This window comes from Plectropomus leopardus, chromosome 13 (genome assembly GCF_008729295.1).
Source record: "Plectropomus leopardus isolate mb chromosome 13, YSFRI_Pleo_2.0, whole genome shotgun sequence".
Classification (NCBI taxonomy): domain Eukaryota; kingdom Metazoa; phylum Chordata; class Actinopteri; order Perciformes; family Serranidae; genus Plectropomus; species Plectropomus leopardus.
Window position 1 is genome coordinate 25,712,252 of NC_056475.1, and position 72,089 is coordinate 25,784,340.

General features: G+C 38.2%; 4 protein-coding genes and 1 long non-coding RNA gene across 5 annotated transcripts in view; 1 reads left to right on the top strand and 4 right to left on the bottom strand.

The window, feature by feature from the left end:
* Positions 1-7,318: 7,318 nt before the first annotated feature.
* Positions 7,319-28,308, bottom strand: LOC121952209 (moesin). The gene is made up of 13 exons (XM_042498745.1): positions 28,014-28,308; positions 17,583-17,666; positions 16,800-16,895; positions 16,385-16,659; positions 16,170-16,253; positions 15,677-15,823; positions 15,145-15,241; positions 14,884-15,047; positions 14,423-14,553; positions 14,136-14,296; positions 13,908-14,000; positions 11,052-11,282; positions 7,319-9,587 (listed from the first exon to the last, which is right to left on the bottom strand). Exons 1-13 carry the CDS (start codon positions 28,023-28,025, stop codon positions 9,423-9,425), a joined length of 1,740 nt encoding a protein of 579 aa, XP_042354679.1. The 5' UTR covers positions 28,026-28,308; the 3' UTR covers positions 7,319-9,422.
* LOC121952210 lies at positions 14,262-19,881 on the top strand. The gene is made up of 2 exons (XR_006106437.1): positions 14,262-14,339; positions 19,194-19,881. It is a non-coding gene; the product is annotated as an uncharacterized LOC121952210 (long non-coding RNA).
* A 12,772-nt stretch (positions 28,309-41,080) lies between the features above and the next one.
* Positions 41,081-49,866, bottom strand: zc3h12b (zinc finger CCCH-type containing 12B). The gene is made up of 6 exons (XM_042499274.1): positions 49,813-49,866; positions 44,707-45,495; positions 44,427-44,566; positions 43,450-43,684; positions 43,036-43,142; positions 41,081-42,932 (listed from the first exon to the last, which is right to left on the bottom strand). Exons 2-6 carry the CDS (start codon positions 45,330-45,332, stop codon positions 41,506-41,508), a joined length of 2,535 nt encoding a protein of 844 aa, XP_042355208.1. The 5' UTR covers positions 45,333-45,495; positions 49,813-49,866; the 3' UTR covers positions 41,081-41,505.
* Positions 49,867-53,721: 3,855 nt separating this feature from the next.
* LOC121952811 (APC membrane recruitment protein 1-like) lies at positions 53,722-59,562 on the bottom strand. Its single transcript, XM_042499652.1, has 2 exons — positions 59,147-59,562; positions 53,722-57,085 (listed from the first exon to the last, which is right to left on the bottom strand). The coding sequence occupies exon 2, from the start codon at positions 56,976-56,978 to the stop codon at positions 53,925-53,927; it is 3,054 nt and encodes a 1,017-aa protein (XP_042355586.1). The 5' UTR covers positions 56,979-57,085; positions 59,147-59,562; the 3' UTR covers positions 53,722-53,924.
* A 1,848-nt stretch (positions 59,563-61,410) lies between these two features.
* Positions 61,411-72,089, bottom strand: part of gab3 (GRB2 associated binding protein 3) — a 16,327-nt gene continuing 5,648 nt past the window's right edge. Inside the window, exons 3-10 of the mRNA XM_042499294.1 lie at positions 69,610-69,760; positions 68,263-68,723; positions 68,026-68,072; positions 66,027-66,276; positions 65,586-65,676; positions 65,237-65,321; positions 63,781-63,900; positions 61,411-62,435 (exon numbers count right to left, since the gene is read on the bottom strand). Of these exons, the coding sequence (XP_042355228.1) occupies positions 62,316-62,435; positions 63,781-63,900; positions 65,237-65,321; positions 65,586-65,676; positions 66,027-66,276; positions 68,026-68,072; positions 68,263-68,723; positions 69,610-69,760 (1,325 nt within the window). The 3' untranslated portion in view covers positions 61,411-62,315. The remainder of the gene's footprint in view (positions 62,436-63,780; positions 63,901-65,236; positions 65,322-65,585; positions 65,677-66,026; positions 66,277-68,025; positions 68,073-68,262; positions 68,724-69,609; positions 69,761-72,089) is intronic.

Below are 72,089 nucleotides of genomic sequence, written 5' to 3' on the forward strand. Positions count from 1 at the left end.
AGGATGTGCCTAATGTTGACATCTGCTGTGTTTAATGGGGTTCTAATCTTATAAAATATATCTATTACACACTAAGTTATTCAGATAGCTTTAAAACATTTGTTGAAGTCCTGCTCCAGATGAATGTTAATTTAAGAACATTTCCAACAGCCTTGGAGGCCAGACAAGAGTACAACTTGACATTTGGACAACCTTTAAAAATACGTTCTGGAAATCAATAAAAGCAACATGATACTGGTTTTTGGCTGCAGACTTTAACAATGTGAAGAATGTTTGTTTTTTTGTGACTACTTTAGTTGGAATAAAACAAGTGGCCAGAAATCAGTCGATTAACCCTATGAAACCTGGGCAAAAAGGCAAAGAGCAACTTAAGATATGCACAACAAAATTTTCAAGAAATTAGAAAAAAAATACAAGAACATTCCCTTAAAAATTAGCATTTTTTAAGGTAATGATTTGCTTAAAAAATGTAAATATAGTTATCTGGATTTTTTCCCCTAACCCTTTTGTTTTTTTAAAATTAGTTTTCAAGTACCATTTTTTTGCAACATTTTAAACCAAGTTCCTCATTGCCTTTTTCCTATGTTTCTAAAAGAAATCGAACTAATTTACTCAATGTTTTATGGTTTAAATACTTGGAAAAAGTGTCTGAATGCAGCAAAAGAAATGTCACCATAAAATATGACAAACAGGCACACACAAGTTCTTACACATACAGGCCATACAGGAACAGGAAATGCAAGGCAGAGCGATAAGTGTCGTCAGTTGGATGATAATCTTTCGTCCGCAGTACTTCCAGTAAAGAAGGTTAACCCTTGAGATTACACATTGGCCACTAAAAACTGCCCCTTTTTCATCTTTATTATACACAGTTTTGATGCATTTTGGCAGATCATGTTAACACATAAATTCCCCCCAAAAAGATTCAGATGACACTTCAGACACTGTAGATTTTATTGGGCTATACTCCCCTCAGCATGTAGCCCAAGTCAAGGGGGAGACACTTCTATCAAAGCTGAACAAAACAGTTTAGCAAAACAGTGAATGCGAGAAATGGGGCAAATACCTAAAATGTTTACAGATATGCAGTCAAATGAAAGGCTGGTCACCTCTTCAATCTTGCAGAGAGTGATCATGTTTTCCAGAAGGTGGATGCACATTAATACATATAATATAATGAGAACACATGAACAAGATTTTTCGCAACCTTATTTTAACCTCTGTAACCCTCTGGGTGCATATTGTGTCAAAACACTTTTTTAAATATGAGAATGATCCAAGAACACAACAAATATAACAACTGATGGAGTTTCACCTGTCCTGAAAATAACAATATGTGCAAACATGCAAAACAACATTGGGTTCAAGAGGTTAGGTGTTTTTCTTTTTCTTTTTTGGTCAATCAATCTATTACCATACCTGTGATTTATCCAGACATGTCTATGAAGCCTTTGTTGATCCATTAATTGCACTTACTTGGACTCTTGTGGGATAAAATGACTCTTTTTGTTCATTAACATGATATGTATGAGAGTAATTTGCACATGATTAACTAAGTAACTGACAGTTAAACAGGTTGTACAAGCATTTGTCTACCACTTTAACCACCTTGAACCTCGGTCCTTGTCTATATCCTCAAATGTTTCACAAGAAAAGGGTTTTGATTCTGCTGCCGTGGTGTTGTAGGTTTCGTTGGTGTGGTAGGCCAACCTGTGGAGCTGGCTGGTCAGTCTGTGGACAGTAACCCGGGGTGGGTTACATTTGTAGACAAGTGACACCTCACTTGGGGTATTTGACAAACTGACACTCAGTGATACAGAGTGTCCAACTCAGCTTGTCAAATACACTAAGTGGGGGGCCTGATCTGGCAACAGCAAAGACGACTCTGTGGAAGAAATGACACTGGAACTGCTCCAGTCAAACATCATAAAAGACATAATAAACATGCACATGATTCCCTTTTTACATAAAGATTACAAGAAAGTAGATGCAAGTCCATCACCTGAGTGTTAAGATTTGTCTGATGTTGAAGCCTACGAGTCCAAGTGCAACGCTCCTCCGTCTCTCACAGGAGCTCACACTGATGACACCGTGCACAAGACAATCCGTTTGACCATTGAGCTTTGACGCAGCAAAGAGGAAGTCAAAACAAGGAAGATAACTGCATAGCTAGCTCTCAGGAAATATGTGGAAATAAAGTGTCAACATGTCACAGTTGTGAAATGCTGTCGAAGGCTTTTGTGGCTCACAGCTTTTAGAGATAATGGTTTGCTGAGACATATTCGACAGTTTGATGCATGCTTAGTCGTGAGTTCAGAACGTGCCTATGGAGCTAGTAGCATCATCCCATGTGAGATTCAATTAATAATTTTGGATCAGACGGTATAGATGGTGCTTTTGGTAAGGTTATGCTTCAGAATAGTGTTAAAACTACAGTGTGAGATCAAAAGTAGCATAGTCTGCTCTTGATGCAGTAGCTACTTTTATGTAAACGTCAGTCAGATTTTTCAAATTTGGACTGCCAGCCATGACTGACCATCATCTGCTTCTTCCTGTTTAAGGGCACGCGTCAGTGTTTAGTCTGCACTGCTGATTGGTGGTTTATCTGTCAGTTTAACCCCCAGTGCAGGAAACATACAAGGATCAAGGCAAAAAAAAGTAATAGCAACTGTTCCTCTAGTGTAGGGCATCGCTTTACTTTGACTCAGAGCACCCAATGACTTCCTGTCAACCAAACCAGCCCACCCGTCTCTCAGTCCATGCATTTGATTTCATGTCTGGACTCCTAAACTTCCAAGCAACATGTGGTAAAAACTAGTGCTATCACTTTTTATTGCCACACTGTTCAGCATTACACACATTTGTTTGCAATGGCTAGAATGTACTCTGCACAGAGCTGTGCAACTTCCTCATGTTACTCTGGACTCATGTATCACGAATCACTCACTGGACTTCCCTCTGCAGCCATGACTTTACTGTATGTTGAGTTTCCTTAGCACACAAAGTGACTGAGCATTGGATACATTTATACCAACGGCTCAGGGTGGACGACAGAATGGACTGTCGTTCCTGTGGATGCTCAGCTTAGCCAATGTGCGGACCAGCCCGAATAAAAAATGTTCCATCAGTCTCTGTGCAGCAGCATGCAGGGAAGGAAACAAAAAGGCCAAAGGGATACAGGAAGAGAAAGAATGGTTGTGTTGAGCCCAGATAGTTTAGAGAAGCCAATTGTGGAAAAAGTGATCCATCACTGTAACTTTTTATTGCCATACCTGTACCAGCAGGGTGTGCAGGTTGTTAATTTAAAAAAAAAAAAAAAAAAAAATATATATATATATATATATATATTAGGAAAACTGTATTTATTTATTTTTGCAGTAGTATTGAAAGAGGTATAGTGTATCATTATTTACTATTTTATAGTGGTCAATTTGTCAATTTGTATGGAAGTTTAAAATTCTGACCTCATGACAACATTATTGTGATGCATCATCACTCTCCACAATCTTCATATCAATGTATAACTCCATTCAGTTTTAAGGCTCCTTTGACCCAACTTTACAGTCATTCTTGTCCAAATGTTGGTTTACATACTGTAGCTCTGTGTGTCAGCCACCTTCATTCAGTGCTAAGCTCTACAACACATTGTATCATGTTACTCCTGTGATGTGTATGTACAGTTGTACAAGTAGGCCTACATTCTATCTACTGCTTGTTGAGTGAATGGAAAGTATAGCCAATAGTAAAGTATACTATGGTATAGTATGGTAAAGCATGGAGTAAAGCATAATATGGTCATTAGTCTATAGTATAGTACATTAATATAATATGTAATATTACTGTTAGCATAGCATAGTATAGTGTAGTATAGTAATACCATATTGTATAGGACACCATAAAAATGTATAGTATAGTAGAGTAAAGCATAGTATGGTACAGTACATTATTAAATAATACAGTATTGTATTGCACAGCATACCACAGAAAAGTACAATATAGTACAGAATAGGTTAATATTGAATAGTACAATATAGAATAAAATACTGTAGTTTGTGTTGTATGGCATTGTATATTTTGCTGCTTCATTTTCTGTGCAATCTTAGTTATATCAGTCTTTCATGTGGGTAATAGCAGATACTTTATATAATAACTAAGTTAGTCCGATGCTGCACTGCAGTGCCTCGATGTCTTAATATTTCACAGTTCACATACAGCAGGTAAAGCAGTCAATGTACAACTTGTAAAGCTCAGTAAAATTTTGTGTGTACCAACATATTAAATCATTTATATATAATTGACAAAAACAACACCATCCAAAAGCAGGCAGATCAGAACTCCACAGGCGAGTTGTTCAGAGAAATACTTTGACATGTTTTGAAATAATTTTATTTGCTTATTTGCTGTGGTCAGTAGCAGTTGTGGAATGTAACCAAGTATATGCACGACAGTACTGTACTTTAATAAAATTTTGAGATACTCCACTGCATTGATCTGACAACATTAGTAATTAGTTACTTTTTATAATCGTTTGATATTCAGATAATGACCTCAGAATAATCAATGGATAAATTATGGTGTATTAAAAAAAGTTAAGGTACCCCAATATATAAAATAATTTAAAAAATCTATAGCTATGAGTTCCCAGATTGCCCCAATGGACCGTAATACTATAACTGACTTCTTAGTCATTATAACCATTATTTTAAAATCAAACACACATTTTATTTAATCCTGACATCCCCAAACAAAATGACTTGAGGATTGTTTGCAAGTTTTGTTCCCTCCTAAATTGTACACAGTTGGCATTTACCATTTAGATAAAGATATTTGAAAATCTGACAATAATTTATTACAGTGCAGGACTTGAAGACAGTAGGATGTAGTCAGAGTTCCCATCTGACGACCCGAAGAAGAATGAAGTGAGGAAAACTTTACAGAGATCCTGACTCATGCTGTGTGAAACACTGGGGTATATACTGAGAGTTTTGTTCAGACAGTCACACTCATGGCAGCTTATCTCTAAGTGGCAGTTCACAGTGTGAATCATTTCAACACAATCTTCAGGCCACTACGACCACAAATATAGGGGAAGTGGGAGATGAAAAAACACTACCTCCCTTTGGTGTTGAGAAAGAGATGGTTGATTTTCATCAAGTCGTTCAACAAGAATTAACTGAATTTCCTATTGCAAAAATACCTTACCCTAATACCTACCCTAAGTATTTGGCAAAACATTAATTTAGCAACCATTAATTATTGACTTTATGTATAATTTGAACTTGAAACATTTAAAAATAATAATAAAATAAAATTATATAACCAAAAAAACAAGCAAATTAAAAATAATAGTGAGTGGAAATGAGTGCTGTCCACGTACTGCAAAAGTAATTATTTCAGCATTATTACAGTTCTTTTTTATTTGCTTAACTAATGAAAATGTGAAATCTGCTCCCAAATTCATTGGTTTGAAATTGCAAATCAAACAGACAATTTCCTCTTTGTCTTTCTTTTTTTGTCTGTCAGTGTGGTTTACAATAAATTTGAGTTGTACACTTGAACTTCCATGAGGAAAAATCTGCTCTTCGGTGCAAACTGTTTCACATTTTAAAATAATTTGCGGAAAACAATTTTTAGTACATGATGAGCGTCTGGATGTTTGTGCACAGCCATGATTTCTTACTGGGTCATTGCCATCTTTGAAATTCTGTTCTGAAAACTTGTTTTGGTAAACTTGAGGAAAGTTCACCTGAGTAGCATTTCTTTAAATCTTTGTCATAGTAATAGTAGTAATAGTAGTAATATTTTGGATTTCATGAACCAAACTTTAATTGATGTAAATATACTCAGTCACTCTTGCATTGCTGTCATGTCAGCCTCATTGAAGACTGAGGGTGAACCGCCACCATGTGGCTCAATTGCAGGACTGCAACCAGAAGCACAATAGCAGGCCTGATGGGAATTTAGGGCTTAAACAGTGCTGGAAAGGTTACTTTTGAAATGTAATAGGTTACAGATTTCTAGTTACCCAGTTTAAATCACCCTTCAGCATTTATAATTCCAGAATTATTATGTTTGAACTTTGCAGAAGGTTAAATAATTCATTGCAACACTGTCTTAACTGTACAGTAATTGGTGCAATAATTCATCCGCTGCACTTTTCGGTGCAATTATTCAACTGTGCAATATTTTTCAGCATCCTAATTTATTCTCACCAACACCCTTGTTGAATGTATATTTAACAAATGTTTTAATTTCTGTTGATGAAGATATTATTGCACAATCATATCTTATATTTGTGAAACCTTACGTACTAGTTTTAAACATTGTAACAACGAAAAATGCACATATTTTTATATTATATTTATATTTTATAACTACATTTGTAGTTATACAGATTTTATATTCCTAATATTTTATATAGTAGTGTTAAACAGTATAGTATAATGCACATTTTATTTTTATATTTCAAATACTTTTACTGCTTATACTTCTCTATGCTTTACATCACAACGATTATCAAACCACAATTTCCCCCCAGGGATCAATGAAGAATTTCTGACTCTGATTAAAATGTATTAACTAATGTAACTTTATTAATGATTTGATCAAAGTCATGTATGGGATTACATTATGATTTATTTTCTAACTAAAGTTTTAAACTAGGCAGTAAAGATGGAAAATATCCAGAAATAGGCTGTGTAAAAAAAAAAAGGAAGCATCACTACACAGCTAAAGGATGCAAAGCTGCAAAATAAATGTGATATTCCATGAACTCTTTTACAGAAAAGAAAACATTCATGTCTAATCACCAACATTTTCATCAGTAACTGTAATTTAATTACTTTTTTTTCTCTCAGTAACAAACTGATTATGATTATATTTATTTTGTTATGTAATTATATGTAACTAGGTACTCCCCAACAATGCTTGCCAACCATAGGACCAAAATCTAATGAGTGTGATCATTGTAATATGGAAATAATTTAGATTTATTAATAAATTAGACATATTTGTCAAGATAAATTTAAATGTCCAGTGTGTAAGATTTAGGGGAATTTACTGGCATCTAGTGGTGAGGATTGCAAAGTGCAACAAGCTTGAATTCCCTCAGCGTTCATTGTTCTGAAGGTTTTTACTGCCAGACAAATTATGACTAGAGTGGGTGATTTAAACTGGTAAAAAAAACAAAAAAAAACAAAACACTGAATAAAACAGTTGACCTTTAAAGAAATGTGGAGTATAAGGGATGCTTGTGAGACACAACTAATTAAACAGGTTTTATATTTATAGTGTTTTAAGGAAATAAGGTAAAGAAGACTTTTTAATTTGACTTTTATTCATTGGTGAAAGGAAGACTTGAAGCAGCAAGATCTGATGAAAAACCTGGGCAAGGCACTGTCTGTCAATTTACAATATTATGTTTCAGCCCTTTTTTGTTTCAAGACAAAATATTGAAAAGCATCTTTTTAATACATTTCTTCTTCACACATGAGTTTAAAATGACACTTGATTCTTTAAAGAAGGCTGTCGATACATGGTGCTTCAGGTAGAACATACAGTGCAGCATTATAAAGGTTCTTGTCAAAGGCATGGAAAAGTCTCCAAAACAACAACTGCAAGTTTACATTTCATGGCAGATACGAGAACTACACACAGCAATGGGCGAGAATACTGTATATCAAAATGCATCTTGGTACAAAGGACAAACCTTCATTCAATAAGAGAAATCAAAATAATTATTAAAAAAAATCTAAAATACATTTACTTGTGTAAATAAATCTTTCAAACACTAATTTCTAAATATCAAGAACAAGCAAAACCCTTTATATGTATGAAGGTCAAACTGTAATCTGGAATATTGGCACAAGGAAATTATATTCAGGTTTATGCAAAATGGTTTGGCCTTGCTTACAATCTTAAACTGTGGTGTTTTGCTTTTTGCCTGATATTTTGGCTTTTTGTTGGTCCTCTCACTGGCTTTGGGGTTTTGCTTGTTCTTTCAGTTTACTATCACAGCAGAGCGCTGTTCAATTAGTTTACAACAAAATACTGTTTCGTTTTTTTTTTTTTTTTTTTAAGTTGTTTCTCTGAACAAAAACTGTTACCTTTGACAAGTATTTCTAGATTTTATAATACAAAAATATCCTTGGTGTTGTCTGTTTTCCACCATACATAATTCTATCACTTCTGAAAAATCCAAATTACAAAATACACAAATGTCCTTAAATACATACAGTATATCAAAAAAATGTATGCATTGGAAACAGTGCCCATGTGGGGCAGTTATTCTGTCTAATGTCATTTTGCAAAGGTTAGCTTTAGTTTTCCAGTGCATGTTTAATGATTTTTTTTCTTCTGTGCATCAAATTAGATTTTTTGTGGAGAGAAAGTTCTCATCTGTGAAGAAAACACATGACTGAGCATGCAAGATTAAACGTACAACTACAGAGAACTTTATTTGCATTTGTTCATCAACAAAGGCAACTTGACAGTTGACAACTACAGTGTAATTCCGTATGCTGCACTGGTTATATTTAATGCAATGAAACATATTTTGATTACCAAATAACATCCTCACTGATGAGCAAAATTAAAAAATAAAAGCAGAGGAATAAAACTAGGGTTAATGTACAGTAAAGTCAACTTTAAATGTCATATCTTTTTTTTTTAATTAAATGCTTAATTGAGTTGATGACATTGAATAACAGCAAATTTACACTACAGCTTTGTATTTGCAAACTGACTTGAAGGTGTTCAGGACTGTAAAAACAGACAAATGAAACTGATTGTGAGTGGGGTATAAATACTGCATGATTTATAACAGTAGTCAGATTCAGAATACACTTGGATGATTTAAATTTGAAGTAAATTTGCAAATAAGGCGAATAATACTGCTCTAATGCTCCGCATGGACAGGTTACAGTGCATTTGGTTTTAAACTATGGGCGGCGGATCATGGGAGGAATATTACTGTGAAAAATCCAGCTTGCTATGAAGAACCGTTATATGTGTACAGCAGAAATCTTAAGTTTAAAATGGTCTCTAAACCTTTTATTTTGAAATCATGATACTAAAACATGACAGAAATATATAAAGAAATTAAAAATGCTTACTCCATGTGTCATGAAATGAGGCGTGAGCCTTTTACTAATGTGCTACATAAACTCCCTTGTGAGGAATGTACTAATAAAATACAGTATGTCCCTTTTCAACCAGTGACTTGCCTAAATTCAAAGTTAGGAATGATAACATATGGAGTTTTCCAGATCCATATTTGTACATTTGCTGTGCTTGTGCAACCATGTCATGTTGTGGATCTGATTTATTTGGGTACAGAGGAAAAACAGCTTGTGTGAGGCAGGACTGCAGTCCAGGCAGAAGGGCCCAGCTGTGTGGGCTTTTGCAATTGGCAAACGCAGACATCACATGCACTCGAACTCGTCGATGCGCTGTTTGGTGTTTCCTGACCGAATCTGTCTGAGGGTCTTGTACTTGTCTCGTCCTGCTTTCATGTTCTCTGCGTGGATGATGTCGTTCACTGTTTTCATGCTCTCGTCGCGAGCGTTGGCCAACTCTGAGCTCAAAGCCTGCAAGCACAGTTATCACAGCGTTAATACACCTCAGCGCAGTATGTTGTTATGAACGTGTAAGACTTTTATGAACTTTTTAGTGACGGACTGACCTATTTTTACTTCCACTACTTTGCTGAACCATAAACTGTATAATAAAGATTGACGACTTGTCTGCTCCCCAAAAGTGAAGCCAAAACATCTTGTTCGCCCCCTGATGGCTAGCTGCAGTACAGATCATAAACCCTGTCCCCACCATGATAGTGAATGGGTCATGGGCCAACAAAAAAACTTAAAGTGCACACCAGATAGATTTTTCCCAAAGATGGGTTCTGTTATTTTAGGTGGTTATCACCCTGATGTTTGTTCAAGTGCTTGTTTTTCTGATAAGTTTGGTTTCCATTAATTATTAGATGAAATAAAAATTGGATTTGACATGACTGACAGCCCGATCTACTCACATTTGATGGCGATGCTTGTGATTGGTCAGACAGGTATATGGGTGAAAACTCCACCAACGCAAAGGTTGCTACTGCACAGATTCTGGCTTCAAATGATGTCACCATCAAAAGATGAAAGTGGGCATATCCGGGACATTTTGGCTTCATTTTTGCACAGTGGGGGCAAAAATGAGTGAAGATAACTCGTCCACATTTATGTAAAGACTATAAGCTTTTTTCTATTATGGCTACAGTTTGAAGTCACAGTGTGCTGGGTTTCTCTAATGGTCATGTGCTCCAGTCTTGCTACTGCAAGTGTTATTATGTAGCCTACACTGCTACATGTAGCTACATGCTAATGTTAGTGAAACATATAAACTTGGTTGGCGATGTTAATTTTTCCCAAATTTCAGATCTGGTTGTGTTTATAAGCTTTTATTTATGATTTTTAATGGTACAAAGTGCTGCTACTCTGTTACAGTCATTTCCCAGCTGCAAGTAAACCACTAACGTGCATGCTGTTAGATGTTAACACCAGGGAAACCGGTAATTTTGGATGCTCATGTTGGTAATTTCTGCCTAATTTTGGATCCAAGTCAACAGGTCTGGTTGGTTGAGTTTAATAGCTTCTCTTGGTGATTGATGATTGTGTCACAATAAGAAGAGCAGCTATTCTTTGTCAAATTCATTCCCTGGCTGCAGCGATAGTGCAAAAAAAAAATCAGTAAGAGATGATGTTAAGTTATTTTTTTTTAGTCTACTAGATGAGAAGTGCAAGTGTCCCTGATTTTTGAGTGCGTTGATATTACCTACTTTTACTACCACACTGACGGCGTAGACTGACTGATAGCTACATACTATGACAAAAGCAAAGCATTAATGAGACCCACTTGTCCATCCTTTTGTGTGATTAACTTCGACACATTCTTTTAATTTAGTTAAAATATTTAGTGTGACCTTTAAGATGAAACTCTTCAACTAGCCTTTTTGGTCTTTCTAATAATTTATTGAGAGATCAAATTCATGATGAGCGAAGACGTACCAGTAGATGTTTCTGCAAACGTTCGTTCTTCTCAGCTTCAGTCATGCGCTCTTCCTCACTGCGGTCCTTGTACGTGGCGGCAGCCGTTAACTCGGCGCTTGCCTCTGCGCTGCTCTCATCATTCTCGTCATGCTCGTTCTCGGCATTCAGGGGCTCCTGAATGTGAGCTGCCATTATTTTGTTTTTGAGCTCCTCTTTGGTCTTCTCCAGGTCCTCCTGCACTGTGGTAGCCTGCGGAAACAAAAGCGCCAATGAGGTGAATGTGCGTTATATTTACAGGGCGTGCTACAATTACAGCCACATTTTTGATAAGATCAGGAGACAGAGATTTGGTGGACAGAAATGTATTTAATGTCCAAAAAAACAACAACTGAAAGACTTTTTGGACAGCCGTGCCAAACATGAAACATTCATCTTACGACCTGAGAGTTGCCCATATTTATATGACAATCCATCCCGTAGCTGATGAGGTATTTCTCTAGAGGAAAAGTAAGGAACTAATAACTCAACAGAAAATAAATTGACTAGTTTATATAATTTTAGCCATCGAAAACAAATGTAAACAATCAATAAAGGACACTAACAGTCCACGTAAGCCATCAGACATTAGAGGACAACTTGTGCTACAGGATTAACTGAACAAGTATAAAAACTGCTGACAGAGTAAAAATAAAATAACTGACAGGAGGGCTTCTGCTATGAGCCAATAATGACTAAGACTGGAATTTCAACTGAAGTAAACTGTCCGCCAAAAATGCACAACTGTGGAAACCACCACTTAGCACAGCATTCTTTTACAGGGCAGAATATCATGGCGTTATGGCAGGATTTCCTCTGCGCAAAGACGGCCGTCGCCGGGACAAACAACATGAGTCACACTGCCCAAATAAAATAAGGGGGCTGGGCAGGGGCACATGGTTTTGACCAAAAAAGACATGAGGCGAGTGGTGAGCTTTCACCCCTCCCCCCAGAAACGCACGACAATAAGACCTCAGGAATGTCTGTCCTTAGTGTGTCACATGGGAGGGGCGACATGTTCAGCACAACATCAGACAGATGATGTTTGATGATGCTCTAATTTCTGCCGTGTCCATATTAAGCTCACTTTGAATGCTTACATTAGCTGATCACACAACACAGGTGCCATTAACATGTATTTATGTTGTGCCCATTGGTCAACACATGGGCCACAACAAATCCACTACTTTTTGCTCATTTAGAAAAATATGCAAATTCCTAAAAGATAATATAGACAATCTTGGAGAGGATAAAGAAAAGAGGTTTAAACCGAGAATCATCAGCGACCTAGCTGTCTGTCTCATTTCTCACCACTTGGCGGCTGTAATGTCTAATTTTAGTTTTTACCAACTTAGAGCAGGGAAGAAGAATTGTGACTGTGTAGCTGTGTATGTAACTACCAGAACCTTGTTATGCTGGCATGGAGGCAAGAAATGTGTGTTTTTAAATAGATTTTTAAAGGTCAAAGAACTGTCTTCATGTCATAAAGTTGAATGTGATACATCTTTTGTACTTTAATATTTAATAATTATAACTGCCACTACAATCAAAAGAAGAGGACTATTGGGTTAGTAAAAAAAGAAGTACTAACTCAGGCATGTGCACGATTAGCAGACTAGTCAAAAAAACATTGCTACCCTCGATAGTTGGCACCAGAAATAGAGCGTGCCCCTTTGAAAATAAGTTGGCATTTTAGCATTTGTTGTTCCCTTGTCTCAAAGTCAGTGGGTTTTTTGAATGGGTTTTTGATTAAATGGCTGAAATACGGTCTGTGGTTAACACAAGCTTAAGAGACTTTGTTCTACAACATTAAATTAGTCAGTAAATACCCTACAGTGAACTTTGAAGCTTTTGTGTGTCTTTAAAAAGCCGGTTGCTAACTAGTAGCTAACTGAGACTACAGAAAGTCATCACACCGCGCTGAACATGGCTTTACAGCCTTGTTGGGGGGCAACATAAGGTCATGCTACCATGGTGTAGTTAGTGTAAAGCCTAAAATAATCTGCTTGTGGCAATTGCATTTAGGCTTCAAAAATCCCAAAAGTGGTGCTCATTTGTGAAGATTATCTTGCTGAACCAAACGTGTAAATATCCTAAACATCGGATCACTCTTTAACAGTCGCTTAAACTTATTATAGAGGAAAGCGGGAGAAATTCAGGTCAGCATGTGAGGTTAACCAGCAGCTCTGATCATCAACAGTTCTTTCTCTTGCCCTTTTACACTCACACACACTCACACACGCACACAAATATACACACACCAGACAAACACAAACAAGCACTCTTGGGCTCAATGGATAGCGCCACATGCATGTCCGTGTGACCGGTAGAAGCCCGCAGCTGTCAGCAGATGTTCAACGTGGAAAATATGAGCCTCACACACACTCGCACCAGCTAAATGACTTCTCACTAGGTTGAATGAGACACCTGCTTTTTGGGCATCCTGGAAAGCCTGGATGTGTGTGTGCGCTTGTGTGTTTTTGAATGGTGAGAATTCAGGTTTTTCAATACCCAGTACAAAATGAATGTCTTTTTTTTTCCTTTATCTTGAATTGTTGACAAGCTTTGTAGGAAAATGTGTAATGTTCATAATGCATGGTGTGAAGTGCCACACATTTTGGCTGCATTTTCAAATACAATTTGATTACTGAAAATGGCTCTTATAATATCTGCACTAATTTTCCAGACAATGTTTACTCTTAAAGATTAAATTGTGCTCAATTTTGAGTGTTTTTAGTGTTTACTTTACTTTTATCTTAATCAACTAGTCTTAGTTTATTTTACTATTTAAATGCCTGGGATATGAGTGTTTGGGATTATTCCTAACTCGTATCATACCTTCTGTTGCCACTGCACTGCCTCTTCCTCCTTCTTCTTCTTGGCATCCTCCAGGAGGGAAATCTTTGAAGTCAAGTCAGCCAACTCTGTCGCCTATAAGGACATTTTCTTTTAGACTTTGTTTTTGTTGAAATTTAAAGCATCAGAAGAGACAGTTTGTTCAGCCACCTAAGACTTGTATTTTCTAGTTTCAATGCCTGTTGTTGCAAAAAGTGTTTAATAACTGACCAGGTGTTCTTGGTTCTTCATCTGGTTCTCTGACTGCTGTAGGAGTTTGACCTTGGCGTCCTCGGCGTCCTTCAGGTCCTTCTCCAGACGTTCAGCCTCCTCCTGAGCCAACTTCCTCTCCTGCTCCAGCTCCAGACCCTTTTGCGTCTGCTCCTCCAACTCTGTGAACACACACATCCACACACACCCAGAGAAGCGCTCCAGGTAAGCATTATCGAAGAAAAACATTGTCACCACTCATTACTGCGCAACAACAAGCTTTTCTTAAATGATATCTGGTCACCCACCTTGTTGGGCTTTTTTCGTCTGCTCCTCAATCTGCTTTAATCTCTCCATTAATTCCTCCTTTTCCTTTTCAATCTTTTCCTTTTCCTTTTCTGCGGTTTCTCGTTTCCTCTTTTCATTCTCCAGCAAAGCTCTAACGGAAACATAAACAAGATGTGTGTGATTATACAGTAACATGTACACTGTAGATGATCACTATAATATGCACAGGGTCATGATAAAATTATTTGTTTATACATTCCTATGTAAAAGTCCCATCACACCATCATACGCAATACAGGGCTTCCGTGTTGGAATCAAAATTTCTTTAAATGTTGTCACATAGAACAGACCTGACGGTCTTGTTGCGGGACTAATTTTTTTAACCAGATAATATGGGTCAGTGATAAATTACACATTTACAGTAGAAGGCTACATGAAGTCACATAGTGTAGCTTCTCTGACAACAGCTTGTGACTCTCACCTCTCCATCTTCTTGTGATTCTTCTCCTCTCGAGCTTGAGCCTTCATCTGCTGCACTTCAATGGTGTCAGGTTTGCGGCGGCGCATGTACAGCTCGTGGTTGCCCATGCAAAGAGCCAGAATGCGCTTGTTGATGCGCAGTCTTGGAGCATAGAATACAAAGTCCTAAAATGGCAACATAAGAGATTGTTATTAGCAGTGATACATAGAAAGGTGATTTACCAATTATTACCAAGTTGTCTGTTATGAAGGGTTAACATACAGGTGCTTTCTTGTCGATTGGTTTGATGACAAACTTCTTGTCATTGAAGGAGATGTTCCTGATTTCACTCCAAGGAAATCCAATTTTGGGCGTCATTCTGTTGGAGACAATGCAAAAACAACAGTTATGCTTAACATGCTAAACAAAAGAGCCGCAGTAAATAATTTACTAGTTGTCAACTACAAAATTTAACGCCAAATAATTTTATAATTGATTCATCAGTTGAGTAATAAAAAAAAGTAAAAATTCACTGATTCCAGATTCTTAAATCAGAATATATTTTTGTTTCGTTACTCCTCTGTGACAGTAAACTGAATATCTTTGTGTTGTGGACAAAACAAGACATTTCATCTTGGGCTTTGGGAAACACTGATAGACATTTTTCACCATTTTCTGATATTTTATAAACCAAACAACTCATTGATTAATCGAGAAAAAAAAAGTTTAAATCAACATAAAAAATAATCATTAGTTGAAGTCCTACTGATCATGTGCTTGAATGGCCATTTGACATAGTCATGGAATAACTTACTTGTCATTCTGTTCATAAATGTTGAGCCCCAGAGCGTCCACTCCCAACCACAGTTCTGTTCCTTTCTTATTCTTGATGTTGAAGTAGTTGACTCCGTACATCTCGAGATCCTGAGCGATCTTCAGATACTCCATCATGGACTCCTCTCTGTGGACAAATAAGATGTGTCTTAAACTTGTGCTGCACAAAAGCATGATATGTTGGAGCTTTGAGTTGGAAGCACAGGGGAGTCTACAGTCAGAGGCTAAATGTATGGCAACAAGCCTGAGAACAAGCCTTAAAAAGAAGAAGATAAGTTTAACCTTTTTAGTTTCAAGGTAATGGGAGTTAGACTGTGACCTGGTGTTTACTGAAAGTCTGGTAGAATCTGGAGTGCAATATCTCCTAATTATACATATTTAGTTAGCATTTTGGGGTGAAAGATTCTCCTGAAAGTGGCTGAAGATGTTTTTATTCTTCAAATGTTTGTGTGCACGCATGTGTTGGTGGTTACCTCATCATGCCCTTGTGTTCTTCGTGCCATACTTGAATCCTCTCCTCCCACTGGTCCTTGTTCAGTTTGTGCTGGTCCAGAACTCTGAGAACATGAGATGTCAGAGTGTCAGAGGTCATGCAGAGAAATATGTCACATACAAACAGACTGGCTGACAGTTGACATCTATCTAACATCAACTGCCATGTTGAAATGGTGGTACAATCCTATGTTACCTCTGAGGGAGCAGCTGTTCACTGGACAGGTAGCCTGGCGTGTGGACTTCCTTGTTGTAGTCAGCGTACTTGGCCTGCACTGCGTAGGACGCCAGGAGGACTGCGGTCTCTGGAGGGCAGTAGATGTCATCGTTTAAGATTCCCTCCTTAACCTGCAGGAAGAACAGCCGCTGCGTGGCGTCCTGGATTAACTCCTCAGTCACATCCTCGGGGAAGAACTTGGCACGGAATTTAAACAGCAGCGGGCTTTCCTTCCTCACATCCTGGGCTGTCACCTAAAATAACGCGTGGCACGGGTGAGGGGCAGAGGTTAGACTCCTGAATTGAGTTCAACAGAGTAGTTTAGTTTGACAAAGATTGGCAAAACAGTGTATGAGGCACTGCTTTTAGTGAGGCAAAACACAGAGGTGCTCACCTTCTTATTGAGCTTGAGCCATGTGGAGAAACCCTTTGTATCCTGGTACTGGAGTCCAAAGTACCAAACCTCTCGCAGCCCAATGGTCTTAACAACCTACAAACATAAAGGCAGAAATATAATTCATGTTCCTCCTCACGACAACATTAGCACACCCTGTTCTATATCTGATCTATGAACAGTAACCACAGGCAACAGGCGCCTGTTGGTGTGTGTACCCTGCTGTATGTTTGCTGTAGATACAAATAGTACTGAGACATTAAAAAAGTGCTATGTGTGAAGCGACAAACTCCGAACTCTGCATGTCACAAAAATAGAAACATAAAGAATATAACTGACTGCATCATCATACATATTTTTAAAATAGTTTCTGTTCCTTGTACTAAAAAAAAAATCTTTTTCTTTTTTCTTTTTTTGGAATAACTATTTTACTGTCTTTATACATCAAATTATTTATATAGCAGTATTATATCCAAGTTGTTTTGAATGGTAGTATAATATGCATAGCATCAGCAATGGTAGTTGTTATAATTGTTGCACTTAGTATTATTTTTAGAGCTATCACAGTTATTAGTATTTTATTTACTCCAAAAATGAAAATAAAGCAACATGTCAGTGGACTGCCTCTCATAGCTTTATGTACTTTAAAAATACTCCCAAGAATATCTCAAACAAAAACAAATACAGTCCATACCTTTTGTTTCAAAATCACATTTGATTCATAAGTGTGTTACTGATACTGTTGGATAATGATGATAACAGAAAGTCATTAGTCTCTCATACCTGGTCAAAGAGTTGCTTTCCTGTTGTATTTGGCTGAATGGCGAACTCCAGTTCAGCATCCATTGTAGTGACTCTTACACTAATCTGAGGAAGAGAGCACATTGGAAGAATGAGTGATTATTACAGTAATATGGACTGGTGTTGTCACAATACTGACATTTTTTAGCTTCCATATAATATCTTGAAAAATATCCACATTCAATACCATTTTTGATACCAATTTATGTTAAAAAAAAAAGATAAATATGACATCACTGCAACAACTTTTATTTTCCTGGTTAGTAGCAGAGAACAGCAGAATGACTGTAGTAAACACTAACAATAAGAGAGAGCAAGACAGAGCAGCTGCTACTAGAGTATCAATACTGCAGAATATGAATATGGAAACCTGTTCAAATATTCAGACTTATTATGTAAAACTCTGTATATTTGAGAAAACTATTTGAATAAAGTCAATACATCTCAAGTATCATTGAGCTAAAATATATTTTTGGGTAAAGGAGGAGCTTTATTAATATTGATGGTGTGATCAGGAGACCATTGGCTTTTTTTAACTCAAAGAAATTGGTAAATGTTTAACTTTTCAGGCTGACAAAATTCACTGATCTTTTGTGATTTTTTTTGCTTTTCGCATTTAAATGACTCTCCACATACACAAATAACAAAAGAAAACTGTGTCTAAGTACAGTCAAAACTGAAATGTCACACTGTAGAAGACGCATCATCTTTCTTCACTTAAAGTTACAGTTCTAAATATAGAATTTGGAAATTTTCCACTGTCGCCTGGTAATATTAAGAAATCAAATCAACAGAATGCCAAGGAAAAAGATGACACAATTACATATAATTCTACATAATTCTATTTGAATGAACCTAGCTGCGCACAAGCAGTAGTGTATGTACTACCCTCAGTACACACACCCCACAGCCCACATATGACAGAGAACAAGATCACTTGACACTCAAGTCAGGCCTATTGTGAACTATCAGCCAACCACTCCATCGTCATATTATGAAAAATGACATTTTGATGGGTGTAAAGTTTAAGAAAGATCAGTGCGTTTGACAAACGTGCCAATCTGGCGGCGTCTCAGTATAGAATTTATCTACAGGAAGTAACCACATCCTCTGGTGGCTGTGAGGCACTGCAGCTGAACACTGAGCTCTCATGAGTCGCCTACATCCTGTCATGTATCAAGCAGCCTGTCAGCTTTCTGTCGCACAGTTTCACAAGAAAAGACTTTCAGTAGGTTATTCTCTTCAGGTAACACACTTTGTTACAGCTGCTTATTTAGCCAGTGAGGCGCTTCTTGAAATGTTTTTGTATTTTAAAAATTATATGTCAAAAGTTGAATGAATATTTTTAACCTTATAGCCTCCCTCAGTGAGGGCGCCCAGAGAATGAATTCATTCTGTGCTGAGTAAACTGACCATGTAGGCATTTCTCATTTTCTCTGTCCTCTTAGAGATGACGAAAACAGCAGCATGCACGTCTATTGGGAAATAACTGTGCAGGCTGAGGCCCACGCCTGCCCTCAACAACAATGGTATGCATTATTTCCCAGTTGCGGGGCTGATTAGAGTTGCGTTCTTTCCCATTCATGTCAGCAGGACCCCATTTACTGCTCAGGATACTTGCCCCTCTTCACTTCCTGTCATCACCAGCAGACACAGCGAAACCTACAATCTGGGCCTACACCAAACTCCAACACAGATGCCTCAAGTCGTCTAGACGTACCGCTCTTTAAACTGACAATTATGACCTTTGATGAACATTTAATTTCATTAGTACTGAGAGAGTACAGCTGCTGACTACCCTGCTGGGGTGTAAGCGGTTTCATTTCCTGAGTCAGAGAGGCTTATTCTGCCTGAAAAGGGAACTGCGCTCGTACATTTTCTGCCTGGTTAGGGTGTGTCTCTCATGGCTGGAATTCAAAAACACTTAGCACACTATTATTAGCACATGCTCAAAAACACCCCGCTCAGGCCCACGTGTAATGTTTCCATGACCTATTCTTCACTGCTTTTTATCACACCAAAACTATTAACTACTTTTAATGAGCTTTACATTCAGAAGCATGTTTTCTGTATTACATAATTTACTTTTTGACAAGCTTTTGGCTTGCTGAGTCACCTTATGTAATGAGAAGCTTTCTTCAAGAATACTTCACCTCACTGACTGGCTGAAACTTTGGGTTATTTTTAAAATCTCCATTTGCTTTATCTTTACTCATACAGCTGTGTCCTACTGCATCTACTGAACACACTGAAACTACAAAAGTCTTATTGACCCTTGTTTTAGTATAACAAAACACAACTCATCACTTTGTAACTAATTCATAACCTAACAACTTCCATTAAATCCATATGTAATATAAAACGATTTATGATAAAGGTATATTATTTTTGTTTGAATATACACAGTATCCAAATCTAGTTTCAAGATAACTGCATTTGGGGTTCTCACAACACATTAAAAGCTGTAATTAAATAAACTTCCCACATCAATTTAAATCACACTCTATGAAAGACCAAAATTACAATTGATTATCTATTGATCTGAATGCTACGTCAGTGACAATGCTAACATGCTGATGTTTAGTAGGTATAATTTATACCATGTTCTAGGGCTGGGCAATTTAAAGAAAATCATATGTCATAATTTTTTTTTTTTATCATATACCTAAACACTGATATTGTTACAACATCGTGGGATGGACTATTGGTGCTTTCACAAAATATTTACACAAAGAGATTTTTGATAAATAATCATTTGCAATGTAAATATAATGACTAGATAGGTAAAGGCAAATAATGGAACAGCTAGAACAGTGTAGTAAATTCATAAAATTACATCACTTTACTGTAATGCAGCCCTTAAAACCAAGAAAAGGCAAAACTTTAATATTACCATATCGAAAATCTAAGACGATATCCAGTCTCACATCACCATACTGATTTGATATCAATATAATGCCAAACCCTACCATGTTCATAGTTTTAGTTTAGCATGCTAGCATGCTAACATTTGCTAATTAAAGCAGTAAACACAAAAGCAGCTGACTGGGGTCAATGGGAATGCTATTCCTTTTAAAGGCATTTGGTTATAAGCCAAAGTATTGGACAAATAGAAATTTTGACCCAGTGATTGCACTGAATAAAATTTTCAGGAATCAAAATTAATCCTGTGAGGACATGAATGTCTACCAAATTTTATAATGATCCATAACCAATATTTCACTCTGGAACAAAGTGGGGGACTGAAAAACTGACCAACAGGCTGACATTACCATCTTCATCCATACAGCCATGATGCCCACTAGCATGGATGAAATCCATATTATTTAAATAACTGCCCCAATAAGATTTGATTTGATTACAGCTTATGTCAGTATTTGTACAAGTTGTAATGCTAAACAGGGATGGATGGTAAAACAGTAAACATGAGAGAGCTGTATGACTGACAATAAAGAAAGCTCCGCTAACTCCAACAGACAAAACCTACCAACTATCATTTGTAGGAAGTGGACAAGTTTGTTTGATAATAATATGGCCATTAGGCAACAATGGAGAAGTTAAACCAAAAGTGAACTGGGGAACACCTCAGGTTACCTTGTTAGCGAAGAGGAAGCAAAACTACTGACACTTACAGAGCATGTGCAATTTAAAGATGTTGGTCAGAAGACCCTGTAATGTAAGTACAGTTTAGCAGTTTTTCTCTGTTGAAATACACTTTGATCAAACATCTCCTGTGTGAAAACACCACATTTATATATATCAGAAAATGGAGATTAATCTATAAAAAAGAGTTCACTGGGAACACCTGATGTCCGTGCATCCAGTGACCACCCTTATATTCCCACACGGTTACACCAGTGTTATCTCTATGTGCTGCTCACAACCACAGTCCTTCCAACCAAACCCGAGACAACAAAGAAGTCACCGCTAAGTGGTTTTAGGAGCAAGAAGGAAAACAATGTATGCCAGGATTTGTAAGTGCTCTGGTTAATTTTACATTACAAACAGCAGAAGTTTCCAAACCCATTTTATGTGAGCCGTCAGCTGAGGTTAGCAGCAGCACGTCATAGCAGGCCGTACATTCAAAGACCACCTGAAGTGTGACAAATATAACAAATGTAACTATGCACAACCAGTGCTAAATCTGAGTCGTACTTCTGTGTCATGCCGTCCACAACACTCACACAAGGTCAGCAACTACGGTGATCAACAATTTAACAATGAATCACCCTGGTAACCACAGTTACCATGATACTGACATCTAACACTACCTGATTCACAGAGCACAAAAATAAAATCTACTTAATAGAGAAAAAATACGGATCAGATTCAATCCAGTCACCTGGAACCGTTGTATTAAAATGTGACTACAGGGTATGTACAGTTTGCATTCAACTGGCAGCATACAGTTAGTTAACAATTATTAGTTAATGCCAAGCTGAAAACAAAGTGTGAAAATGTGGGAAAATGTGACAGTGGTGACCCATCCTGCATGAGGCACAGCACAAACGCCTTGTTTGAATATCGCTTGAAGCCAGTAATACAAGGTAGATCATGTGAAAAGACTTGTGAGCAAGGCAACAAGCATGCTTATATCATCCACAGAAATACACAAATATTACTGTTAATAATATTACTAGCCAACAAGAAAATATTTATTCTAAAAAACAGAAATAAGTATCCGAGTAGGTAAAACATTGAGTACTTTCTTTTTGGTGATCTGTTCTTATCATGTCTGCTGTCCACATAAGACTTTGAGGCCTAAGAGAACTGGGTAACAGGATGAGGGAGGATGGAGGAGAGGATGGGGATTCCCTCTGACCAAGGGGCATTAAACACAAGAGCAGAGCTGTTTCCCATGACCACTCTTTAAATTAATCAAGAATTCGTGTTTGACTCTTATCTTATGTTAGCTGTGTATGTTCTCCTGACTTGTCACCAGCTTGCACGCCTGTCCTCCCCACATTAGTCCTGGTATTTAACCAGTCAGATGCTGCCAAATTGATTATGTTGAAGCTTTTAAGCACTTTTTCTGCTCTGGCTGCCTTGATTCTGATGGCATATCGCCTCCCTTTTGACCCCTGCATTTGTTTGCTAACTGTGCCAGTCATCACGTTGCCAATTGTAAGCCTCCTACTGACCAAGTATGGGCTCTTTTATCCCTGCTGGTTTTGTCTGCCAGGTCTGCTTTTGGGTTCAAATCTTGTGTTACATTGTTGCAATCATACACACAGAAATATGCAGATCAAACAAGAAGACTGGGCAGCAACATGGAGGTACTATATTTGGTAAATATGTCTATTGGTACTAACTTCTCCAATAGACATATTTAAATACCTTATACAAGTTTTTATAGACCTAATTCAGGGTTAGAAATAAACATTTTTTCCCACATGCCACTGTGGTTGGTGGATTCCAAACTTTTTCAGCCACTCAATATATGATCATTGTTTTTTGTGTGATGGGTTTAGCAAATCTAGCAGTCACTTTCATATTTTACCAGAATTTGGCTGATGCTAGTTTACAGCACTTATGTAATTCAATCTTTTCAAGTTACCCAAAATTCTGTCAGTCCCATCAATATGACAACCACTGGTGACACTGACAACTCCAGGGTTCCTACAGCTTAAGGCAAATTTGATTTAAGACTTTTTGAGACTTTAATTAATGCCACTGTACCCATGTCGTCCAGGGTACAGTGACAGCTAGCTAACAGACAGTGGATCCTCTGCATGTGCATACTGGTAGGAAACTAAATTTGATTATTGTTTCTACCCTGATCTGCGTGACGTTAATATGAGAGGCATTCGTTTTTTTGTTTTATTTAATTTTATTTTTTTAAATAGATGTCCCCAGTTGTTTTTAGATTTTACAATACAATGCCAGAAAAGAAATCATAAAACTACCTCTCATGTCTTAGTATTTTTAAGGCTTTCCTTATTTTTAGATCAATGAATTCAAGCCTTTTTAAAGCTCCGTGAGAACCTTGAATTTAGACAGATCGTATGTACAGGAGAGCACCCTCCTGCTTTATTTGGTTGGTGTGTAGTAGTGATTAAGGACACGTTTACCCCACAAACACAAGACGCCCACTATTACAAACCACAGGCACCTCTGTTTGCTGTATGCAGTAATGAAATATAACATTGACTAATGCTCACTGCAGAGCTTTGCTTACGCTATTCTTTAATTATATACACAGTCTGAACTGCGCTGGCATGAAGGTTGTACTAAACACTGTCATTTCAATGAGAGACAATATGTTTCATCTTTTATTTATTTAAAAATCAATTAACAATGATGCTTGAATGTCTATAATGGTAGTCTACATCTAATTAAAAAAAAAGATTAGATGAATTAAACCAAGTAGTTGAGATTCATTTAATAACACTTCAAAAATAAACTATTAAAGAGGATAAAATGTAGATAAAAAGTGTAAATAGCCTAATTATTAAATAAATAATAAAGAACTTACTTTAAGCAGTCTGTTTTTCTCAAAACCTCCAAACTAAAAGCACTGAACTAGTTATTTGTGTAAAAACCTCAGACGTTCTGATTGCAGTTTGTCCACCACCTCTACCTCTACACACTGTTAATCTGCTCTGCTATGTGCACTACAGACTCGTTTAATCCCCCGCTTGCATACCGCTGGGTCTTTCCATGTACCATTTCTCCATAGCCACACTTGTTTAAAGTTTGGGGCTTCTAACAAGAAAACTGCATCTGTCCCGATTCCTACATAACAGGCTAAAATGGTAAGTTATGCTCAAGTTTTGGGTAAAAATAACAGGCCATTTTCGTATTTGCGGATAAAAAGGTGTTAAGTGTGTGATTAACATTATCCACCAGCTGTAAATAATGAAAACTGGTTCAGAAACAGGCTGACTGTACCTAACTAAAATGGCTCTATTGTTGAGACAGCAAGCAGGAAAACAAGGGAGCAAACATCGGGTCAGATTTAACAGAGGATAATTTTTTGGGCCTATTTAAAATGTAATTGTATGTAAACTAGGAGTGCTTTGTGATAAAACGGATAATAAGCCGCACCCACACATCACAGCAAAATCTACAAATCTAACCAAAAAACCACTAAAATGTATAATAACACAGATAAACACAGAGTCATAGTCAGTCCTGAACTTGTTGCACTGCTGAAATGCAATCAAAAGTGGAGCATGGCATCAGAGGACCACGCTGGGGGAAAGCAGGGAGGAGAACAGCCAGACCGTGATGTGAAAGTCCTTATAAGGCTGCAGGCAAGGAAATTACCAGAGAGGAACTGATGTAAGTGCAGAAACCTTGAGTCACAACATGACTTCCTTGGGAAACTTTAGCACTGCCAAGAGGAGTCTAGCAAAGACAGACTTTCTCAATAATTATTGCTTTTGTGAAATGTCAGAGTAGCTAAAGTAAACTAGAACACTAAAACTGGGTCACTAAAACCAGTTATGGAAGACAGTTTCTTTCTCAGCCATGAATTTTACTCCTTGAGCTGGCTTGTTGTGGATTTGACTACAAATGGGGGAAACAACTTTCACTGGGTGCAGAGTGAGCTTTGGATCATTTGCTGAATCAGTGTGTCCAGCTTCCTCCTTTCACACAGCGTGTCTGCATCTTTAAATGGCGTCGAATGCTTTAGTAAAGGAAGCAGAGCACTGAGTGTTGCAACAACAGGTCTGGGGTTTAACCATTTCATAACTGGCATCACCATTCAGGTGCAATGATTGACTCTAGGGAGGGATAACTTTCCAGCAGCATTTAGCCCGAAAGATTTAGGCTTTGCTGCAGCCACACAAAGGAGACAGTATAACTACTCTTGATCCCTAGTGTCTAGTTTTTTAGTTGGAGACACATCATAGGCTGCTCATTAATAAATGAAAGCTTTCTTGTCTAACATATCCCACAATCCATTTTGGTCATTTATTGCTCCTGTTTATTTTGAGAAAATTTAGCTGCTTCCTCTTGACCATCTATTTTGTTCACCACTAGTTTCCTCTTTTCTAACTCTTATATATGTAAAGGCAAAGGTCTGTACAGCACAGCTGCACTTTCCCTGCAGTGTCCCTGTGCTTGTGAACTGATCGTGACTGCCAAACAGATTCTTTAGAGGTCTTTCAGGTCCCCAGCTGTTACTTCAGTAGCTGTTGTACATATACAACAGGCTACTACTCTACTATTGAGTCTAGCGGTGTCCCTCTTCAGAGATTTGGCACTAAGGCTGACACTAAGTGAAGCACTAAAGAAATCATAAAAGAGCACAGTAAACACTTTGGTGAAAAATATAAATAAGGTTACTACCTGCCATCTTTGGTACAGTGCAGAACATCTGAACGTCCCCTGCTGAGCTCCTTCAATACAAGCAGCATACCGACCTTCTATCATTCTGATCAATAATGTTTCACTGCTTAACTGTATTTTGACCGTAGCAGTTTTTCTTATCTTGTGCCAGAATAGCACTTATAATTTAAAAGACAATTCATGAATACATTTGGCAAATGTTGCTAATAGCTAATTAATAATTCCGAGCTATTTACTGCCCCTCTAGCACAATTTGACCGAAACAAAATGGCCCTGTAAAGTTTATTTTAAAATGCTGATATGATAAGAGGAATTCCTTTAGAGAAGTGGAGGATAGAGAGGGCTCTTTAAGTATACACTTTAAATGCCAGGATGCTTTTTTGCGACATTTTTGTCAGGTTGACAGCTGGAAAAAATATTGAGGAAGTTCAAGCAGAAACAATACTGCAGGAGGAATGCAGCTACAACCCTTGGTACCATTTGTACTTTCGGTATGTAATTTGAAAGTGCAGAAGGGCACCAGTCAGTTCTAATGATATATCAGCAGTAGTGATAAATCTATACATGCATTTTAGTGACTGACTGCTGCCCAAAATGATGGTTTTTATAATGTGGGGCAAATCCAGGCTCCAGTGGGAAAAAAACATTGCAATTTAATGAATTACAGTGTCTGCATTATAGAGTGGGAGTCACCAGAGGCCCCATGAGACAATATTGTCACGATACTTCAGTCATATTACAGTTATATTGCAAATTCAAATGTGTTGCAGTATAATGAGTGTTGCAATAACATATATTGATTTTTATCAACCCTTTTTCAACTGCAAATTATGTCCCCAAAGGGAAATAGATTTGTTTTCTCTACTATGATAAAGTTTTCAGGCTGTTTATCTCATCTCAGTCATTTTTGTTGTACCAAAGTGTACCAAGTGGACTGAAAAGATAATTAATTTAACATTGCAGTAGGCTACCAAAAGTTGAATTTGTATTGTGATATTTATCATTTATACGACAAAAAAAGAATACTTTTTGTCTATGTATCGATACAATATTGCCATGCAAAATTACTGTGATACTACGCATTGAGACATCTCAACAAATGTGTACTTAGCATCAGCTTCATCTTAGAAGTCATGAAGAACTCTTTTTGTAGCCTTTTGTCATTAAGAGTGTGCATGCGGTATCGCAGCTCTGAATAAACTGTGAATAAGACAGGCCGCACACAGATTTTGCTTTCTATATCATCTTCATAATTCAAAGAGCATTATGCTGAGTCACACTTTCTTCAGTGGCAAGAGACGAGATGGTTAGACACCATTTTCACTTCTGTTTGCCACTGATGAAGGCATGAGCCAACACATTGGGCTCTGCCTATTCTAATGCGGATTGAATAAAACAAAGAGTCAAGTCAGTGTGTGGCCATCCTTTGTTCAGAGCCCACCAGCACAAATCTGTGAAGCTTTAGGTGCTTCTGCATTTGACTGCACAGGGCAGAGCAACATTTTTTCCTCACAGTGGCAATAAGGCATAATGGCTCTCAGTGCCTCCCCTTATGCCACCTCCCTTTTCAAAGTTTGCCTCCATTTGCTCCAGATTTGGGCAGCACAGCTGGCCTGAATGACAGTTCAAATCCCTCCTCGTTATTCCTGACTGAGGAGGCCTTAGGAGGACTAGCTCGTCTGCTACTGCAGGCCACACAGCCGCTTCCGCTCAGAGCCGATTCCACAAATGTGATTTCAGGCTCTTCAGTTGTGGAGAGAAGCTTATAGTGAAGTAAAGACGTGCCGCACTGAGCGCCAAAGCCTGAATGAATGATCCGGTTAAAGGCGCTAATTTTAATGAACAAACGGGCGGGAGCGCGCACGCGCACACACCTAACGGAAAGTACCCCAGTAATCCTCGGGTGATTTTGAGGGATGTAAAGGATGGTAAAATACCATAATACGTACCAAGGACGCAATAATGGGTATTTTTAGGTTAATATTAAGCACCAATGTCAAACAATAAGTCACATTTTTGATTTTATAGGCATGCTAATGTTATAATGGAGAAGGAGAGACAGACAGAAACACGGCAGTTTTTACATGATAGCGATAATGCAGTTTTCATTCTTACCGTCTTCGGCATCTTTCCTTTCTTTCACGTCCGGTTCAGGATTTATAGAAAAAGTTAATAAATCAGACGAGCAGTTAGCGAGACCAGCAGAAAACTTTTTCCCATCAGAACAACGGCGCCAATCAAACGGCTCCCCGTCGCGAGGACACAAACGTGACTTTTGGCTCGACTACGAAGAACAATTTCAACCTAACGCGCGTGAGAGTATTTTTTTCTTTGTTTCGCCTTAAAGTGAAATGAAGTGGAGCCTGATTTCCTGCTAACGGTACCCCTGACTGCAAGACCACACCCAGGCCGATGACAGGACAGCAGCCAGCCAGACAGAAAAAGAGGGTTCAGGCCAGCAGACTCCGCCTGCAGCGGCCGCATCATCATGGCTGCAGTCAGTCAGCGGACAGCCTTTCAACACCCTGCCAAAAACTTGAGCAGCACTTTCACTCTTACTGGACACGATCAACATGGATCTATCAGTACCGTCTTGTTCTACGTAAAAAGACTTATTCATGTATTAGAGTATAGACATGCGGAGTAGTCTATTAGTAGCCCACATTACATCAGTGCCATTAAAACAGGCCCTTTAAGAGGTGCAATTGCTTTTATAATCCACATTTTAAACACTAAAAAATTACAGGGCAGACCTTTTGAATGTAGGCCCATGTGCTGCTAACCAATAACAGATACATTAAGTAATACTTTTTAAATTCCATTAATCGGTTTAGAATACTACTAAACCGACTGAACAAATAGAAGGTCTACTAGTAAAGGAGCAAGTAGTAGACCTAGTTTTAAAGCCATGGGCTTCAGTACGTATTTCCAGTCAATATATAATTTTTCAAAATTGAAAGTTCTGATTTATTACTTACAGTACTGTGCAAAAGTCCTTGGCCACCATAAACATTGTTACTCAAGTCAGGTCATAATGATCAAAGGCTACACATTTTCTTTATCATTTACTGAAATACAACCAAAACATGCAGGAAATATGTATACAGTATTAAAAATGACCCCCCCCCCCCTTTCCACTTACCATTGAACCCTCTTGGGCACACAATATGGGATTTAAAATAAGGATATTTTCATGTATTTACACCAGGTTGCATTCAAGACATGTTCAAAGCTCAATATTGATTATTTGAGCTACCATTTGTTACAGATTTGCTAAAACAACAAATCTATGGTGGTTTTTTTTAGAGTAGTTCTGTATGTCTCATGCAGTGGTAAAATAAATTAGCCTACATTTATTCAAGTAGTACTTAAGTGCAATTCTCCTATTGCAACTTTTTAATTTTAATTCCACTGCGTGTCAGAGGGAGATATTGTACTTTTAACCTCACTACAGTTATCTGACAGCTTTGTAGGTACTTCATACGTTATATTTCCATTGAATGACGTAAGAGTTTTTAAAATATGATGTTTAGTTATGAATTAAATTATTCAAGTGAACAACTGAATATTATACAACTAAAATGAGTTGATTAGTCAATGAGCTGATTGACAGAAAATTAATTTCTAACTATTTTGATGAACATTTATGTCTTTTTCTTATTTGTATGAATGTTTTTTGTTCTATGGGGTGTTGTTTTGGTTGTTTTTTTTTACTTTAAGTACCTTTTCCTGATTTTACTTACTTTTAATTTTACTTAGGTATAATTTTTGAATGAACTTTTACTCATGTTTAAAAGAAGGAACTGCATACTTCTTCCACCGCTAGTCTTAGGCTGCACACACCCAGTAGACCCAGCAGCTACATAATGTGAGCTGTTACCAAAAAAATATTTTAGTGTATGTCCTCACATTGCAAAATGACACATAGTGACTGCTACTTCAGCATGTTTTTTTTCAGTTACAAAGTTACTAAGTAATCACAGGTGGGTAGAACATGGAATATGTTTTACAATGTGAGTTAATTTCACAATTTCACTTCTGTAGGATAAGTGACAGAGGTCACAACTGTGGCTATGACTTATCAAATCACAAAAAAACAACAGAGCCAAAGTATCGGTGCCCAAACCACAAAGAAAAGTAAAATGACAAAGAGTCTTAAAGGCCTTTAAAGCCTTAAAGTTACGATAATGTCACAACCAGCAAGTCATACCACACATTCACAGTGGGAGCCTAACTAGTATCCAGCTTGTGCGGCCAAAATTGAAGCAGAGATAGTCTTTTTTTAGTTTTTTGTATCACACCTTTTTCATGAAATGTTCAATTCAAGCAACATTTCACAAACTTTCCTCTTGGGCTAAGATGTGGTGACCAGAGTGACAGCGGAAAACGGTGCGTTTTTAACGCTGTTTCAAACTGTTGCGTGACCACTCTGGTCCTGTGGAGGGATAAATATCATCCTGGGATCTCCACTGCCATCATGAGAGAAACGCTCCTTTAAAGAGCAACCCAGATCCCCAAAATTCACCTTTCTTTATCAGAGGCTCAGCTGGCTTAAACTTTGCCACTAAATGTTTCCCTCGTCATATCAGAGTCCAGACTGCTTTATCAGACCTCAGGCCTCATGACGCCTTATGGTGTGCACCGAATAGAGCATGACTCATCAAACCACACTTTTTCCTACTACTCAGTTATCCAATATATGTCTACCATTAGAAGTGTGTTTGTGTGTGTGTGTAAAATGCTTGATATATAGCATCCATGTGTGGCTGCTCTGGATAAAACTTCCTTCTCAGACCATATAGAGAATTTGTGGTCAACACCGTCAGGATCGTCTGACTTCTTTTCCTTGCAACAGCGTCCCCTGGCTGATTTCTTTTAACCTCTTTTCTGCCGGCTTCTCTTTAGCGCCTGCCCTAGCTACATCAGTCCATTTCTACTCCTGCTACACGTCACCAGGGTATTTGTTTGTTGTCTCTTTAGTTAAGCTGACTTGGTCTGTGCGGCATTTTTGTACCTGTTTATGTCCTTGATGTACGTCTATACTTTAATCTTAACTCTCAGTATGGCCTCCAACAAATGTATTTACATATTTGATTGATAATTTCAGTTTGAAATATGTGCAAAAGAAAGAGAGTGTAATGCTGAATGCACTTTTGCACGATATAGAAGTAGTTATTCAAAAAACACGATCAAGCGCTATAAGTGACTAATTTGAAAAGGAAAAAAACAAAAGAAATGATGACTACTTGAAGGAATCCCTGGAGTTTTGCTGGTACTTTAATATTCCCAGAGAGAGTGCAGCACAGAGACATCACTGCGTTTGCATGTTGACTCATTTGTACAGGGCAGGATGACCTCCCACACCCTCAACTTACTGAACAAGTTACTCACTGCAGCCCAATCAAAGGCAAGATAGTGTGGAGTTCTCTAAATTCAAGTTTGATCAGATTCGATTTAGTAATTTTTGTGTGTGTCAAAGCCCCTCAGCTGGACACAGAGAACAGACCTGTCCAATCCTCCCTAGTATAGTAGTCACAGTCCATATAATCTGCTTTATATTTATAGTACACTATGCTGTATGTGGTATAAAGGGAAAAAAACAGCTACTGAATCAAGATTTCACCCAGCAACAGCTGTACTGTTTTAATTCACTCATTTAAATTTTTGATTTGTTAGAAGTCAGCTATGGACAAAAGGTCTCAGCAGCTGTAGCCTCTTTTTTATTGCCTTAAACAGGCCCTTTTTGTGTCCCTTTATAGAAGGAATTAATATAAAAATCACGAGTCTTTTCACATGCCTGTGTGTGTTACTGACATATGCCCTGAGCGATTACACCGTTTAACCAGCAGATAGTGTTCATGTGCTGTATAACCTGTTGCACTACAGCTGCTGCTCACGCACAGAGGGGTTGAGGCATTAGCTATGGAAGGAACAAAGTGCCAACGTGACCTTGCTTGTGATGAACTATACGAGATTGATTCAAATGTTTCATGCTATAATATAAAAGATACTGTGTGAAAACATTTAGCCTATGAATCTATAGAAATAGAACACTGCCACAGAGGGAACATGTCATGGCCCTGTATACATTTTGACAAATATTTGCATTTAATATTGATTTTTGACAAAACCTTCAGTAGTACCAAGTTTACTATTTTTTTAATTAGTTGTTTGCATAGTACTTTTTAATTCAACAGGGCTTTGGCAGTTCTCCATCAGGAGAAGGAGATGGTAATGGCGTTCGATGATAGGCAAGACGGCTACAAAATAGCAGACAACTGTTCAAATCCCGCTGTCTTTCAATGACACATTGGCACATTTCCAGCGGTGTTTGTGACAAAAACTGGGTAGCTTTAATGTGGCATCAACACATTTCCAGCTGTGGTTTTGGTGACAGCAACTGGGCATTTTTTTAAGGCAACAACATCCAATTTCCAGTGGAGTTAGTTGCGAGAACAAACAGGAATTTTTTTTTAAGGCAGTGTCGACACATTTTCAGCGGTGTTTGTGGGAACAGCAACGCGGTATTTTCTACGGTGATGTTAGTGCATTTCCAGCAGTGGTTGTGGTGACAACTGGATATTTTTTTTAAGGCAACAACATAAGATTCCCAGCAGAGATTGTTGTGAGAACAATCAGGTATTTATTTAAGGCAGTGTTGACACATTTTCAGCAGTGGTTGTGGCAAAAACAACCAGGGTTTTTTAAGGCAATGCCGTCACATTTTTTAGCGACAACAACCGGGTATTTTTTCGGCGACATTGGCACACTTCCAGTGGCGGTTGTGGCAACAACAATCAGATATGTTTTAAGGTAACGTTGACATGTTTACAGTTGTGGTTGGGGTGACAACCTATTTTTTAAGGTCATGTTGGCACATTTCCAGTTGGGGTTATGTTAACAACAACCAGGTATTTCAAGCCAAAACATGATCTTTTCCTAACCATAACCAATTGGTGTTTGTGCCTAAACCTAACCACGACTAAAACAGAATATTTAACTGTGAAGAAAAGTGAACATTTAGTGTATTTGCTACATTGAAACATACAAAAGTAACATATCTGTGGTTTGCACAAACGTACAGTGCCAAAATGTATTCTGGCATTGGGTTATCCTACTGTATTTACCTTCCTCTAACAAAAAATGAAAACTGTTTTCAGCGAACAGGTAATTCAAACCTTTTTAGCATGACATAATTGGATTGATCTAACTTTTCTATTTGAAGCTATAACTTATGCAAGAAGTGTAGTAGTTATTGAATATTTGGTAAAGAAAAGGCTAGACTCCCAGAAATGTTACATTACTAAATACAGTGCTGAAGGCTGAGAGCTTTATATACTGATCAGTAAGCATACTGACATGTTCGACAAAGGGAAACATTTTACTTTCTTCATTATAGACACCAAATTTGCCCAAGTTTAATACGTAATACAGTTTCCTCACAAAACTTCAACATAGTTGTGCTTTTGCAATCTTGTCTCTTTCATGTTTCATGAAAAACGATAAAACACATTCTGGACAGAATTTTGCTTTATTTATGGAGAGAAACACATTTTGTCATTAAGACTTACATTTTGTTTGAGCCCACAGACCCAAATAGTCTATTTTTGTATATTTTGGTCTATAAAAGCAATGCTATCCAGTCAGAGTGGATTACAATACTGCAGATCATCACGACACAAAACACTTGCTTTATATTTCCCTTTTTTTTTGTTTTTACATTGCAGACACATTGGTCTACTCAAACAGGAGACCTACTTCAGAAATGTGACCACTGCATTTCTCAGTAATAGAAAACAACCAAGTATGTGACTAAAATGTTTGTGTGATTTAACCTGAGTATTACACTGTACATATGAACAGTTGTGCTCAAATATATATACCTCTTCACATTTGTACATCAACAACGACCAACAACGAAATGCTTTAGTTATATTTCAGGAGAAACTCCAAGATGTCAAGAGGTTCACAAATATTTGACCACAACTGTTTGTGTATTTGTGTTTGAACCAGTCATCAAAACAGGTGCGTAATGTGTGCACATCAAAAATCACTTTGGTCTTGATCTTAGCCATTGACAACTGATTTTGAACTTAATCATACATTGACAATATTCTCTTGAAAATAGCACAGGTCTTATTTCCACAGGGCCAGCTACGACTGTTGATGTCAAACAGCAGTATGCAAATTGGCCTCAGATACCAAAATTCTGACATTACAATAGGTGAATAATTCAAACGTAAAATAAATTACAATTCAACACATCTCTGCTTTGTCAGCATACAGGGTTAGTCATTAAATCAACTGCCAAACACCCCAATAGATAACCGTTTTAAAAACATCTGTACTTTGGAGGAGCATCAAACACAAATCTGTGACAAACTGACACTGAGTTACTGATACTGCCCTCTGCCTCTTGCCAAGCCAATGAAAGTTTGCAATTTATGTATTCTACTTTCAACTGTTTTTAACAGCCAGGTTAGACACAGATTTGTGTTTGCTGTTAAACTACTCTTAACCTTTTGTCCCCTAAAACACAGAATTCATTGCATGACAACCCGTGTGTTAAATCACAAGAAATTATGTTTGACAGAGCCACCCAAGAATAACTTTGGCATGTTTTATTAGGCAAAATATATTCAAAAATATTGAAATTCCCATTAAAATAGCGTAAAGCAGACATGTCAATTCAGAGGAAATAGATGCACTTAACCAGGGTGCACAGGTTACAACACAGAAATTATCTAAGTATTTGAACAACTGAATTAACTGTTACTGTTACATTTACAGATCGCTTTCTATATATACACACACACGTGTGACTATGTACAGAGAGGACATGATGCTTACTGCTGTACACAGGGTAACTGTGCACTGTTCTGTAGCACATAAATGTCCCTGTAAATTAACTACTGTACCCAGTAAGAATTAGTACATACCAATGGGCTACTCCCAGTGACACACAGTGTCACAAACATTATGGCATTGTTTTTTTCCCCTTTATTTAAATAAAACTATTTTCATATTATACATTTCATATTTTGTTACATTCAAGGTATAGATACAATTTGTATCAACAAGCAAAAGTCAATTCTAGACATTTGTGGCTTAGTTGTTTGCGGCACTTTCAAAGGGAGGGTGGGGACAGTAAAACACTGTGTTGGTACACTGAAAGTCTTTTGTGGTGATAGTGAGTTTATATTTAGCCTGGAAGTAGTCTATTGTCCAATTACAGAATCTTTCTTGAAGTGGTGTTAAGGAACAAGGATAAAATTGAGATATCTCTGATAAAGAAAGAAAATCAATGACGGAGAGCAACAAAATGTACGTCCCTATATTTCTCTCCTCTCTTTTTTCATGTGAGGAAAATGGAATTTTTGAAAGCAATTTAACCTTTACAGGGTTCCCACACAATTTCATGGACGTAATTGTATAATATATGTGACTCCGAATGTTCATTATATTGTTACAGGCAGCCCGCTGACACGGAGCAGTAGAGCTCCTGAAGTAAGGAGTAACAGCCCAAAGTATGGTTGATATGCTGGAAAAAAAAGCAAAAAAAAGCTCCATACCTTCAAACACCAACCTTAACTTTAGAGCAGTTAAAAAAAGAAAAAGTGCACACTGGTGCTCCACGTGACAATTAAAATGTTCTAGGCTGCCTATTTCAATTTGACCATCTCAAAACTGTGGTACAATATAAAAGTAGTATTGAGACAAAAGTATGGAAACTTTGGGATTCACGACCCTATTACACTGTCACAATAATATTTAGCAAACTTGTCCGGCGTTATTCAAACATATCAGATTCTAAATCTATTCAAACATTATTTCAGCTAACTGGCATACATGGAGGCAGAGACGTAACGCTGGGAGAAAATAAAGAAACGTACGCGATGGTAAACAAAACAACACGCATCGATGCATATTAAAGCTGCGTCGCTTCAACAGCCACACAGAAAAAATTAATCGTTGTTACATTACGGAAACGGTTATTCACAAAAGATTACTGTAAAAAAAAAAAATTAAACACAACACAATTCTATGCCTGATCCAGGCTTGATAAACAACATTGTGGAATTCCATGACTTTTCCAGGTTTTCCATGAATGTGGGAACCCTATAAAGCCTTTAGGATTAGGGCAGTTACCATCAGTTATTATTTTAGCATTATGGGCACACGTTTCAAAGCCACTGAGCTTTGGATGTGAATTTGCTCTGATACTTGTCGAGCCCACACTGTCCATGAGTGCAGTTTATCTTATGACAGAGAAGTGCATGCACTGTGGCACTTAGCCAGAAATAGTAACACACAAACTTGTGAGCCAAATCAGCAGTTGAAATTAAATCATGTGCTTATGTCTTTATGGAACCATGAGCTAATAAGGACAATATAACAAGATCTGTACAAGTTTAGATTAGTTTGACATTATAACAAGGACCATAAATGGACCATATGTATACTGTAGCTACACAAGGTTCACTTTTTTTTATCACAAAATTTGTGTTGTGTTTTAAATAACATTTAGTTATTCCTTAACACATCTACAGTATGTAAATGTACTCTGAGTTCATCTGAACAGTTGACTCTTCCAGTAGTCAGGCTAAAGAGGGATCTCACTATCACCAAGAAACATACTCCAACACCATGTTAATAAAGTCAAAACATTACTGATGTTAATTTGGCCTCTGAGTCAGTAACCATGATGATGGTTTATTTCTTTTATCAGTGGCAGCTCGTACTTTTAGTCTTTCACACTGAGAACATGTTTTTCTTTTAATCGATAACAACCCAACTATCTCAAGGGGAAAAGGATGGCACGCAAACTTTTAGCCAAATGCCAGAAACAACCTTGACAGCAGCCTTGCAATCTGATTGTTTCACATGAAGAAACATTTAGGCAGTTTGTTTCACCTTCTCATGAACAGACAGCCGGCCGTAGGTGGCCTCGTCTTTTTTCATGAAAAAACAAAGTCAGCAAAGCCCAATATTGATTTGGGCAAAACACATTCAAATGTTTTTTTTTCTTTATGTCTGTTCATATACCACGGTTGTACCTAAACATTATAAAGAAATACAGATTTTTCAAGCACCACCAATGAGACAAAATCAGGCTCACACAATTAGCCCTGTTAAAGAGGAATACCACTCAGTTTAAAAAGTTTCATTTTTTTCAATGACATAGTCTGATGCTGCTCCATTTACTACAAAAGGGACTTTCTAGCACTGAGCTAACTTCCTTGCATTTTTTAAGATAATAAAACACCAACAAAATAAACAGCCTCCTAATCCACTTTTGTTGTTGAGTCACAATGGAGTCTTTAAACAAATTAAGTATAAGGGTGAGCTTCTCTCTTTCACAGGCAAGCTGTACTAAATATCTGCAGTACTTAGTGATGCAATTTACTAGCAGACCTAAGGAACCGTTCCCAAATCCTGAAATTAAGTGGCATTTCCCTTTAAATGCACTCAAAGCATGATCTTGCAATGAGGGTTGGCTTTACATGTTACAAACTCTTTGCAGTAGTAGGCTGAATGTTTCGTGTGGTACGTTGAGACTGAGGGTGGGAGTAAAGGAAAGGAAAAAAGATCATTAGAATCCGTGGGGTTAATCCTCTTGGAAAGAATGAATGTGCTTAGCATTAGCTCATATTTCTTGTGAATAAGTGATAGGTTTGACCTGATGACCTGGGGGCCATGCCAGATGTCAAGATTAGCATCCACCATTTGCACCCTTAAGGCGCTTGCTCAAGGGTAAAATTATAAGGTCTGTTCAGGATCACTGGCTCAACAACTGCCAGACAATCAGCGTATTCTAAATAAATACATCAAAAAAAACATTTTTTTTATTGACTACACCCTTTTGGACACCAACATTACTTCATTCAACTGAGGCTGCATCATGTAAAGCCAGCCTATTAGCCCATTTTTCGAGATCTCAAGGTGCATAACAAGGATATACACAAAAAGTACAAAGTTTTGCAATGCCATCTCCACATTTTAACTGTACATAACTAACTTTAAGGTACTACATGTTACATGTAGGATTTTCACAAAATATGTCACTACTAGATCATCTACTAGACTCTTGCCAGTAACCACTGGTTTTTGGCAGGGAGAGACTTAAAATTAGAAAATTGAAAGCATCCTGAGAGCAATGTGCTGCAAGGCACAGCCGAACCCTTCCACAATCGCCGGAGACTGGCTGTACATCTGTATTCAAGCAATTCAGCCTCCCATAAAAAGCCATACATTAAATTTCATCTTCAACATGCTTTTAGCATTCACTTCATTTTTTTAATACAATTATTGAAACTTCATACTCTACAAGATATAACAAAATGAGTCCAATATTAAACTCACTCCCAGGCCCGGCTGTATCAGCCAGATTCTTCTCATTTTATCTGACAAATGTAACAGGTAAATATGCAGTCTGTTGCAGAATTGCTTGTGCAAACATTTAAACCGGGATGGTAAACACTGTTTCCATCTCTATTAGTACATTTCTACCACTTCCATAGCTAAGTCACATCACAGCTCGGTGAAATGAATTCTCAAAGCTTTACTACGTTTACATGCACTTAAGAAACCAGATAATTGCCAGAAATTATGTTAAGGCATGAAACTGGGCAACTCCTTTAGAGTATGTCTGAAAGTCTGATTTTTATAAAAACCACAGTTAACATGCAGTTAGTCAGTAAGAAGATTACACCAATCCCTCCTCCAAATTTTAAGTTGCCACATTTAAGTTGTACTACTTATATAGGAAACCCTTTAATTAAGAGGACACTGTCACATGGATATTTCTTAAGATTGGAGCATTTGGACTGACTGTAAATTAAGACAGCACGTTTTACTGTGTTTAAAAAATTCAATCAGACAAAGCTTATTTAATAAATGGAACCACTAACAGGGAAATCAATAGGTTTGATCAGCATAGATTAGAGTTTTGGATGTAATAACTCTAAATGCACTGGCTAAACTAATAGTACTGCCTTTTGTCCTGCTTTACTGCCACAATGATAATGCATTTTCTGTATGTATGTATATATAGTTATAAATGAAAAAAAAACAACACTTTTTAATAGTGTATAAAAATCCAAATTCCCTCAGAAATCTAGTTGGCTTAACAAAGTTTCTCTGAACACTATAAACTGATAAAAAGCAAACATTTGATTTAGGCATCAGGAGGAAAAAACATCTAAATCTCTGATTCTATCTTTCTAAATATGAATATGTTCTGATTTCTTTTGTCTTCTGACAGTAAACTGAATATTTTGGGGATTTGGACAAAGCAAGAAATTTGAGATTGTTATCTTGGGCTTTGGGAAACACTGACTGACATGTTTTTCACCCTTTCCTGACATTTTATAGAACAATCAACTAATCAATTAATTAAGAAAATAACCAACATATTGACAATGAAATCAATCAATCAAAGCTGATTATAAAATATCAGAGTGCTTAAGTGCATGTAAAAGTAGCCTTTGAAATGAAATGAACCTGCTCCTGAAAACCCACTGCTCCACTGACAACTTGAAGAAGTCCATTAGAGCTACTGTTTGAAACAAAGATACTTTGAATATTTTCACATTGAAAAGAATCAGCACAACAAATTTGACAAATATATAAATAGGAAAATCTTGGACTTAGCATCCAATAAAATCAGAAAGGTAACTATACAGTACACCATAGGAAATTATCCAAACACAGATGTTAGTTTATACTGTAATCCAATTGATTCTGTGAACCAAAGTGTAAAGTTATGTAGAATACTGACACTTTATAAATTCTATCTTTTTTTGGCATTATTTAGCAGCTTATAAATGACTTTGAAATAATGGCTTTTGTGTGATTATATGTACATAGATATGTGCACATGTATACAAGTCAAATATTGTTTTTGACTTGCTTTGTGCACTGTCAAATTCTACCAAAATAGTAGCTTTGTTAAGTGAGGCTGAGAAAATATATCTCTTTAGATACTGAGATAGTGCTTTACATTTGAAAATAGGAGGCTTCAATGACTAAGACGTTCATCGAAACCAATCAGACAATGACTAAAGCGTGAGGTCATTCAGATATAAGGCCATTAAATGTTATCGTTCATGCTGTGAGGTATGTAACTACCTCCCTCTTACTCATCTTCAAAATAAATGCACAAAAAAGTCACAAGACTTATTTACAGCAGAGGCAGACCTAAGCAAGGTTAGTTATAGTTCCACTGCACCAGAAACACTTCAGATGCTTTTCATAACACATTCACAGGGCCTGAACAAGATCTTTATAAAAGCTACATGGTGTACAAATGTTGACGTATTCTTGTCAGATTTACTGATGCAAATGAGAGAGATGTTGCTGAGTTATTACTTTCTGTCTTGACTGGGTTGCCATGTAGCTTGCTGTTAATTGTGTCACTAAATTCACATCAACTCACATAAGGACAAGATTCAGTATTACACTAGCTAGCTACATTAATTAGGATCAATTTAAGGCTGGGCAATATATTGACATTATTTCAATATTGTAATATGAGAGATATGGTCTTAAAGTTTGGATGGATATCATAATATCCTAAATTTTGTTTTTTCCTAGTTTTAAAGGAATCATAGTAAAGTGGTGTAATTTTCAGAACTTACCAGTTCTATTATTTGCCTTTACACATTTAGTCATTATATCCATATTACTTACGATTTTTAATCAAAAAGTCTTATTTTGTAAATGTTTTTGTGAATGCACCCTTTAATATTGTTGTATATCAAAATTAATATATTTACTTTTCTCCATATTGCCCAGCCCTGGATAAATTACAGTTACAGTTGGATTATGACGGTTAACCATCTGACCACTATAGCTATGGAAGCCAAAGTAATTAATACTGATTGAATAAAAAAAAGAAAGAAAGTATGAAATAAACATGCAAATAAGGTGTGTAAAATATATAAATTGACCAACAATTTGTGAATAAGGACCTAAAATGACATTGGGAAAAATGCCATGATATAAAACCAATTCAGAAAAATAAAAGTAAATTCAAAAACTCTGAAAATAAGAATGAGTTTTCATATCTCTCGAATAAATTCAAAAAGTATTGTTTTATTTATATATTTTACACATTTTATTTCTTTGATCATTTCTTTCATGATTACTATTTATTTAATTAATGTGAACACTTTGGGCCTCCATACACAACGTTCATATAATATGTGAGAGACTTTCAGAATTGATCAAGTGGACATTTAAGAGTGCTGCCAAATGTGTGGATATGGTACAAAGCTGCTATGCTGCTCCTGCTCAGGTAGTATGAATGTGCTGTGAACCAGCTCTCTCATAAGGTGTTACCAAACTTCATATAAAAACGTAGCTTTCAAATGTGAAACATCTTACAATTTGAGATAAACTTACTAGACAAACTTCCTCTATGCTGATTACTTCTACATCATCTTAGTGATGCAAAATCTTCTTTTCCCACCCGAGACATTTTTAAAAAAAACTCCTGAGGGCAGATGTTGCACAGGCAGCAACATTTAACAAATGCCTATCTTTGCAATCAAAATCTGTATCATCCTTATCACATCACCTTTGAATGTTTAATAAGATTAACTGCTTAATGGCATGACCTCAGTTTTGTAACAATGACGGCGGCGAGCTGTTGTGGATCTGTCAAATGAGGGTTCTTCTCCATTACTGAGTGGACTACGTAAGCAGGAAAGATGTTACAAAGGTTCCGATATGTTTGATACTGGTGGTCTGGGATGACGTACCGCTCTTGCTGTTCGGCTGCAGATGGCACCTCCCATGGCGAGTTCCAGATTTGTTCCATTTTGTCTGGCATGCTGCGGACCATCACCCGCTCGCAACACGGCATCAGGCTGTTACTCAAAGGATATGAATGGTATCCGTAGGACTCGTTACCGCAAGGCAAGGGGTCCCAGCTTGCATGCTGCTCGCGGCACAGTGGAGGTCGCCTCTGTCTCATTGGGTTGCTATCATATAGCCTTGAATCTGATATGCTGTCCATACGAGTCATACCAAGAGATCGCGTGGGCTGGGAGGACAAAGGTGGGAGGACATTCTGAGTGAGGGGATAGTCTCCGGGGCAGCTGGACCTGGCTCCCACTGCGACATGCTGGATATGTGGTGCTAGGTGAGATCCAGACTGCTTACGGGGGCCCTGCTTGGGTTCCTCAGGTCCATAACTCTGTACCCTGGTCAGTGCTTCATGACGAAACCCGTGGGAGAAAGCTTGCATCCTACCCTGCGCAGGAGACTGCTGCTGGCCCTTCATGCTCTCCTCTAAGCTACTGTCAACAGAGCTTGGGTACAGGTCTCCATAAGAGGAGAAGGAGTCACTGTTCGAATGGCTGAGGCAGGATTCAAGGCAGTGGCTGGGATTTCTCTGATACACACCATGCTCGTGCTCCATGCTACAGAAACTGTCAACATTATGCATGCTGCTCATGCTCATAGTTGAAAAATCACTGTGCAGTGAATAATATCCATGGTCGCTAACTGAGTCATACTTTGGGAACTGTTCACTGTACGTAATCGAGGCGCCATGACTGTTAGTAACTAAAATAGGAGGGTACTGTACACTAGACATGTGCTCCAGGGAACTGTGCGAGAACTGCAAAGAACCTGGCACTGGGCTGCTGGCTGATCGTGTGTTCAAGGCCCCAGCTGCGTGGCTCTTGGCAGGCTGCATGGTGGGCACGCTGAGAGCAGACACAAGGGAAGGCACTGAATTTGTCTCAGACTTCCTAACCGTGGACAGTGTCTCTGGAGGTTCACAGGCCACTGAGCGAATACTGGGGTCAGATTGACGTTTGGGTGCCACGCGTTTGACCTCGGAGTTGCCGTCCCCCTTTACAGTTGCTGGACCAGTACCGCACTTCGCTAAAGCTCCCTCACTCATTGTCTTCACCGCAGACAATTTGGCAAAAGCCCGTAGTTCGTCAGCCACAGACCGCTGTGGCTGGTTGACACGCTCTGGATGATAGTACTTGCACTTATGTCCATATGTGCACTTTTTCCCTTATTTGGAGAAAGAGGATCAGATCAAGAGACGTTTAAATTATAAAAACAAAAATTCAACATCATTTTGACACTGATATAAAAAGACACTAAGGGAACTTACCATAGGGGCAAGGTTGTTTTTTGTGCTCTGGAACAACAGGGCGCTTGCGGAGGAAATTTTCTAAGCTTGGACCATGTCTTCCCAACGGATCATCAGGCGGCATAAACCTTTACAAAAGTCATTCAAAAATTAAAAAAAAAAACAACCCTCATTATTAAATGTCAACTTTATTGTCTTCAGCATAAAGAGTTGCTGCCACAAAACAGAATTAATAACTGGTCTTCAAAATTTTACACATAAAATATTTTAAATAAATAACCATGTATACTACCAACCAACTTTGTTATAAACATATCTTTCCTTTTAAGACCATATCCTCAAAATCTCTAACTATGCTTATGGGTTGAAAAGTCCCAAAGTGCATTATTACATACATAATATATCTTGCTTCAAGAATGAGTCATGGTTTCTTACTTGTCATTGACAAACGAGTACATCAAGAGACGCTCTTCTATAAACTTCTTCCACTCGGGCTTCTCATTTTGCAAGTCCCTGTAGTTGTCATTCGACACAATAATTCCATCAGAATCATAAGACAGCTTCACTATGAAGCGATCATCGTAGCACACCACTCTCCTTCCTTGAACTCTCCGCGATGGGGTGAAAACCAAGATCTTCTCTTTTTCCAGTTTCCGTAAGATTTCTTGATCTGAAAGAGAAGTTTTATCTAAGTTGTAATGTTGATTTACCATTAGTGCATCAAAAAAGAAACCAGGCATTCAAAATGTATTTTGATTTTTTTCTTTCATGTTGCTGACATTAGCTGCCTCAGCAATAAATCAATTTCTGCAGCTGACCTGTGCAACACTAGCGGCTCTGTTAGTCAATTTATAAACATAATATCATATTAATCACTCTGTCATATTTCTTATTACTAATGCCATTTAACTTGGATGTTGCGCCGTGGAAGGCTTCTTTTATATTGCCAGAATGTGTCATAATGACAAATGCCGGTTCAGCCAGTTTGCATAAATCAAACAAGTTTAAGCTCGTACGCCGGACCGGACCGACAAAACCGGAAATCGTCCAAATTCTGTTTGCAAAAATGAAAAGAAAACAAGTCTGGTTGGGGAGACGTGGTCAATACAGGTTGTCTTTTCTTTGGCGAGAACTAGAGGTGAGATTTTAACAGAAAGACATTCTATCAGCCCATTGAGACATCTTCTCTAATCAGGCTTTATAGAGACCAGCGATCAAACTAATTACAATGAATATTAGCCTATGACGAAAGGTGGCTGATTGCTTGGAGAGCCCTTGAAAGTGAAAATACCATATTACATATAGTTTGACTTCCTTCCCTGTCTTACAAAAGATAATGATACAAATTTCTCCAACTACAACTCACAAGTACTAAGTATCTTCAAATACTGCCTAATAATCAGCTTTACTACCTGTGATGAGGGCGTCAGGCCTTGACTGTTCCTTTCTCCAGGCTGGAACAAACACAGTGATGTCTTTGTGTCCTTTCTCCATGAACCATTCAACAGCAAGTTGGATACCACGGCAAGAGAATACCTCCTTGTTTCCATGGCTAGAAAACAAAACAGTGTAGTATAGGGGTGCTTTTACCTAACAATATAGGCATCTATTAGAGGCAAATGTTTTAGGTAAGTGCACTTTGTATGACGCAAAGACCAACTAAAAGTGCGTGTATGTTTGCTAGTGTCTTACCTCATAGCCACATTTGAGCCATCAATGACGATGGGCCTGAGGTTATCAAAGCTATCCACAGAGTCCTCTTCTACTGACACCTCTGGGCTAACAGTCTCTTTAGCACAAGGGGGGCGTGACGCTGACGTGGCTGTACTGCTGCAAGGCTGAGTTTCAGGCTCTACTTTGTTTCCAAGCCTTACTAACTCAGCAAGGACGTCGTTAATAAGTGCAGCAGCCCCGAGCTTGTTGAGCACTGTCTCCACCTGCTCTCCTGAATAGCCCAACTTCAATGCAAATTCCATCTTAGTCTGGTACTCTCTATCGCTGGCAGGCTTGATGCCTGGTCCCGTGCCGGTGTCATCCTCACGAAAATCTTGCGCAGTGCTACTCTGGGAAAAGCTTGGCCGGTCAAGGCATGGAGAGCGACAGAGCTGTCGATGGGGTTTTGCGACAGCCAGGGGCTCCCTCTTCTTACACCTGTTCACCTGAGCCCTCCGGTGTTGCTGGTCTTCTGATTCGCTCTCTGAGCTGCTTCCATCCTCAGAATCATCACTGGCATGCCGGGCCTCGCTTGAGTCAATGTTCTCCTCCCTGCATGGGTGTTTTTCCATTTTGAGCTTCTCCACCATCGACCATACTGTCATCACTTTCGTCTTGACACCTCAGATTTCCACCCCATGCTTCCTCACCTCCACCGCAACCAGGGACTCATGCTCAATGCTGGACTTCAGCGCTCCAGGCCTGCAGCGTAGAGCCAAAGTAACACGTTCTCCCCTACGTGGGCAGGCAAAATCAAACTAATAAATCCTGAAAGAGAGCAAAACATATAATAAGATTCAACACAAAGACTATTCTAGATGCACTGCATCATATGCATCCCCACCGCTCATTATTGTACACAATCTGTACTAAACAAATGTACTGTATGTACTCTGACCTTAACAGCCCTACCTGTGCAAGCAGGCAAATAGAACCCTTCAGGTCGGGTGGGCTCTGCAAATACACACAAATGCTTGCGCAAATGCAATTTTTTTTTTTGTCTTGCTGCTTTTACTTCATCCTGGGAAACACTGCTGGTTATCGTGTAAAGTTTAAGGGCAGCATTTAAATAATTTTTGTACTTGTTCACTCATGGGACAACAGAAAAATATGTTAATGAGAATAACTTCATGGGAAAGGACTGATCTGAGTACAGACATGCAAATTCTCTCTGTCTGACTGTGTTTTGGTGTCTGTGGTTCACAGAAGTCGAGTTTAATCTTTTGTTTAATTTGCATTTTGTGGCAAAACTGGTTGGTTAAATAGACTGCGATGTCTGCAGGCTGTTCGTTTTGTCTGTCAGTCCTGTTCTGAGTGAAATAGTATATGTCACACCTACAAACTCATGGATTCTTTCTATTTAATCCATTTGGTTTAAAAACAAAAGTGAGAAATATCTGACATTTCTGGCCTGTTTTCTGGATGATTTTGTGTTTCTTAATCAGCATGTGAGATCCCACCACTTGGATTCCAATTATGATGAGTTTAAGATGAGGAATTAATTAAATAATATAACAAAAAATTAAAAAAAAACATAGATGTTACCTATCATTTTGAGATTTTACAATACAATGTCAGAAATAAAGATTCATAAAATCCTACTTCCCATGTCTGAACATTTTTAAGACATGAAAGATTCATTTAAGTCAATGTAATACCGATTAAAGCCCTATTTTTGGATTAATAATTAGCCTTTTTTACTGATATGCCTTTTAAGGCTTTTAGGGATCCACAGGAACCCTGTACTAATGTTAGGTTGTAACTGCATCTTTGTGTGAATATTATAGAAATTCAGGCACTTTATTCACAATAAACAAATGCATATTAAAAAGAAACTGAAAAGAATCTCCTCTTGCTTGTAGGTCCAATATGCAAAACTATAGATACTACAGACAACAAAGACTCCACCTGACTTCCCCGCCTCTCTGTCTAACCGCTTTTAATATGAAAACCCCAGCCTTCCTACACAAAACGTGTAAATGTGCTGCAGAACAACCCTCGCCTCTGTGTGCACAAAAGCCTTGCTGGTCTTGCAAGCAATATTCGAGCCAGACACACATGGGGTGAGTGCACGAGTTAACACAACCTGAGACAAAGTGTGGGCTGAACAGTGTATCCCTGCGCCTCCAGCCCTCTGACAGACAATCTGAATTGAACTGAACTCCTTAGGGAATAAAGCTCTTTCATGGTAAAGCAGAGTCGGACTTCAGGGGAGTCTGCAGTATAAACATGCACCCCTGTTAACGAGTCCATTTGTACATTTTTACATATTGCTAATCAAATTATCTTAACACATGCTTAATGACCAGAAACACCAAACCATACTCTCCCCCAGTCTTGCAGAGAGTAGAATGCAGCCAGCTTCGAGCTTCAAGAGGCGCAGCCCATGATGTGCGTTGCTTAGCAACACAGCCTTGTCATCAGCTAACTCCTTTTTACCAGTCACGACTAACACAAACACAGCTCATCATCTCTCTTCAGGCAGTCAGTAAATGCAGAACACTTACAGCTACACTACAACTCTACACTAAAACTCTTGAGGCAGCATATTTTGCAATAAAAACAAATTACATTACATAGCAAACACTATGTGAGTGGCAACACCTTCATCAGGTAATACACAAGACTAATAATCATGGAAGACCCTGGAGGTTGAGTCAGTCTATGACTACACATGCATACCTTTTAATGGCAGTATTTCATGTAGCCTTACAGAATCAGCAGCGGACATTGTTTCCCTGCTGATCACAATTTGTATGGCAAGGATGGAGAACAAACTTAAAACAGTTAGCTGAAAATAGAGGGATGATGTGGCTCTGTTGTGGAACTTGCACAGCCCACTGTCATTTAAGACATTTTATGAGCACATCAATACATGTTTAAGGGAGCAGAGCTGTTCCAATCATTTCCCTTCCACCTCCAGATTTACAGGCTTAGACTCAGCAAGGCCTCCAGACTCTCTCTGCACATGCACTGGCTCGTGTGCTTCTGTTTCATAGCAACAAGTGAAGCAGGTCCCTGTAGCCATCTTTTACATTGCTGACCTTACATAGTATCCAGTATGAAACAGGTATAAACTGCACTATGGCTAGTGTTGCTTTCATGTGAATAAAAAAATCGAGGAATTTAAAGTTAAGCGTAGCCACCGCTGCATAAAATTACCCAGCAGTTATTTCATGAGACAGACACAATGACAGAATGGCATGTAAGTGTTACAGTGTTAACACAAAGTGTGAAAACACTATCACTCTGCACAAACGACATTCTGACATTAACTTTCAGCATGCTTAGCCACCACCTTAAGGAAAGACCCATTACTTAAAAACTACAAACTGAAACGACTTAAACAGCGGCTACCACAACACCTCATCAGTGTGTTCTGCCAAAGCAGCACGTGGGCCTTCAAATAACTCATCTTCTTAGCTTAAAAGCACAAACATAAATAAAATTGTCATTTTTGGTCCTACATTTGACTCAGCATAGCCAAGGGGAAGCCATAGGAAACTGTCATCCAAGACACAAACAAACAAACATAACCTAATACAATCTTAGACCTTATTTACATTAATCAGATGATGGCATGATGCTCCCATTTCACTTTAAACTATGCACTTCAAATCAGTGACATCTCTGTTACAACTGCTACAATGGGAAGAGATTATGTTTTTTGCACACTTGTAGTCATCTTACACATCAACAGACAAGATCACCGACACCAAAATCCTCAATATGACCCTTAAAGATCTGTTCAGTGTGTCAAGCTAACATTCCACCATGAAAGGCAGATGTCTTGTTAAAAAAAGTTATCTTTTTAATCATATTGTCTAAGTTTCAGTGACTTATATTGCGTTAAAAAAATCCTATATACTATAGTATATTCTAATTGTGCTTGGTTCATCATCAGCAGGATTTAATGCTCTTGGCAGACAACCGTTCATTCTTTTCACTGGCTATGCATTCATTTGAAGTTACTGATGTGTTAAGGTACCTGGATGATTACTCTTTGCATTGGTTAGAGTGCACCACAAATACATAAAATTAAGTTGTGTCTGTTTTATATATGCGTATGAAATAATTAATACATGAGGACACAATTATCATGATTATGACCCTGAAGAACAACTTACTTCATACTTCCCCATCTTTCCCATTTTTTAAAAGTGTGTTAAACGTCATAAACACAGCATTAAATTCTAACCAACTCTGCTCTATTAATTCTTTTTTTTTTTTTTTTGGAAGAATTTTAACTTTTACAAGCATATCCAAAAAATACATGACTTAAGAGCAAACTACATGTATGTGCAGCCAATTTCAAACACTGCATTGATATCAGTGACAACGAGAACACAGGGAACCTCCTGAAGTGATAACATAACTGTGTTATTGCATTCACCAGCTAACTAGTTTATCCGTCAATCCAAAAAACTGAAGTGCATGATATCATTGGCTACAGCATCATGAGTTGAGCAGAATGAAACGGAGGAAGGTTAAATAAGATGACAGTAAAAAAGATAACAAGCTTACAATACACTTTAACAAATAACGGTTTGACACAGCTAATGCACACAACGACACCTTTGTTAAATTGATTTTTATGAGATATAACAGGTTTGACATCCTTAGGCCCCGAGTTACGGTTAGCACACGCTAGCATGCTAGTCTACCGTTACTTGGCCAGCTGGAGTCTACATTTTAGCTCCGCAAACTAACCGGCCTTTATCGGTCTATGGTATTGGTCTGGGGCTAGAGAGCGATTAGGCAGTTGTCATCGCTGGCTAACAATAACTAAAAAGCCTGCCAGGCAACACGGTGTCTATTTAATAAACGATAGAGAAGCTAAGTGGTCAGCTAATATACAGTAATAGCCAACTCAGTGGCTCCACAGGCTAACTTGGTAGCTAGTTAGCTTTAGCTGCTGAGCGTGTGCTAACATTTTTTTTGCTAGAATACTACTGTAACTTGAGATAAAGTTGACGTCCCTTTTTATATTAGACGGAAGTGAAACCACAGCAACATACAATTATTCTCTACATTATCTGCAAGCATACTACTGACATCGTTGACTTCAAACGGTGCTCATCTCACCTTGTTGCTGTCATCCTCCTCGCCTGTAACAGTTATGTTTTGCTGCCATTGGCGCTGTCGCAGTTTGGTCAGGGTTGCCAGATAACGCGAGGGAAACAAGTAAACGGAGCGGTGAAAAGACACCGGGGTCATAACACCGTTACAAACCTGATTTCTGCCCCTCAACAGTTAATCGGACGTTTCATCAACGCAGGGCTATTATTATTCTTTCTTTGTGGCTTGTGGGGACATTTCCCAGAACACTGAGCTTTGCAAACAAGCAAAGGCAGATTTATCATAGATTCCGACTTCTTAAAGTTGGAAAAACTTTACCATGAACTCAAACTGGAATGTAAATTTTGATAAAGTGTGGTAATGACTACTTTTATTTGAGCCTTCATTTACTAAACATACTTTCTCCTCATTTCATTAAAGGTCCCATATTTTTAAAAAGTCAGTTTTAATGTCTTCTTAAATATAAAGAAGGTATATGTGCTATATAAATACTGTGACAGTATCAAAACAAACAATCCATAGAAAAGTGCACACAGTTCATATTCAGAAACTGTGCATTTAAACAAGCTGTCAGGATTTCCATGAATTTGTGATGTCACAGGCTACTATAGAGTGTCCCAGGGCTGCCATTTTTCTGTGGGCCAACCCGGAAGCTAACATCATACTGGTTTCCTTGTGAAAAAGCCTATGAAATGCTTTCATTGGATTTTGGATAATTGCTGAAAATAAGCTTGTGGTAAACAAATATTCATGATACTTACGTATTTTATTCAGCAAGATAATCTTCACAAATGAACACCACTTTTGGGATTTTTGAAGCCTAAATGCAATCACCAGAAGTAAAAGTTATTGTTAGACTGTGACTATCTACATCATGGTTGTCATAAGGCTGTCATAAGGCTGTAAAGCGGTGTTCAGCGTCAGAGCTTCAAAGTTCATAGATAAGGTATTTACCGACGTATTTTGTATAGAACAAAACATAAAAGTCTCTTCAGCTTGATTTAATCACAGACCTTATTCAAGGTTTCTAACAAATAACCCATTCAAAAACCCACTGACTCCAAGATGAGGGAACCAGTGCTGACATGCTCATTCATTTCTGTGTTTTAGGACTCATTGCTGGGGTACTTAATAAAAGTAGTTTCAAACTAGAACCTTTCAAGAATACAGGTATATTCAGGATGACAGCATGGCAAAAAATATTTTTTGAACATTAAACCATGAAAAATGTTATAATAGAAATCCAAAATAAACGTACAAACCTGAAAATGAACACAACTTGGGGGCTTAAAATGACTTGTTCCAAATTGCTAATTCCCACTCAGTTTTCGATCTTGTAGTTTTATGCATATATTGTACTTACATACAAACATAAAACACTTGTCGGTGAGTTCTAAATTTTGGGCTCGCAGCTTTGCGTTAACTAAGACAGTCCTGGATTTGACTGGTGGCCTTTGTGTACATGTTCTACTCAAGTACTCAGGTGAAATTTAATCTGCAAACCTTGTGTGAATATGTTTGTCAATCTGTAAACTACACAACAGGTCTGCCAATATTTCTCTGCCTTTGGCTCAAAGGCTGCTCACCCTGTGACTTTGTATATGAACAAGTGAGAGAAAACAAAAAAAGAAAATAGAGGAAATATGTCTTGTCATGTTTATTTTAGTGTAAGGCAGTGTTCTACTCTGACAAAACAGTAACGGATTTTCAAGAGGAATCTCCTAATGTAACATAGGTGTAACTTAATAAAAAAAATCCAAAAGGTAAAAAAACCCAAAAACCTCAAACAAAAAGAGAATATTGCCATTTTGTAATAACCATTCTGAATACAACGTTACAGTGTACAAATAGCTGAGAATATAAATACAAATTCTTTGACATTTGTTCAATATTATACTATAAAAAACTACATCATCTGACATTTTAACCTTTGACTGATCACATATTAAATGCACGAGATAATGATACAAGGTGAAAATACCAGTTTATCTTTTGACATACCATTCAAAATCCCCCCAAAATAAAACCACATTTCATTCCACAAGCTTATAGTAATGCAACCATGGAGTGCATCATTATAGTAAGAGTTTTAAACTTCACAGGTCTTCAAGCTGTTGGAAAATGGAGGAATAACAGCAATAACGGGTCAGAAGCAAACAAAGTAAATTTGAGATTATCAGGTAATGCTATTTTCTGCTCCTTGATTTGTTTTTTTCTTCTGCCATTTTTTAGATTTAGATTTTTTTATTTTTCACTCTGGCCTTTGCTGCAACATCTTATGTAAAGAACTTTCATTAACAGGGTAACAGGGTGTGAAATGTGATCTAACTATGCCTTGCAAAGCTATCTACAGTATGTAAATGAAGTGCAGCTGAAGATATGATGCAAAAACTATTAGAACATCTGTACATTTCCTATATATGTGTATCCTGTTCTAGGTTGAGGGGAAGTACTAGCTGTTAGATGGTTTGAGATTTAGACACATACAATAACAGCTCCAAATATACCCTGTGTATGTACCACAAGACGTGTTTGATATTGTGGACTGAGCTATTTCTCTCTGTGAATTTAAACATTACTAACGTAAAGCTTACTGGAGTAGAGAGGCTGTGAGAACGCAGTAAACACAAACATAAAGCAGCACTTAAAGCATACATGTGTTTCGGGGCAATTTGCAAAGTAAGCGAGACTTGGCTAACCCAGTTTGGCTGAGCTACAGAAACCTAGCTGATGAATACCCATAAAAGAAAAGTGTGGCATCACTACTGAGACCTGGACACCGAGGCTACATATGGGTATAAACATTCTAGTAAAAATGTAATAGCTTAATGAGATGAATCTATCAGCATTTTCAATACAAACAAAACTTGCAATTTTTAATACATTGACATGTATGTGGCCTGTGTGAAACAAGCAACGGTTGCTGTGCAAATACAGAAAACCCCTTTTGATTTCCCAAAATTGATGTAGCATGACTGCACACACTTCACATTTCAGAATAATTCCAAATTTGAATTTATGGGCCAGTGTACTTTTTAGTCTTTAAATTTTCTCTCAGACACAGAATAAAAAAGGAAAAACAAAGCAGAAATAGTTATTTGATTTTAAATTCAAAATCCAAAAATGAAACATGGAAAACAAGCCATTTCTTGTTTTCAGGGTCAGAAATGGAATATACAGAATAGAAAGGCCACTTAATTATCTTTTCCTCTCAAAAGCTACATAAAATACAAAGAAAACAAAGATGAAAAGCCAGTCGTTTTTTTCCCCCTCATTTTCTGAAACCGGAAGTTTTAACCACTCTCATTCTGAAGTCGTCAAACACTGCTGTTCTGTCAGTGATTTTGGAATCAGATACCGACACCAGATTACATATTTTGGCAGCAGTATGATATGCTGGGAAGTGGTGTCAGTATGTAACACGGCCAGAAAAAATCTTTTGCAGTGTTGAGGTAAACAGGTCCAACAAACCCAGGCCTTTCACCCAGGAGCCCTGTTTTCACTTTTCATATGCATGCCAAACCAGGATGTTCTATCCTAAACCTAACCACCTATGTCTGTCAAAAGCAGAGATAGAGGGACACCCACAGCGTAATAGGTAGATGCAATATAACAATAACATCACTATCCACCTCTGTTGCTAACTATACTGATTTGATTTTGGCACGCATGCATTAAACAGTGTTTTTTGTTGTTGTTTTTTTACCCAGGATAGCTTTCAATTTAAGAAAATTAAAAAAATTCTGGTTCTTCGTCATTGTTTTCTTAGTATTTTATTTTCTTTTTAATAGGAAAAAAGAAAAATAAATGGCTTTTCTGTTATGTATATTCCAGTTCTCGCCCTGAAAAGCTAAAAACAGCTTGTTTTTCCATTTTTCATTTTTGAATTTTGAAATGAAAATCAATTAAAAATTTCATTTTATTTTCCTTTTTTCATTTCTGTTTCTGAAAGGAATATTCAAAGACCAAAAAGTACACTGACCATTATGTCCTGTTTCTTACAGTGTACAACAGCTCTTTTAATGAATCAGTTGTGCAAGTAAAAAATGAACAATTACTCCCTCGGATGTGACATAAAAGCGCTCATTAGCACAAGTGATCTCAACACCAAGAGCCTTTTAATTAAAGGTTGCCTCGGAGAGTTTGTTGCAGGCCATGTCTCTGGTCGTTCTTGTTTCATCTTTAGACACACCTGTGTTCACAGGACTCCCAGTGTGAGATAATCCTTCCCTGCTAGCCACCGGTCTGCTTTTACTACACTGATTACAGGACTGCAAATTAGTGGCAGCGTTACAAAAAACATCCTCATCAACATCATCTGATTCATCATCGATCATTCCAGAATAAACAAAGGTGCTATGAGGTAAACAAGACTCTGACTGCAGAGGAAGGTGCCTGTTGTACAGCTCTGTACTCTGTGAAATTAAATCACAAGGCACCCTATTGGACACCTTAGAGCAAAGATGCTGCAATTTGCTGTTAGGACAATCACTGCTGGATGAACTAGAAAACATGTTGTGTTTGACTTGGGTTTGACTGAGACTGAGTACTTTCTCAGTGATTTCCCCATCTGTCAGAGGAAGGCTTAAAGCCATTTCTGACCTTGTTTGCCATGATAAGGCCATAAAGCTGCTACTGTCTCTAACCTCCGATGCAGACACGAGTACATTCTTTTTGTAATAAGCTGAGGAATCTCTTTTAGAGTCCTTTTCGTTTTGAGGACGAGAAACGAGAGCAGCTCTGTTCTCCCTGTGTCTGTCGGGCATGTTCAGCTCAAGGCTTTCTGTGTCCAGAGACCTACTTCTCCTGTCTAGAGACAATGGATTAGGCATGGACTGACTCACTCTTGTAAGGCCTAGGTGCCGTGGGAGACTAGCAATAGCCCATGTGTTACTGATCAGGTTCTGCTCGTACAGGTCCAACATTTGATAGTCACATTCGGCAAACGCATCTTTTTGCAGGTAACTTTCTTCAAACTCTTGATAGGGCGATGAGATGTCCTCCTCCAGCTCCATTTGAATATGCTCATCATATTCGCCCTCATTATGCATGTCCACTACATCGAACGTGACTATGGTGGGTAAGGCCTGCATATTTGACGTGAAGGCAGAATTCGTTTCCAAATCTTCCACATTATCGTGCAAGTTACTCAGCATCTGAGAGTGTTTTGTGTAGTCCACGAGTGCTTGAGAGAAACAGACAGTCTGCCCGTCATCTAAGTCATTGTTGTCATCTGCAGACTGGGAATTAATATTTTTGTACGGTAAAGCCACGGGCTTGTTTTCCTCAAGATGCTGCTCTTTGGGTTCACAGAATGTTTCAAAATCTGGGTCGGACGTGCTTCCGAATGATAAGCTGCTGTGCCTTTTCTCACAATCGGCATTTATGGATTTTGTTCTCTTTTCCTTGGAGGCAGGCATGTTTCCTTTTTCATCAAATACATCTGGTTCTATATTATTCTTGTTTAGCAATCCTTGGGGTTTGGAATTCAAATTTTTATTTATGACGATTTCCTGCTGACCAGCAATATTTTGGGCCATTTCCGGGGATTTACTGCAAGTGCTTGGCATCTCTAAAAAATCTTCAAACAGTTCAGGACTTATTTGCAATCGATTCATGTCTGGAACAAAGGTGGAATCTGTCACATCGACTGGCTCGCTTAAATACTGTTTTGAACTGGGCTGTTTTGATTTGTTTTCGTAATGTGGACTGATGAGACTCTCATCAGGTGCAAAAAGTTCATAGAGAGCATCACCACTGTAGCTGTCCCTGGGTAACCTCTCTGCCCTCAGTCTGTCGTTTTTTTCTTGTCCGTCATCTGGCCCTGGGGTGGTTGAATCATAGTAGCCCTCATCGCTGTTTGGAACTGATTCCTGATGCTCACTTTGAGGAGTTAACACGTCAGCGATTGAGGAAGCGTCCATGCCGCTGGCTTGCTGTGCACTGTTACTGTTCAGTAAGTCCATATTGTGAGAACTTGTCAGGTCAGCAGTCAAATCTGTGTGGTCTTGATTGCATGTGCAGCATATTTCCTCTGACGCATTTTTGCCCCAGAAATCCTGAAGACACTCCTCATCCAGATCTTCGGGGGAGGCCATTTCTTCCCCACCACCCTGATAAGTAAGAAAACAAGACGCCCTCTTTCCTCCATTTCTGCTCCTTTCTCCAGAAACAGTGCTCTCCGTCATGCTGTCGTCCTCTTGATCTGCGATTATGTCCCCACAACCTGTGAGCGAATCAAAACTCTTTAATGATGCGACGTCTCCATAAATCAGGTTGAGCTGATCCGATGAGCCGGCAGGTGTTTCAGACTTCAATATGGGCTCTGACATCATCTGAAGTTTCAGACAGGGCTCGCTGTGTCCTCGATAACTCTCCTTTAATTCATTAGAAACGACGGCCATCAAATTAATTTCTTCCATCTCGTCATCAAGCTCAGACTTTGGGCTGCTTTTCTCCACGCTTTTATCTGATGGCATCTCATCAGCATCAATACATTCGGCACCAGCATCACATATGACATCTGCAAAATCAGGCACATCCGGTTCAGATCCCAGGCACTCCGTGACGTACTGCTTGGCGTTGTCCTGGACAACAGGCACCTCTTTCTTGCAGCGCGGAGAGGACATTGCAATCATTTCAGTTTTATCCAATCCAGCATTTCTATGGTTTCTGTGATACCTTAAACTTTGAAAAAGACCCCTCAAACCCCTTTTCTGACGAGTGAGAGTCAGAGATTTGTGGTCAGCAGCAGGGTGACTACATTCATTGTGACAGCAGCTGTGGAGCTCTCCAGCAGAATCCCTCTGGCTGTGGTACTCAAAGTCTCCAGCTGAGGTGTACCCACTTCTAAGATTGTCATCGTGACTAATCTTACTTAGCCCATCATGTGTTCTGCTTTTGTTGATTCCTTTCTTAGAAGACCACTTGTTCGGATTTTTACTCCTCCCTCCAAAAAAATTAGGTAAAATACAGATGCTTTTGCGAACTCCAAAAAATGTCAGGGCAGTCCTCCTGAATTTTCCAGATTTCTGGGATTTTACAGCAGCATTCATCATATCTGGCTGAGGCTCCTCCGTGATGTCATTGGGGCTGCATCGGGAGAGCTGTGCAGAGGCCGATGCCAAATTCTTGGCATCACTTGGTGGCTCTTCTACCTTACGAGAAGCCATGCTTACCACGTTTACAAAAGCAGTCCAACTGCAGGCATAGTCGCTGAATGTTCTGAATCAGCTGATCGGATCACTGCAGTGAATTTGTCCTCCATCTGATATGAGCCCTGTGTTGGGAAAGTTGAGACAAAAATCAATGATCAATTAAAATATAACATCTAAATAATCATCTAAGGTGAACACAAACATGACTTTTTTGAAGCATTGGTATTTTGCTTGGCACCTATGCATACACACCTGTGCATTACCAGATGCATAAAGCTTTGTGAACAATTATGACTTTAACAGTGTGCATGCACAAAGGCAGAAATATGCATGCATATTCTTTTGGTCAGATTATAAAGCAGTGCTTATACCTCATTCTGTTTTCTCAATCTCATTAATTAATTAATGTAGCGCTGAGTGCACATGCACAAGCCTCATTTTCAAACCCAGAGTTCACTGTAAATAGATGTAGAAATGCCCTTAAACAGCCATTTATATATCAATACTTGTGCGCCGTCGTCACTCACCAGAGCTGTCAATAAGAAATAGAGTAAAGAGAGCACAATTTCACTAACCTCGACATCTCACATATATTTGTAGCGTCCATACCACTTATTCATCACCTTTCAGATAACCATCATCGTGGTAAAATCTCAATTATTATTATTATTATTAAACGTCAGAAGGATCAGTCATTCATTCATAGGCGGGCATGTTGAAACTGACTAAATAAACTGCTAATGGGGAGATGACTAAATAAAACTTAAATGTATCATTAATAAATCATTTAAAATTATCTTTATAAATAGACCTTTGATTGAAATATTACAGAATGTGGTGCAGCCTGCAAACACACACACACACATACACACAATAAATACACAATAAATCAAATTGGCCTAAAAACAATATCTCTCAACTTATTTACTTCCTATCACCTGCAGCTGTCTCAGCTTAAACCATGTATTTGCCAGGTCTGAACCATGCATGAGTTGCACACATTCTCACTGCATATTCTTTCATTATAAATCCCCGTTTCTGTGTGGGAAAAGGCTTACACTTGTTTTTTGTGCGTATACATCATTTATGCACCTTGCCACCCAGGTATTCCCTAGTCCAGATGTCTATATGCTACAGCCTATTTTGAGTCTTTACGTCTCTGTGTTGTTTTTGCTGCATTTATAAAAAAATGTTGCTGAATTGGATCTGAGTAGGCTCAGTCTTTATTGTGAGCCATTTCTGTCAAGAAAAGCCATATAAACACATGTAAGAACATATGCAATACTATTGTGGTGCCACTTTCAGGAAGACTCTGGTAAATACGTAAAAAAATAATAAAAAATAACAAATAACAAAACTGTGCCCCAAGGTAAGATGCATAACTACAGACCTGTGAAATGAGCTTCAATGCCTTTACATAATCAATAGGAAGCTTATCAGCCTAAGCAACTTACTGTGGCAGTAATAATAATAATGATAATGATAATAATAACTTTATTTATATGCATAAAATGCAACACAAAGTAGTGAGCATAAGAGACAATCAAAACAATTGTCATCGAAAAAAAAGATGATAAAAACAATCAGTTTAAAATGCAGGTTGTATTATTTTTTTAGAACTTACTTTTTTCAATCTTTGCATATATACTTTAAATTTATACAAAACCTATGGTCTTTGTATAGATATTTGAGTGTTTTAGTGTATATTTCTGCAAAAAAATACAACATTTAGTTATGCACATCTAAACACGTGCATGCAAGTGAGAGACAAAGCCAGACTTAAGTAAAACTATCCAGTGCATTTTAAACTGATAATTGTGTTATTATATTAACACAATAACCTTTATAAGTCATAATGATTAAAATGAAACCCGTAAGATTGTGACCTCTATTTTGGTGTACTAGGCCAGGTGATAAAGCAACAGGCTCCAGATCTACAGTCGCTCTGCCACAATGCACACCAGAGGTGGAAGGTGGGTCACCTTTTTTTTTTTTTTAAAATAATGTACTTTACATGAGAGTCTCAGCAAAGATAAAGGATAGTTCAGCTAACGTTGAATTCAGTTCAACTAACAGACATAGTTTGAGACGGTAGTTTACGTGTAAAACCAAACTAAATGCCACATTAGCACATTGAGGCAATGGAGCTAACAGGGTAACGTCGTTAAGGTAAACAAACTTACCAGCTAAAGCCACAATCTCGCAGCGCGGAGCCGAGAAAACCTCTCAGTGCATGCTTCCTGATAACGCTAACTTCAACTTTGGGTTACTGCGGTTGTCGTGTTGTCGCTTCGGGCCCCGGAGTAGCTTTCACCAGACGCGATTTCATTTGTTTCCAGCCACCGTTAGCTAGCTGGTGTGCTTGCTAACACTCACCAGTGTTTGTCCTGCAGTTTGTTGCTGTAACGTGAGTCTGACAGTTGCTAACGGTGGGAAACGTTAAACCTCACCGCGGCAACACGCTGTGATATAAATACGCACACTAGCTACACACGTGTTAGATTCGTGTGTGTAGTTTAGCCACGCATGCCGATTTCACTTGAGATGTGCACAAAAAAAAGGCAGCGTTTAGATGCTGGATGATGACTTCCTCTCCCGACTTCTCAGGTAATTTACCCAAATCTCCTTTCGTGACGCTCCTCTCGGCGCATGCTAGTGACGCAACACGTGTGTAACGTGTGTTTTATAACATGCTAATAAAACGTTACCCTTATTATTTCTTTAAAAAAAACAAACAACAGTAATTAAATCGGTGGTTGCATGTGGGTTTGTCATTGAAGGGTTGAGTCTCAGTTACAAAGGTTGGATGATTTGCTTGCCTTACATATCACCTCTGTTACATTTTGCAAAGTAAAGCTGTTGACCAGACACTCCTTAAAGGGAAACATGCATTTTTCAACACAGAGCCCATCTAATGTTTTTGTGTCTATTTGACTAATAGGAGCAACATTTTTGAAATTGGTCACATATTGAGCAACAGGGCTTTAGCTGCAAAAATGGGGCAATTGTGCACTGTCAGTTAACTGCCACTGGAAAGTGCTTCTGTACACAAATAAGCCATTTTGTGTAACCAGTAACAGCCCCAAAATTGTAATCACCAAACTTACCAGACTCAGACTAGCTTGTGTTGTGCCAGTTACATTCATGTATATAAGGATTAATTAAGGGTTTGTTTTAATCAAACCAGAACTGGTGACTGTTGGAAAAGTGGAAAGATTAACAATCAACAATGGGTTTGGCTAGGACGATTTTTGGACTGTTTCTGGTTAAACAAAAAGGATCTTTCTCTTTAAGAAAAATGATTCTTTCCATAACATTCTGAGAAACAATGTGAACTTGTCAGTGGCAAAAACAAGCCACTCTAATGGATGCACGGTGCACACGTGCCTAAAGTTGTTATTGCTGCCTGTTTTGTGGCTGCGGGCTGCAGAGGTCTCACTCAATACTGGACCTTTTTTTAATGTTCTGATTAGTCAGGTAGACACAAAATGGGGTCCAGGCTGAAAAATACCAAAGCTGCCTTTCAACTTCTGAAAAAATCATAGTCTATCAAATGATATTTTAAAAAAGTGCTGTGATGAATGACAGTGAATCTGGAGGGCTTAGTTTTCTGGATTTTAAGACCGTATTAGTCCTTTTAAATGAACAGGGCTAAGCATTCTCAAAAAGACTCCCAGCAGGTCCTTCTAGTCTGGTCTTTAGCCTATATAAGCACAACCTCTCACGACACATCTAATGTGGAATAATGGAGACATTTTGTTAGAGAACAAATCACTTACTGTTCACTTACAGAGAAATCTTGTCCTGCCTACAATTTCCCAGTAACCCTGAATGAATTTGCTATAGTTTTTTTAATGCAATTCCAACAGGCACCTTAATTCTTTTATGAATAGTTAGGCCTGCATCCTGATACAGATCTTTTACCAACCCAGCTGACTCCTCAATCGGACAATTTGTTTTTCACATCCCTTAATAATAGTAGAGCCATACATGCCCTGTTTCTCTATTTCTTATGTAATGGGATATTTGGAATCGGTTTGTACATTAAATATCTTGGAAGAAGGGGATGCTTGATCATAAATACCTAATCATGAATAAGGTTAAGGAGGTGTTATTCAAAATTGTTCGTGAATATTACCCCTTTCAAGAAAAAAAAGGAATAAACACAATCTGTTGTTATTGTGATGAATATTCAGAAACAGTTTTAAACCTATTTTGTCACTGTTCTCACACCAGGAAATTCTGGCAAGACCTTTGCTTGTGCATGTCTTTACAGACTTTATAATATTATAAGAAAATTTGGTTACTTTCTTCAAAATCCCCAGAAAAGATGATTATTATAATAAATTTGATAATGATATTGGGGAACAATCATAGGGATGAATTTAGAATAAAAAAAAATGTTTCTGACTGCTGTGTCATCTGTGAATTAAGGAAACACCAAAAGTTTTTTTTAAAATATAAACTTTATTTATTTATCAGAGCTCAAACATTTGGAAATGCCAGGGAGAGGCACATACAGAAAACAAAACAAAAAACATCATATAATTAAATAAATAAACAAAACACAATAAATTAAAAATGGGAAAAAAAGATGTAAAGATGCACAGAAAATGGGAGAAAATGGTGTCTGTTAAACGGCTTTAACAAGGAAGATAAAATTATTTCCGTTTAATTTTTGACTTTGTTCATGTCAACAGAGAAGGATGATTTGCTTCTGTTGAATCTTGAGTCATGGATGTGATATTTAGCTACAGAAGCAAGATAAGGTTAGCCACAAAAAGAGCGCTCTCTTAAAATCAGCAAAGATTTATATTCTCAAACCTCAGTAAACAGGAAAACGATGTCGATGAGTAATCACAAAAATCAAGCGACAAACATCTTCGATATGAAGGTCACAGAGGGAGAAGGAGAAAGCTCAGGATGAGTCATTATGAGGGAAAGAATGATATATAAAACATTTTATCATTAAAATATTTGTCTTCTTTACACATTTACTGTACATACATTTACAGCAAGTCTCACATGTTGATTTTACAATAAGCAGTATGATGCCCTTTTCAAGATTTGGTCAATCGTTATGCTACAGTTAAAAACTTGTGATACAGTGCACAATCTGGTATTATTTACAGTGTAGATCTACTGAGAGAGAATGTTTTGCAGTGCAATTTTGTGCTTCCACTCAACAAGCAAGCATCTGACTGCTTACTTGTACTTTTATATCAGTGCTGTTTTTCAAAGTGCTTTTAAATTGGTTTTGGTCCTCTTCATATGATGTCCTTCTTGCTGGTGTTATGGCTGGTCTACTTGAAACCAAATTATTCTTTTTTTTTTTCAGCACGCATACTCCATTTATGTTTTTGACTGTCGGACATCTGTCCACTCCATTTTTGTGTTTTGCAGCGCCTGAGTCTTCTTCTCGTCCACCTGCACATAATCCACTCTGTGCTCGTCGGACAGAAGGGGCTTCTGCTGGACATGGAGAGGGAGAGAGGAGGACACGGTGAGTGATATGTTTCTAAAATGAACATGATTCTGCTTTACTTATACAAACAAACTGTCATGTCGCACATAATGTACGATGCTTGAGATCATACACATTTTTTGGTGTGAGGTACAGAAAAAGATGTCTGCCTTCTTGCAAAAAAAGACATGCAAAGAAAAAACCCATTTAAAAACTCAATAGCAATGCCTCTGTCTAGAAACCATGACCTGTAACTCAACATAATCCACAGACCTTGTTATGAGCAGTTTCATGAAGGAAATATTTTCTTTCTACTGAACTCAACCTGCTGTATCACTGCACAGAAGAAAGCATGCATCTACTACTATCTCATATAGCACCAGTAAGCTAGCAAATGTTACAGCTCAGTCAAGGAGGATGCCATTAATGTTTACATCTTACTCTGTAATGAGCACAAGTTCCTCATTCATGTGTAGATGTGCGCTGCCTTTTTCACTGTGATACATCTGGTGGACGTAGTTTGGCAGGAAGAAAATAGTTCCTACATGAAACTGCTCACAACAAAGTCTGTGGATTATCTTGAGTAATCTGTGTATGATTTCTGAAAAGAGACATTACTTTAAAGTTTGGGTTTTTTTTTTTTTCAGCACTATTAGCACCCCAAGCCCAGTGCCATCTAGTTCCATCATACTGGTGAGAAGGCAGACATCTCCATGGCCAGGATCTCCAACACTCAGGAACTCACACCTTGACAATCCAGGTTGATAAACAGCACTACAGGTAAGAGGATAAATCTGTATTTGAGTAATTTTAAGGAAAAGTATTTAAATTGTAAAAGACGCCACTTCATACAGGGACTTCACTGCAGATAAATTTAGATGAGAGCGGCCATCGTAAAAACGGAAAAGTTGTGATAAAAAAACATCCATGTTCACTGTGAAAACAATCCTGGTGTATTTGGATCTGTAAAAACAACCCAAAATGCTGTAGTACGCCTGACAGGCCAGTAGTTGGCGGCATAACTTTGTAATGACGCACCATAGATGAACGCCACCATTAGCGAAGTCATCTTTGATGTCACTGTTTTCACAAGAACCGTGCATTGCCAGTTTACACAGCGACAGAAAGAAGAAAAGATTACACTGTGGTTTCAATGTTTGCGTTTTCAGGCCCCTGGAAATTTGTTGTGTGAACACAAGGCCAAACCGCAACATAACTTTAACATCTCACGTGGGAACCGTTGCTGCGTAAACAGCCTCTGAATCTGCACTCAGAGATGGGAGATATTATCTTTTCTTGTTTAAGTAAATAACAGGTCGGTACATTTCTGTCATCTTTGTGATCAAAACATACCTTCTGCACAGGAGAGGGGGATGCAGAATTGAAATCCAGTGACAGATAGTCCAGGTTGGATCTTCTCGCCCAGGGCTGAACCGTTCCATCAAAGGTGAGACAGAAATGATTCCTCGACTCCTGTCAGATAGAGAAATAGATCAGTACCTTGCTGAATTGTCACTGTCCTCAGGTAAAAAGAGCTGACATACCTATAATCTATTTTCATATGCGCTGCATTATCAGTAAATCATTGATGAAATATAAAGGTGGCCTTCATTGTCAGACTGAGTTCAGGTAAATACAGGAAACTGCTTTTGTCCTGAGTGCATCCTCACACAGCCTGTCAGGATGTTTTGTAGCCCGGCTCACTAATACATGACTAATATGCTTCTCCTCAGACTTTATTCTGGGAAATCAATTAAATATGCAACCTTTCCAGGAACAACCTTGTGCATCACACTGTTTCAAATGCTCACACCCTGGATCTCAGTTTTCTGAGCAGAATATTTTAGAAACATGTAGTCACTCTCCACTCCCGCATTCTTAGCTGCAGGGAGATTCAAGCATATTACTCCACTCAGAATAATGTCAGATGTAGTTCTTTTAGCGTTCTGTAAAATGTAGTGTGAGGTCCAAAATGTTTTGGCTACATACTGTAGAATATTTAACAATATTTAAGTCCATAATTAAGGATTTCTACACACTTGGTGGATTTAAACAGTTTTTAAGTGTTTAGGCCATAGATCTGCACATAATCTGCAATATTATCACAATATCACACACAAATTTGCATTTTGTGGGGGAAAGCACCATTTTTTTGAGCCTGTTATAAGTGAAAAGTGGATGATTCATATGTTGATACAAGCTGCATGACAAAGCGAGGTGGAAAGGTGGGCTGACTTAATCAGCAACACACCATCATCATCAGAGCTACTTTCTGTAAAGTCAAGGTCTTGAACTAAGTAAAATAACATCCATAATCAGATCACATTACTTTTCATTACTCCCAAACTCTTACTCTTTTTGGTGCAATGAGACAAACAGAAAAAAAACATGTGATAAACTGATGTCACTACTCTAGATTTCTGATAAATGGCGTCTGATAGGAGCTCGATTTCTTTCAAAAGAACAGGAAAAGACAACTTGTTAATAAGTGTTCCACAAATTGCACGAAGTTCATATATTTAGAGATTTGTTTTTAAACAACCTGGGAGAAAAAAAAAAACAAGGAAAAAGGAAAAAAAGCCAAGGAAAAATATTCATAAATACCATAATTAAATATTTAAAATTATGTTACAAAAGTATTATAGTTTTTCAAGCACTTTCCCAGGTCATTTCCCTGTTTGTTCCTGTCCTTTTTTCTTTCTTTTCTTTCTTTAAGATAACTTTATTGTATTTTTTTAAACAAACTTTACTAATACAGCCAATTTGCTCCGATTTCAAAGGTTAAAATGTGTTTTCTGTAAATAGTTACCATTGCAGTGCAGATTGCATCTTCATCTCTTGGACTGACCCCGTTCTCAAGCCTTCTTTCAAGAGGTAAACAGTTTGCTGAAAAGCTGCAGTTACACAATAAAAACAGAAAAATAGGAAACAATATGTCAGATTTTCTGCGAGCTATGGCGCTGTACAAACAGAAACAGAAGAGCAGCATATTATCCTTGAGCTGAGTCAGCGTATAGGTTGAAAATGGGATTTAAATTGGAGGTTAAATCTGAGTTTTAATGAGATCTAATTGTAAAAAAATGCCAGTCACATGTCCCAAAATTAAGACTGGAACCTGCTATAACACTCTGTGGATAAAGAGGCTTTTTATGGCTCACCATGATTCAGTCATTGCTCTCATCAAAGGAATATGAGTGGGACATTCTGTGATTGTGGAGAGGCCTCTCAAGTCAAGAGGTGGAGGTCGAGCTGTGAACCAAGAAAGGGCAAAGTTACTGAATTGATTTTTATGTGCCACAGAAAGGCCAATTTTCAAACAGTGACGCATAGTAAAGATCACTGTGTGGAAAAATCTGTGTATGATATCTGCATGAATACTGCTCTGACATTTCATAAGCACAGCCATGAAAAAATGACTATTATACTGTCATGTTTTCAACCATTTTCTACATTTTTAAATCCCGTTTAAGATATAACAAAGACCACATGCTCAAAATACAGAGTTGATCAGCCAAGTAGGAACAAAAGCTCAGTTTTTCACACATTATTAAGAAAAAAGAAATATAACATGAACCAATCAGGGCTGTTATGATTCTCACCTCTCCTTAAGCGAGGCTTGAGATGCCGGTGAATTGGAGGAGGTGCAATATCTCCAGGCTGACACACCAGTGTGCCGAGAGTCATGGAGGACTCACCGCTGCAGTTTGTGTTTAGGAAACCGAGTGTCCTGGGGCTCATGGGTATGTAGCCATCACATTCAGTGGTGGCAGCAGAGGGAGACGGGGAAGCCATGGGGACATATGACTCATCCTGGTAGCTCTGAACGTGTGTGGTATGTAAACAAGGCTGCTGAAAGACAAAGTATCATGAAGTGAGACAAGTCAACCACATTGTCATTTGACTGGATTATCTGTGGACTGGATTCCTGATGACGTGTTTCATTTGTGGAGAAATCATATCAGCCCTTGGTGTGCTTATGCTAGCCTGGCTCTGTCCAGCAGTAACAAAATCTGCCTACCAGCACCTCTAAAGCTCACTAATTAACATGATGTTTAATCTGTACAAAAATCAAAGGTTCAAAAAGACAAGTCATGAGATGCTATGTTATGTTGTGTGCCATTATGCTCTATGTCTTAAGCAAGCGCAATCAGTGACCTCCTGGAGTCTCCAGGTACTGTGGCTCAGAGGTAAAGCGGGTAGAACTCCATTCGAAAGGTCAGAGGTTCAATCCCTGGTACCTCCAGGCAACATGTCGAAGTATCATTGGGCTAGATACTGAATCCTGAATTGCTCCCGATGCCGCGTCACCGGAGTGTGAGTGGATGTGAATGATTACTGAGTAGCACCTTGTACGGTAGCCTCGGCCACTAGTGTGTGAATGTGTGTGTAAATGGGTGAATGTGACAGTGTAGTGTGAAAGGGCTTTGAGTAGTCAATAAGACTAGAAAAGCATTTACCATTACGGTAGGCAAACAGAGACTTTCACTCAGGAGACGGCTGTTTGTGTTGTATGTTAAACCAAAAGTCAGTGTTGTTTTAACGTGGGGTTACATAACTGAACATAACCTTCACGTACTTATGTGATGTATTTGCATCATGTTACACACTTATTTTAACATAAAACACATTTTTTTCAAACCTAACAAAGTACTTGTTGTCAAACAGTTGCGTATAGGTTAAGGCAACATTAACCACAAGCTCCATCGTGTTGCATCCAGGAGACAGCTGTGCATCACATACAGATGCTAAAGGTTGCATGTCATGGGCACACTAAACAGTGCCTTAGGCATTGGTATCACATGTCGAGGAGCGTGAAAAAGAGTTGGTATTTGACAAACTGGAAATAGAAGACGTTAGATAGATGTTTGTGTTCAATGTGAGCCTATCTGGGGTCATTTTGAGTCTATTTGTGATTGTTTTGCACCTTTTCATAGTCACGATGAGCCTCCCTGTTACCCCTTTCACACCAAAATTGGCACGCGTACGTGTTCGCTGCTGTTTCAAACACCGGTAAATCTAGTCTATTCAGGCTGCAATTCCCACAGCCAGATGTTAGCGGGTGGGTTTTTTTGTGCACTTTGAATAAGGCTTTAGTCTCTTTGCAGCTGTTTTGCAGGTCTTTGTAGTTGTTTGTGTCTCTTTGTTGCCATTTTATGTTTATTAGTGGTTATTCTGAGTCTCTGCCAGGTTGGTTTGTGTCTTTTTGAGGGATATTTTTTCAGGTGGAGGTCAAGGGGGCCCCTGACACTCTGGGCCTCATGGCGCGGGCTTGGTCGGCCCACTCAGTAATCCCTCCATGCCCGACTGAAGCATTAGCCCCAGCTTACACTGCAGGAAGTTACTGTGTATATTTTACGAATGAGATATACTCTTTCCAGTCCTTATGCTAAGATAAGATAAGATAACTGTCTCCTGGCAGTAGCACCAAATTTAAGGTACACACATGAGAGTGGTATCAGTCTTCTAATCTAGGCTAACTCTCAGCAAAAAAAAGAGAATAAGTGAATTCCACAAAATATAAGACTATTCCTAAAGCACAAGTCTTTTTTTTCTCGTCAAAATCTTGTTGAAATGTTTGTTTTTTTAAGATTTTCTTACCAGATTCAGACTCTGCCTCCTGTTCCTCATTGATCTGTCAGCATCTCCTAAAAAAAAGATATGATTGGAAAATAACATTAGTTTATGTTCTCAACCCTTACAATCAGGTATTGTCAGCATAAAGCCATATGCTACCAGACCATAAAAGCGCCAGGATTATGATTAAATTGTTGGGCCAAGTTTTCTCAGTTTTTGTGTCATGCATACGGTGAGGCTGCTTTCCTATAAAGGACATACCTATTCTGAAATGGTCCAGGCTTGACAAAGAGGTCCTGCGGTGAAATAATGCGGCGTGGTTTGAGAAATGTTGTGCGCTGGTTGCCATCGGCCTGTGAGCTCCTTCATCACTCTGCGGCTCTGACAGGTGATTAGACTTGGGTGGCAGCGGAGGAGGCGTTTGTCTGTCACTCGTTGCCTCAAACGATGCAGAGGAATAAGGCTTGTCAAACCGGAAGACACTTGTGGCGCAGTGACGCAGCGGAGAGGAGGATGATGACGGTAAAGCCATAGAGGTGCATGGAGCGCTGAAAGGAGGGTTAGTCAACCTTCCGTGGAGGAAAACAGATGGACTGTGGCTGGCATGAGAGATGGAGGATGAAGAGGAGTCGGTGTAAAGTGGTGATGGGACAATGTCCTTGACGGCATCATCTGATGACTTCTGCTCCAGAGAGATCTCAGAGTTTGAGAAGCTCTCATTCCTACATATATGTGGGAAAAATGAAAACATTGTGTTTGTGAAAATCAGCAGGAGAAGGAAGGCAACTAGCAAGACATGGCACAAAAATAGCAAAAATGAGCAAATCATTAGAAAAAGAAAAAAAGTTATAAGAAAATGACCTGAAAATAAGCACAAAAAAGGGGTTGTATCCTCGCTGCAACGGCAGCAGGTTCAATTCCGGCCTTAAGCCTTTAATGCATGTCGCCTCCTCTCTCTCCCTTTCACGCTTAAACTGTCCTGTCCACTAAAGGCAATAAAAGCCCCAAAAAATAATCTTTAAAAAAAAAAATATTCTTGTAGTCTGTGGGACATTGCTTTCCATGTTGGTCATTGCCTTTTCCCCCCATGTTTATAAAAAAAAAATCAAACCAAGTTGCTCAGTTTTCAAAGGACCAAACAGCTTGTGAAAGGCGTCGAAATGCAGCACAAGAAAACTGATGTCAAAAGCAAACTAACACAAGCAAACAAAAAAATTACCTAAAGAAGTACTGTTTTAAAAAAAAAAAAGTATTTTAAATATATTTTATTATTTTTATTTTTTCTAACATAATTTTAAATATAAAATAATTGTAAATATAGTTTTCTGGACATTCTCTCCTAATTTTTGGATTATTTTTTTTTTAAATCCTCCTGTTTTTATTATTTTTTTTTATTTTTAGGTAAAATTTCACGCAATTGTCGGCCATTGCCTTTTTTTCATGTTTTCTAAAAGAAATCCAGCCAATATACTCACTTTTCAAATGTTCAAATAACTTGTGAAAGGCGTTTGAATGCAGCACAAGAAAGCTGTCCAGGTTTCAAACAGTTAAATATGAACCGCTGCTGTCGTTTTGTCTTGTGTCAAAGGTCTGACAGATTGCACATACCTACACACACTCCCCGTCTCACACTGTGAGAGGAATAGGTAGTCCAGTGGGTGACTGGAGTCTGGTAGGCTTGATAGCGACACTCGGTCAGCGCCGTCAGGTGACAGATGAAGGGAGGTCGGCGTGTGAGGAAAGCCTTCTTCTGAGCTCTCTGTTGAGAACAAGCAGAGGTGCAGGACGCATTGTTACAACCACTATGGAGTGATAAGAAAACTGCCATCTCCTGACAGAAAGGGCTCGCTAAAGTGAACAAACACAGATTCTCTGCAGATTCTCCCACCCTGTGCCCAAATATACTGTAAATGGAGCAGGTGAACTTATGAGAGGAATATTTTTGCAAGCACCTTGAAAGTAGACACGTGAGCCCTGTTCTCTCTTCTGTTTATATATCCTCCAATCTTTTAGAAAGGCTGGCTCTCACTCAGAAATTTGTTTCATTCCATTTCACTCAAGGCCGCTGAGTCAAGGCTCTTTGTGCAGAACCATGTGGGGGGAAAAAATATCCAAAAGTCTTTGCATGTTCTCGTGAAAAATTTGTTACCCTTAATAGATGTTTGCATTCTCCTGTGGGTACCGAAGAACCTTTTATATTCCTTTACAATCTGCAACAATGTTTAGCGTGTGGCAGCCATTTTTCCGCCACAATCAGCTACTTATGTGTGTTTTTCCGAGAGCATACGGGATTTACTAGAACATGCAGGGCAGCACATCAGCAACATTGCTCTATCTCCTTCACACAGATGATAGTGTTCCAACAGACACATTTTTAAGTCTCCTTACAAAATATCACATTAACTATGCATGCATTGGAAGCAACAGTAAAGCAAACATCAAACAGCATCACCCTGATAACATATTTTAGAGAATTCCTGACCAAACAAGTGTAAACATGAAAATTAAAGTGAGCGCCATCAGATATATAAAAAAAAAAAAATGAACCCACAAGAGATGATAATGCATTCTGTGCAACCCCAGAGCACGTTCAAGGAAGTCATATAAAAATCTCATTATTTATCTGTTAATTGGAAGATGACCTCAGCTCCCGGGCTCCCTGCTGATCTGCTGTTATCTCCTCTAATACGGCTGCAACATGTTGAACTGTTGGAAATATCTCGTCTACACAGACAACAGTCTGAGCTTTGATAAAATACGCGGTCACATTTTGTCTTCCAATCCTTAAACCATTCCTCTATAGCCCACATCTACATTCATTTACATTCCAGAAGCAATGTTTGAAAAACTGCACTTCAAATATTTCTTTCTTTCTAATGTAAATAATAAAAAATAATGCAAAATGTTGTTGTTGCTGCTGCAGAAAGAAGATCAGATATTTTTTTTATCAAGTGATTCTAACCACGGTGTGATGACGAGAGTTTGTGTGTGGGTTTAGGAGCTCACTTATTTTGAAACTTAGCAGAGACATCGCCGCTCTGCATCAAAACAAACTTTGTTAAAGCTGTTTTTTAAGTTTTCGATTTTCAGCTGATCTAATGTTTTTTTTTAAGTCTTTTACTGCAACCACAGGCATTGATCATTCAGATAAGCAGCAAATAAACTCATCCAATCTGATTTCCCAGTAACATTTTCCTTCAAGTGTTTTAATATGGGTTTTTATTGTTGTTTTTTGGGGGAGGGATTCTCTTCATTGATAGGACAGCTGTAGAATGACAGGGAATGTGGGAGAGAGAGGGGGAATGGGGCACACACTCTACCTGGTGAGCGAGAGGCCTCCCCAAGTGTTTTTATTTGTTGATAAAAATGCTCAACACCAAACCATTTTGTAGAAAATAATGCAAAATACTTAAACCTAGGACACCATGGAAGCACTTGTTTTGCACATCATTTCAGAAATGCTGCCTGAAAGTGATATCTTTGAAATCTGTAATCACTAAAATTTGAAATTAAGTACTGTAGTATTTACAAAGTCAAGGGTCTAGATTTCATTTTAATATTGGCAGGGACGCATGTTATGCGGGGGGTCTGGGCTTCCACCCCCAGGACATTTTGAACATGAAACGCTTTATTTCCTGCATTCTGGGGATTTTTATGCACAAATGTATAATGTAAATGTCTTCATGCATCTTAACTAAAGTAAATCACAGAAATCAGGTGATAAGCCATAATTAAAAATATAAAAACAGGCCACAATAGAATATAATGCAATAAGGCTCTCAGGCATTCTGTATCTCTTTCAAATATTTATTCACCTGTATATCAGCTTCTTATTTAATGTCATCCCTGCTGATTCAACACACATGTAGTTTACTTTTCCATCCTTCTTTGCCTCTTTTGTTTGGGGAAGTAACCTCTTTTAATGTACATGTGGCACCTATTCACATAAATAATAAATTAATTCATTTTAATGAATGTATTAACCCCTGGACTTGAATAGTGTGTTTCCGCAAGATTTCTGCTCATGTTCAAAATTTTTAGCACGTTCAGAATTTAATTTATTTAAATATATTAAATGGTAATCTGAT

What these genes read in the sequence shown, in the direction of transcription:
- LOC121952209 (XM_042498745.1), bottom strand. An exon ending in GAAAGCAACTCTTTGACCAG is followed by an intron (nt 16,896 to 17,582) that starts GTATGAGAGACT and finishes TTATGTTTGTAG; the next exon opens with GTTGTTAAGACCATTGGGCT. An exon ending in GGCTCAAGCTCAATAAGAAG is followed by an intron (nt 16,660 to 16,799) that starts GTGAGCACCTCT and finishes GCGTTATTTTAG; the next exon opens with GTGACAGCCCAGGATGTGAG.
- LOC121952811 (XM_042499652.1), bottom strand. Translation starts at nt 56,978, where the DNA reads ATGGCTTCTCGTAAGGTAGAAGAGCCACCAAGTGATGCCAAGAATTTG.
- zc3h12b (XM_042499274.1), bottom strand. Translation starts at nt 45,332, where the DNA reads ATGACAGTATGGTCGATGGTGGAGAAGCTCAAAATGGAAAAACACCCA. An exon ending in GCCTGACGCCCTCATCACAG is followed by an intron (nt 43,685 to 44,426) that starts GTAGTAAAGCTG and finishes CTTCTCTTTCAG; the next exon opens with ATCAAGAAATCTTACGGAAA. An exon ending in AAAACAACCTTGCCCCTATG is followed by an intron (nt 42,933 to 43,035) that starts GTAAGTTCCCTT and finishes TCTCCAAATAAG; the next exon opens with GGAAAAAGTGCACATATGGA.